Raw genomic sequence first — 72089 nt, 5'->3', positions numbered from 1 at the left:
TTGACTGACTCTGACAGAGTATACAGTATGACAGTACTTTGATTTTCTATTCACTTGGGTATTTACATTTTATTTTCTAGGACATTTGAAGAACAAATGGAGAGATTGAAACTTGTTTTTGACAGAATTAGGGATGCTTGTTTGAAAATGTCACCAGCTAAATATGTACCTTCTTCAAACCAAAGGTAAAGTATGTAGGTCATATAGTCTCAGAGGAAGGAGTTGAAACTGACCCCGATAAAATAAAGAAAATTAAGAATTGGCCAACACCGAAAACTCCAGAGGAAATTAGGCAATTTATTGGTTTTGCAGGATACTACCGCAGATTTATTCGAAACTTTAGTCAAATTTCTAAACCGTTAACCGAATTAATGCCGACACAAGCTAAAAAGACCAAAAAGAAAACTCATACTAAAAAAAAACAGGAAAATGCATTTGTAAAATTAAAAGAACTTCTATCAACAGCACCAATTTTAGGATACGCCGATTATACAAAACCGTTTGAATTATAAACTGATGCTAGTGGATCAGGGTTAGGTGCTGTATTATATCAACATCAAGAAGGACACGACAGAGTAATAGCATATGCAAGCCGTGGACTATCGAAATCAGAAAAGAACTATCTGGCACACAAATTAGAATTCTTAGCACTAAAATGGTCAGTTTGCGACAAATTTCACAGTTATCTGTATGGACATGCATTCAAAGTAATAACCGATAATACTCCGCTCACCTATGCGTTAACAACTGCCAACGTAGATGCCACAGGACATAGGTGGTTAGCTGCTCTTTCAGTATATGACTTTGATATTACATACCGTCCTGGCAAAAACAACTCCGATGCAGATGGTTTATCAAGGATACCAACCAACAAAGAGACAAATATACTTGGAATCTATTAAAGCTATATGTGGAATGATTTCAACACCATTAGTGGAAACTCTATCAATATCACCAGAAGTAGTTGATGAAACAACAATAGATACTCAACATCAAGTTTACAACGACATAGATTGGGTAAGTACTTAGTATACAACATCAGGATAAAGAACTTCAACCATGGATTGAATGTGTTAAGATAGGAAAGAAACCGAAGAAGGGAGAAATCATACACAGTCCGTTACTCAGACAGTTTGAACATCTGAAACTGATCGACAACATCTTATACCGAGAAGTAACAGATAGGAATGGTAAGATACTAAATCAGCTTGTACTACCATCATATTATGTTAAAACAGTATTAGAGGCTCTAATAATGAAATGGGACACCCTGGACGTGATAGAACTACATCAGTATTGCGTGATAGATTTTATTGGCCAGGTATGTCGAAAGATATTGACAATTGGATTGAGAACTGCGATCGGTGTATAAAAATGAAAAAAACAACCATCAAGAGCACCACTGGAAAGTATTACAACTTCACAACCTTTGGAATTGGTATGCATAGATTTTTTAACTTTGGAACAATCAAGAGGAGGACATCAGCATATGTTAGTTGTGACAGATCATTTCACTAGGTACGCTCAAGCCTATCCGACAAGGAATCAGACCGCTAAAACTACAGCAGAAGTTTTATTTCACCAGTTTATTGTCCATTACGGAATACCGAAACGCATACATTCAGATCAAGGAGCAAATTTTGAAGGGAATTTAATACAGGAGCTTTGTAAACTTTTGGGAACTAACAAATCTAGAACTACACCGTATCACGCAATGGGAAATGGAATGACAGAAAGATTTAACCGTACTTTACTCTCAATGTTAGGAACTTTGGAACCGAATCAAAAACTTAATTGGAAATTGCATGTAGGATCACTTGTTCATGCGTATAACTGTACAAAACACGAATCAACCAATCAATCACCATACTTTTTAATGTTTGAAAGAGAACCGCAATTACATATAGATTAAGCTTTTGGATGAGTTACAGAAAAACAACGCAAACCGCAAACAAAATATATTCAGTAGTTAAGAGAAAGATTAGTTAAGGCGTATGAATTAGCAGCTGCACACTCAAGGAAAGCTCAGGCGAAACAAAAGGAAGGTTATGATCTCAGAGCAAGAGGTGCATCGATTGAAAAAGGAGATAAGGTTTTAGTTAGGAAAGTTGCATTCGACGGAAAACATAAAATTGCTGATAAGTGGGAGGATGAACCGTATATAATTTTATCGCAACCGAATTTAGAAATACCTGTTTTCAATGTTAAAAAGGAAAATGGAGAAGGAAGATTAAGAACACTCCATAGAAATCTACTTCTACCTATTGGCCATATTTCAGACAAAACCGTTAAAACTCCACCGAAACCGAAACCTAGATTAAAACCGATGAAATCACCACCGAAACCGAAATCAGTTATAGTTACAGACACTTCAGACTTAGTTAGTGAATCTTCATCAGAGGATGAATATTATTTTGTACCTGTTATGACAACAGATAGTGATCTAACAAGTACTGAGGATACTGTTGCATTACAGGAAGTGGAAATTGAACAGGATACAACAGAATCAGTTGGGGACGCCCAATCTGATATTGAGGAAATCAGAGATGATTCTGAATTAGGAAGCGCTTCTTGAAATGATGAATCTAGTCATGAATTATTGAACGCAGATGAAACCGTTCAATCTGATAATGATAGTGATACATTAGATGATTTAGTTCTTACTCCGATACCTCCACCTAGAAGGTCGCGTCGTGCTAGGAGAGAACCAAAGTGGCTAAGGTCTGGAGATTTTGTTGTAAAAAGTGCAGTGATTTGTGATTGGAAAGCAAAAGCAGAATTTATGGCTTCTGCAATTAAGGATGGAACTCTATCTGGATTAGAAAAAGAAGCTGGGAAAGCTTTAATAGACATTATTTTGAAATCATCTTAGAAATTCAGTGAGATTATTCCATTCAGTGATTGAGATCTGTGTTTTATCTTTTATATGTTTGATAGTTAATTTCATGAATTGTTAGTAAGAAGTACTGAGAGTCAGAACTTCACATGTGTATTATATATATTGTATTTTGTTAAAACTTGACTGCAATGACGGGGACGTCATTTCCCAATGCAGGGTAGTTTATAGTACAGCTTGATTTTATCATTTATGTTAATAAATAGTATTTGTATATATTTGTTCATGCATTGACTTGTTGACTGACTCTGACAGAGTATACAGTATGACAGTACTTTGATTTTCTATTCACTTGGGTATTTACATCCTGGGTATTCTATTTCTTTATTCTGATTGGTTACTCTGTGAACTCCCTTGATATTGAGGCACTCTTTTCAAATTCTACACAGAGATATAGAACACTGACACTTTATTGTGATTTATAGATATTTATTCTTCTTATTCTGGAAACCATTCTTTATATTCAGGTCAGTTATATTCTTTACATTAGTATTTGATGCATGTATTTCTATATTTTTATCTTGGTATAAAAGATATGATATGTTATGAAAATGTGTATGAAAGTCCACTTTAATTCCCATGAGTATGAAAGAGTTCATAGGGACTTCATATTTTTACTTTAAGTTGGTATTTGCAAGACAGAAAGAATATTACAGTTATCATATTATTTTTCATATTTGGCTGTTATTAGATTTCAGCATAGAATATTGTCTTGCATTGAGTTTAACTATATAATTTTCTAGTTTTGACATTAAGACTTATGAAGTCATATTTCTTTATATTCAGATTCCAGTATGTGAAGCATAAGAGTATACAGTAACTTTATAGAGGAGCACTGCTCAGCCATTGTATTATATAAACGGTAAGCTGTGTTCTGTGTTTACATGTTTATTTATTTACGTGTTGTCTATTTGTACTTATGTGTTTTAATTAATGTGTGTCTTGTCTGTGTTTGTAATGTGTTATTGTTTACTTTACGAATATCTCCGAATAGAATAGTGTATCAGAATTGATTACTTTAGATAATGATCGTTGACACAAGGTGTTATTGATATCTGTAGAATTGCATATTGAACAGTTACCGGAAATAGACTTTGGTATAGATGCTTATGATTTGTAGTAAAACATACTTTACTAAATATGGTATATTTCGAACTGAAGTTAACTACTTGGATAATTTATATTTTATTTTATTAATATGGAGATTATAATTAGAGTTATCGTTCTTTAAACGTATGTATTGTGTCTTATTGTGTGTTTTATATGTTACAGGGTGTTTATTTGAGATTACTATAATAAACCAATAGAACCTTACTCAGATGTTATTTACGCCCAACTTGATGAGTCTACAATAAATCAGTGCGTCATTTCTGGTCCGCGTCAAAACAGGTACCAAGACGATTCCAACATTCCCCATGTGAAATTATAAAATTGTTTTGAATAAACATTGAACGACAAAATTTCTTCTTATGTGACGTTTACATTTTCTGACGTCAGACACGCGAAGCAATGAATGTGGATTTTAATTTGATAGATGCTTTTGTGCTTATTTGTAAATGATTGTTTGTTTTGATATTGTAACACAGTGATGACTGCTGTACCCATATTTTGACTATTTTATTTATTATGTCTGTTTTGTTCACGCATCGTTGTAAATATGACGGAATTTGATGAGACTGTCGTACAAGTGAGAGGTTTAGCGCTATAAAACAAGGTTCAATCCACCATTTTCTACATTTGAAAATGCCTGTACCAAGTCAGAAATATGAAAGTTGTTGTCCATTCGTTTGATGTGTTTTAATTGTCATTTGATTTTGCCATGTGATTAGGGACTTTCCGATTGAATTTTCCTCGGAGTTCAGTATTTTTGTGATTTTACTTTTTAATTCTTTCTATGAATAGAAACATAGTATAATGGACCGAAACGACCAATGCGAAACAACCAAGGCCGAACAGGTGTATGGCCGAAACGACATACGGCCGAACGGGTTCATGGCCGAAACGTCTCGAAAGCGACAGAAACAAGTGCCTGTGACTGTACAGTAGCGTTTGTCTGCCACTTCAGAAGATCGAAAATTAGATCTGACTCGCAACTCTGGTCACCGTGTAAACAAAAGATAGTTAATTAACAGAATGCTAGTCGTTCCAAGTCCGATTCGTTCCAAGCCAGTTCGTTCCAGATTTGGACAATTCGTACCAAGTCAATTGTTAATTCGTACTAAGTCAATGGTCAATTCGTTCCAACTGATTTAGTTCATTATTAATCAGACTTAACAATTTGTTCCAACTTTTTTTTTAATGTTTATGTCCGTATATCACTGTGTTTGTGTAAATCAACCTACAGTGCACGGCAAAAATCGGCAATTCCATGCCCATATTTTCTGTATATTTTAAATAAAAGGTCATTTTTCAATAACTTTGGAGGCATTTATGGTTTGATTTTAACAAACAATTGTGTTGAAAACGCAGATTTATGTGTACTATATATGTTAATTTAGTCATACATTTTTGGGTTGTCTTTGTTTGTTTTTTTTCCCTTTTGTCAACCAGTATTATAATTCGGGATAATCTTGTCTTATGCAATAAAAACGAAGTTTAAGGTTTACAAGTTTATTTGATATGCATGGCATTGAAACATATGATAATAACAAAATACAACAAAAACAGTTCATAACAGTTCATAGATAATTGTTCAATATTCATACATCAGTATTTCATTTTACTGGTCAACGCATGGCACAACGATAAGTGCAACAGATGATCAGCTGGGTAACTGTAATTTGCTGGCTTCTAGAGCTGTCCCAAAGCTTCATCAACTTGGACTGTGATCTCTTTGTGGCTGCCCTTTGGTAGCGGGTGAATTTGTGTTCCGACACCAACTGGATCTGCATGGGCAGGTACCTGGCTTCATCGCTAAGAACTTTGAGCATGACATACAAGTAAAGGCTTGCACCCTTGGCCTTGCGGTTGAGTCTGTTGTGCCAGCCTTCGACATCGTTGTTTGTGCGGATATGTTGTCTAAACACAGTCCAAGCGCTGATAGGAAAGATGGTGCTGTCTATCCATCTGCGTTCAAGGTAGGTCAGCAGGCGATACATCCGATTGTTAGGCTGAACACGAGTTTTCAGCTTTTGGAAGGCTGCTGGAATGTGCTCTAATGGCAGGTAGAGAAGAGCTATCAGTTGACGGATAAACCGGTGCACGTTGTCTTGCTTAGAATAGGCGACCCATAAAGATTAAAGAACATGTTAAGTACATAACATAAGTATGAATGTATATATTCACCATAAATATAAGCACAACAATGTTAATTCTGCAAATTTGCGTTAGTACATTATATATGTATATTACAAGGCTCCGTGCTGAAGACCGTACTTTGACCTATAATGGTTTACTTTTACAAATTGTGACTTGGATGGAGACTTTTCTCATTAGCACTCATACTACATCTTCTTATATCTATATATATTTACAGAACTTTGATAAAATATTTTTTGTAGTAGTTGTTCCAAATGAAAGACATTCTTTACTTATGAATTATTATATATTACCGCTTGCTTCCACAATAATAAAATATATTTTAAAATGTTATCCTTTATATGAATAGAAATAAAAACAAATAAACAATTACCTGTAAACCAAATATCTGACATTTCCGCCACACTGCTTACTTGTCCCCAATGGAAAGCACAGCCTCTGATTGTAACTGTTGGCAGAACCTTTCTTGTAACAACCCATGTAGCACGCTCGAAGTCAAGCACAACACTACGGACAGCTGCGGCAGGTGGTAGCATTCTAAGAATAGCCCTGTACACCTTAAAAAAATACGAAATACATTAATAAATGAATTAATTTTGTTATTTCTGTTATTTTATTATGGTAATATTGTAAATATAGTGCTGTCAATACTGCATGGTTGAAGGCCGTATATATGTATGTTTGAGCTTTGGTTTATATTTTGTATCATTGGCAATCATACAACATCTTTTTGTTTGGTTATCATAAAAACATTTTCACTTTGTATCATCAGATAAGCTTTGAATCATTGCATTAGTTAAAATACGTAAATAATTTACTCGATTTAAAAAAAAATTATTCACATACTGCTAAGTAGTCAACAGCTCGTCGTCTGGACATGACAACAAACGCAAACGGAACCTGCTTTGAGTCTGCACCAGAACGTATGAAGGCATGTATGGATAAGAGCCGAGTAAAAGGTGGTCGTACGATCTTGAATGTTGCGTCGATATACCATGTCTTAGCAGATGCGAGGCAGCTGAGTTGACGCTCTGTGGCAAAGATGAGATGACGCGCCCCACGGACTCTAAGGTCACTCTTAAAGAAACCATCTGGTACGTGCTTAGCATCAAACTAAAAAAAAGAACAAACTAGTAAAGCAAAGGAAACAAACTACACAACTATTTTTCATAATAATAGGTAAAGATCTATTGCATATAATTTTTTTATGAACTTTTTTTTAAACCTCGCATTCATATACTAATATATCTATTATATTTTTTCTTGTATTTAAACGATACTCTAGCTGAGAGAACTTCCGAAGATAATTATAGGAATAATGCTAATATATAGAATATCATTATAATTACTGTTAATAAATTATCGTGACGTCATATTTTGATAGTTTAATATTAATCAAACTTTGACCACAAATACTTCTAATGGAAAATAAAACGGCATTATATATATATTTGAAAAAAAGAATATGAAATTAATGATATACCTTCTTAGTGAATGAGTAAACCCTGTTGTCCACTAGCTTGTCTCTTTCCTTTTCTGTACCACGGTTGACGACTGTGTAGGTGATTACTGGCTCTTCTGCAGGTACATCGTTAAAGATGTCGGCCACGATGGTGCTCTCGTAGACTACACTCGGTTCCTGGAACGATCTGCTTGTCAAATCGAACGATATAGCTGCTGGCACACTATCGTCTGTAGAGTCGTCGTCACTGGAACCTGTTGGTGATGGTTGTGGTGATGGACCGGCTGGTGAAGAGAGCATTGGTCTAGCCCTAACAAACGTTCCCCTTGGTTCGTTGTCGTCGTCGGAAGATGAACCTGTTGGTGATAGTGGTGGTGATGGACCGGCTGGTGAAGAAAGTACTGGTCTTTCCCTAACAAACATTCCTGTTGGTGATGGAGGGGGGATGTTACAAAGCCCATACTAAAGTTCACGGTTGTCAATGGAGGAAGCAATTCTTGTACTTTCACCCACTGGTGTCCACTTCTCACATACATAGCTTGTATGGTAATAGAGCGTAATGCTTCTCTGTAGACTGCTATACTGACACCTATAACAAAACAAAAAACGTTCATAAATAATTATAGTTGTGATGGCTGTAAATTGTAAAATAATTGTAGTTTTGTTTTCTTTGCACAAAACCGTACACTTATTCAACAGAAAAATGTTTATATAAAAACCCCTAAACCTAATAAAAAATACAGTGATTCAGAGAAATATTATACTGTTCAAAATATTGAATTAAACTTATTAAGAACAATTTCTTAAAAGACTTGTCGATAAAAGTAATTTGTTTAATAATTGATTTAATTTTCTGATTCAGTTATCGGTTTACAAGAAAATGGACATTCAGTTGATAACCCGTAATTGGATTAACTTGTTAATTGTGACACGTGTACGGGTTTGGTGTTAAAGTCATACGATTAGGCAATAGTAAAAAATACGATAAAGTTTAGATCCCACGGTGATTTTTTAAGGAAACGATATCGGTATTAGTACAAAGTTTAGGTTTGCAGATGATCTTGTACTATTATTTATTCTACCTTTTTTTATACAGTTAACAATTTATCATTTGTCGACACTATAAAACAATATAAATCACGCATGTAATACATCATTAAACAAAATGTCGATACCCGTAATTGGATTAACTTGTTAATTGTGACACGTGTACGGGTTTATGGTTAACGGTCTTGGCACGTGCATGTATGGCTTATATATCGATAGAATTAATAAATAGATAATATATGAATGAATACTTTATTGCAAAAAGCATATATGCTAGAGCAACGGAAACATATTCACAACATGACAATTGATAAACAGAAGAGACCAATGAATAAAAAATCATTATAAACAAACAAATAACATTAATAAGTTAAATTATGTGATCTGATTGACCACGCAGATTTTATGTAAAACAGACTTTGATTTAAACAAATACTGTTATTTAATAATGTTTGGCCAAGAACAATAGAAATTGGACAAATATTTAGGCTTAATTGATCTATAGTCAGGACATACTAATAAAAAGTGGTATTCGTTTTCAACACACTGCATATTACATCATTTTCATAAACGTATTTCTCTAACCATGTCAGGGGGTAGTAGACAGGGGGTATGAACACGGAAACACGTGAAATTAAATGCACAAAAACATTGCACGGAAATTAATTAAATGGACTTTTTTTGTAAAATGCAAAACAGAAACCGAAATTTTAAAGGGGCACTAGCTGTCAAAATCAAATTCACCGATTTTACTCAAATTCTCATATTTGATTTATAACATACTAAAACACATATAAACCAACTTTGGAACGTACGGACGGAATTATAATATCTAATAAATTTATAACGAAAATTCGTCTGTCCTCACATAATCTATGTTTTGAAACAGGTCGTTTTTATTAAATAAGGAAAAATAGTAGAATGTGTATTATGTGCGATATAAATGTAGAAGAGGAAGATTTTAATTTTATTTTACAATGTACAAATGATAATGATATACGTAAGAAGTCTATCAAGAAATATTATTGGACTAGACCTTCAACTTATAAATTAGTACAATAACTTTCTGCTGAAAAAAACTGTTATTTCATGAACTGTAAATCTATTATTTGCATTCCCCTACCACACTGAAAACATAGACAACAGCAAAAGTAGGCGAGACACTGGGTTCCAATTTTTTTTATTTCTGTGTTTGTTAACGCTATACAACTTGTAAATTGTATATTTATGTATACTATACTGATGAATTGTATTGTTCAAAGTAATAAAAAAAAAATGAGCCCATAAAAGGCGAGAAGTTAATAAAATATTGTCGGTTTCGTACAAGGAAACTGAGTAAAATTTTATATTGTAAAACATACACAACCTGTCCAGTGCTAATGCGTAGTAACGATGCACGTAAGAAAAACATAGTAAATGTGGTATGGCTTCAATTATTATTTACAAGCATTTATGACCCAAGCTTTGACCCAAGCTAAGTACGGTATTATTCTTTTGATGAATGCATAAACAAATCTTATGTGCACATCATTGAAATACAATAATCAATTATAATGATAACGATTTCTTTGAAAATAACACTAGTCAGTACTTTATTCATATTTAAAATATTAAATTGTCATGAAATACTAACCAAAATAATTAATATAATTATCAATATATCATTCCCAATATATCTTTCTTCCCAATTAATAAACCCTAGAATTTTTTTTAGATAAGTATTTATATACATTTTATATAAGTACCGCATTGAAAATTAAAATAGTAAGGCTATTTATTATATATAATAAATGGTTAGTATTGTTTAATACTGTTCTTGAAAAAGTTGGAACGAACTGACCAGTTTTTGAAAAAGTTGGAACGAACTGACCAAGCAACTTTGGAAGAATTGGTTGGTACGAATCGGAGTTGGAACGAATCATCCAGATTCCAATTAACAACGATCAGGAAACCGGGAACCATGCATATTTTCGTGTGTAAACACGGCATTTTAGCCCAAAAATGTAAATTGTTTTCAGAGAAAGGTGTCTGTTATAAATTGAGCACTGTTCGAACTAGAAGTAAGATCTCATACCTATTAATTTTTGTTGGAATGTTGTCGTCTATTGTAACACTAAGTAGAAGGTTGAAATTGGGCAGGTACTCGTTAAAAGTAGTAACCAAAACCCGAACCGGAATTTGCCGGAAATTTGCCGAACGGGAAATCTATTTTACATATTATATATATTTTGTTTTTTGTATTTCGTTTTTTCAACAAACGTTTATGCATTTGATGTATAATTAAATTTTATCTCATGTATATAAAGGTTTTTGTTCTAACATCACTAATAATGATAGCTTAGTATTTCAATGTCCCTAGAAAACTGCAGAAACCTTATTAGCGACAAGAAAAAGGTAGAACTTCAAAACCTGATTGAAACACACATACAAGACATCATACTAGGGACAGAATCGCACTTGGACAGTAGCCAGTAGCGAAGTATTTCAAAACCAATTCACGAATCCATACAGAAAAGACAGAAAATTAGAAGGAGGAGTATTTATAGCTGTTGACAACAACCTTATCACAACAGAAATGTTGACTGGGAGTAATTGTGAAACAGCATGGTGTAAAATCAACAGCCAGGGACAACCACCTCTATATATAGGTACCTTCTATAGGCAGCTATGCAGTGACATAAAAAAACTTGAAGAACTTGAAAAATCTATTAGCTGCATCATGGACACAAGGCAAAACCTACCAAATGTCATACTTGGAGGAGATTTTAATCTGCCACATATCAACTGGCAAACAACCACTGTAAATCCTAACCCACAGTACGGAAAAGCATTAAATGAAAAGCTAAATGAAATCTGAAATAACAACGACATGAACCAAATGGTAAATGAACCAACTAGAGGACAAAACACGCGTACACTAGACCTACTCGATCATGACAACTAATCCAGGACTTGTTAGCAAAATCGAAGTACATCCTGGAATGAGTGACAACCAAGTATAGTCATAGCAAATATAGATATGAAAGCCAAAATATCAAAAGAGAAACCCAGACTCGAGGTGCATCTATTCAAAAAGGGTGATATGAATGGACTCAGAGAAAACATCCGAGACAAATTTGGAAACAGAATGAACAACAATGGAAGAAAACTGGACATACTTCAAAAAGATCATACTACAAGCAACTAAAGAATTAATCCCACAGAAAACTATAGGTAGTAAACAACATGTGCCATGGATCTCTACACATATCAAAAGACTGATACGACACAGACAGCGAAGACACAATGCTGCTAAAAAACATAACACCAAGAAAAATTGGAACAAGTATAGACAGATAAGAGACCTTGTCAATAAGACAACGAACGAGGCCCACGACAACTGTGTCCGACAAATCCTAAATTAAGTGGACGAAGAAAACACTAAACCAAATCTTGGCAAGAAATTCTGGAAATATATAAAATCATGAAAAAAAACCTCAATGGAAATATCACCCTCCAGAACAACCTCGGAGAGCATGTTAATGACAGTAAAGGAAAAGCAGAAATATTGAACACTCAATATGATAGTGTCTTCACGACAGAGGATACCAAAAATATGCCAAATATGGGAACCAGTACAACTCCGAACATCAGGAAGTTGCATATCAGATTAGAAGGGGTTGAGAAACAACTTAAACTCCTATCCCCAACAAAAGCAAACGGTCCAGATGAACTACCAACTAGAATCTTAAAAGAAGCACATAGCGATATTGCACCGTTCCTCACAAAAATCTTCGAGCAGTCCTATGACAGTTAAAAAGTTCCTGAAGATTGACACAGCCATCTACAAAACGGGGGACAGAAGTCAAGCAGTAAATTACTGGCCCGTATCTTTAACCACAATATGTTGTAAAGTCATGGAACACATAATCTAAAATCACATCATGGAACATCTTGAAGAACATCAAGTCTTATCCGACTTTCAACACGGATTCAGACGTAACCGATCATGCGAAACCCAACTTATTAACACCATAGAAACAGTTACAAGAGAACTGGTCCATCGAGGACAAATAGACATGATTATCCTTGATATCTCGAAAGCGTTCGATACCGTTCCCCACCAAAGACTTCTAAAAAAAATGTCACACTATGGGATAAAAAATACAACACTTTACAATGGATTTCGGCATGGCCCACCCAGCGACACCAGAGATTATGTCTAGTTGGAGAATCCAGTGAGAACAAACCAGTAAGATCAGGAGTTCCATGGGGTACAGTATTTAGACCACTTTGTTTCCTAATATACATCAACGATATGAGAGAAACAATTTCATCACAATCAACCCTACGCCTATTTGGTGACGACTCGCTACTATATAGATCCATCAAGAGTACTGAGGACAGTAAACTACTGCAACTAGATCTGACAGAATTGACTACTAAGTAAATGGGGGGAGAGGTGGCAAATGACATTCCACCCAGCTAAATGCTACACACTGAGGGTAACAAGAAAGAAAAATAAAAAAATAAAAGAGTATGAAATGATAGGACAACTATCCACAGTCCACCAATATCCATACCTCGGAGTCGAATTATCACAAGATCCACACATCAAGAAAGTAATCACAAAATCCAACCGAGTACTATGATTCCTAAGACACAACACCTAGAAGTGTCCATAAGTCATCAAAGCGCAGGCCTATACATCGCTAGTGCGCCCACATCTTGAATACGCATCTGCAGCATGGAATCTATATCGAAAACATCACATTGACTCCCTAAAATTGGTCCAAAGAAGAGCTGCCAGATTTGCGACATCGACATAAAGTCGAGAACCAGTGACAGTTACAAACATCACGAAAATCCTAGAATGACAGGCACTAGAATCTAGTCACAAATCTAGAAAAAGCCACACATGGAAAGGCGGCAGTCAACATACCATCATACGTGAGAAGACCATCTACCTCAACAAGACAATACCATCCAGAAAAATTCACTCAGATCAGTACCTCCACAGATACATACAGCTATATACCACGCACCATCACCGACTGGAACAGCCTGCCTCTCCAAGCCTTCCAAGCTACATCCCTGGAATGCTTTAAGGAGCAACTTCGGAGACTGCAGCTGTAAACAGAAACCACCTGTTTTTATCCAATTTTAATTGCACTTGTAAATACTGAGCACGCAGGTTGGCGTTTGCACAGCAGTATCTGCGTTATGGATTTCAATAAGTATAGATGCAGATGTAGAATGATAAATTTTAGGTTTATTAATTTCCACCTCGGTAAAAGTGATCAATGATACTAAACGAACAGTGAAATTGCTCGGATCCTCACATTTATTTTCAATTTTTCAATGGAGAAAGGAAAAGATACCCGAGGACTGTCGAACTGCTAATGTAACTCCGGCATACAAGAAAGGTCAGAAATACATACCAGCTAACTATAGGCTAATCTGCTATAATACTGGACTTTTCAAAATCTGTTGACAAGGTGTACCACAGTCTACTCCTACATAAATAAAGGCAACAGTAGTATACCATGTATACCGCTGTTCAATAGTTATAATTCGATTAAGCAAAAAAATACGGGTAACAAACTTAAACCGGGAGAAACACATTAACTATAAGAGGAAAACAACGGAACAACAGAAACACTGAACTACAACAAAAGCAAACGCCAATATACATGGAAACGGACTGTAGATAACAACTGCCATATTCCTGACTTGGTACAGGACATTTTAAGAAAAAAATGGTGGGTTGAACTTGGTTTTATGGCTTGCAAACCTCCCACTTATATGGCAATGTTAAAAATACCGCTAAAGTGACAACACTACGTGACAGGAATACAGTACAAACAAACGCAAGAACACTCAGCACAAAGAAATACATAAATAAATAATATAATAGTATATTACAACATGTAAACCGCAGAATAACAACGGACACCTCCCATGAATTTACGACAGCACACTAGGACACCACAAACGAAATATCAACTACGCGTCACATGAATGGATCAACGACACAAAAAGTGACGTATTTGTTGTAACGTTTATATTATCACAGGTAAATTTCTAAACTTTTTAAAATAAAATAGATTTGTTTTATTTATAGACATTTACAAGAATATTAAATTGGGATTGAGTTTGTAGTGATGTTATTTTATGTATTTTCTAACCATGACAAGAATATTAAAATGAAATTGTGTTTGATATGGTGTTATTATTTGTATTTTCTAACCAAGTCGGTTTTCTTCTAAATCAAAACTGTGTATAAACAAAAAAATCCTGTGCATATACATTGTAGTTGCTTTAAACTTAAAATCATATAAATGAAGTAGTTGATTTTTTATCTTAACTTTTACATACATATAGAAAATAGAAATAAAATAACTGTTATATAAGGCAAGATCATGTAGTACACTAGGTACAAATGATAGGCAATTGCCTAAGGTTGCCTGGACCCAAAGACCCAGGTGGGTAAAGTTACGGAACTTTTTTAATTGAGGTCCAAAGTTGAGGTAGGGTGACCCAACCCCCTCCCTTCTTTAATTCATAAAAAAGTCCCTACGGCAAAGCTTTTGTCCACACTATGTACAAATGATAGGCAATAGCCTAAGGTTGCCTGGACTTAAAGATCCAGGTGGGTAAAGTTACGGAACATTTTTTTAATTGAGGTCCAAAGTTGGGGTAGGATGACCCAACCCCCCTCCCTTCTTTAATTCATAAAAAAGTCCCTACGGCAAAGCTTTTGTCCACACTAGGTACAAATGATAGGCAATTGCCTAAGGTTGCCTGGACCCAAAGACCCAGGTGGGTAAAGTTACGGAACTTTTTTAATTGAGGTCCAAAGTTGGGGTAGGGTGACCCAACCCCCTCCCTTCTTTAATTCATAAAAAAGTCCCTACGGCAAAGCTTTTGTCCACACTAGGTACAAATGATAGGCAATTGCCTAAGGTTGCCTGGACCCAAAGACCCAGGTGGGTAAAGTTACGGAACATTTTTAATTGAGGTCCAAAGTTTGGGTAGGGTGACCCAACCCCCTCCCTTCTTTAATTCATAAAAAAGTCCCTACGGCAAAGCTTTTGTCCACACTAGGTACAAATGATAGGCAATTGCCTAAGGTTGCCTGGACCCAAAGACATAGGTGGGTAAAGTTACGGAACTTTTTTAATTGAGGTCCAAAGTTGGGGTAGGGTGACCCAACCCCTCCCTTCTTTAATTCATAAAAAAGTCCCTACGGCAAAGCTTTTGTCCACACTAGGTACAAATGATAGGCAATTGCCTAAGGTTGCCTGGACCCAAAGACCCAGCTAAGACCAAACAGTAAAAACACATGAAAACAAATAACATAAAACAAAAACCATGTAGACGATCCACGAGTAACTCGACTATACTGACAAATAAGACATATGTGAAATGTACGAAAAGAAAATACAGAATTTAAACCACAAACGAAATAAACAGACAGCAACTCAGCACAAAATGACCCACCGAACCCACACGTATAAGAAAGTAACAACAAAATGCGAGACAGCGCGATACAAAAATACCGAAGCCAAGTCGTCTCCAACAGTGAATATAAGACATAACAAAATATCCAACCGGATTTACAAAAGAAACATCATAACTAAATACATGAATGTTGGATATATAAATACCGAATACGTCGTCTCCAACAGCGAACATAAGACATAACAAAATATCCAACCGGATTTACAAAAGAAACATCATAACTAAATACATGAATGTTGGATATATAAATACCGAGACACATCGTATAGCAATGTAAATTCACACTCGGCAAAACAGTCATATTCGGGAATAGGTCACGTTCGGTACTAAGCGGACCAGACGACGTAGATGGTAAACCACAATCTTAGACGTGGTAAAAATGTCGTTAGTTAGTTTAGACACAGACACATCGTATAGATCAACCAATTCGTGATGGTGTCAATAAAATTTACGGAGTGCCATTTTTAATCTTTCCTCCTCATATCTCTTTTGGAGCAGTTTCTGCGTAAGGAGCACACTCCTGTATATGAAGTCCGTATAGTGCGAACATGCACGAGCATAACGTATCAATTGAGATATGTTAACACCATACGACGGGGCAGAGGGTATGTTACTGCTGAGAAATGGGAAATCGATAATTTGGAAGTTGAAATCATCCCGTTTGTCATAGATTTTAGTCTGCAGTCGTCCATCTGTGTCAATATTGAAGAAAAGATCACGGTATGAAGCAGTCCTTCTAGTATCAGTGGTATCCTTAATTTCAAGTTCACTGGGATATATGAGATGCAAGTACTGACTGAAATATGGTTTATTCAGTGATAGGACATCATCAATATATATGTACTAGTAAGTAAAATTAAAGAAATTGGCAAGGTGCTTTTTCTTTTTGTCTTTTAGAAGGTTCTGAATTAATTCTGCTTCATACGAGTACAAAAACAAATCGGCCAGTAGGGGTGCACAATTAGTACCCATTGGAATATTGACTGTCTGTTGAAATATCAATCCTCCAAACTCAACAAATATATTGTCGATCAAAAGTCCAGCATTTTGATAATATCCGCAGTGTATTTTTTTGATAGACTCAGTGTGGTTCTTCACAAAATAAGAATTATTATAACCTAAAACAAGAAATTTATATCTACGATTCCCATTTTTATAGAAAAGACTCTGTTTAATGAGATGATGAAGTCGATCTTTCAATTGAGCATGGGGAATTGTAGTGTAAATCGTAGAAAAATCAAAGGTCTTATTGTTGCTGCAAAATTGCAGCGATTGGAATCTAAGATTTAGCAATAGATCTTTAGAATTTTTAAGAATCCACATCTGATTGACACTTCTGGTTAAATATATCTCATCACAATATTTCTGAAGGCCATCTTTTACTGTAGAAAGAATAGTAGTCAGCACTTTAGAAAGATGCTTAGTCGAACATCTTGATGATCCAGCTATGTATCGTTCTTTATAAGGAGTTTTGTGAAGTTTTGGTATCCAGTATAATGAAGGTAGATGTTCTTCGTCTTCTTTGATGTTAATACCAAAAGAAAGAAGGACAGATTTGCGATTATCTAAAATTGCATACTTTGTAAATGATGTTAAAGAATATGTAGGATTACCAGTTTTTCTGTTCATTCCAAGCTCTTTTGTGAAACATTCCAAATAATGGTTTTTACATATGAAAACAATATTTTTGGAGGCTTTATCTGCTGGAACATCGGCATATTTGTCATGAAAAGAGGATAAAGCACCCACAACCTCCGGGTTCTTGAACGGGTTAGAAACCCGTGTGCTCATAGTATATCGTAGTATCTGAATGCGCTTCTGAATGCATGATCAAATAGCTTTGATCCATTCAGACAATGTGTCCAGTTCTTGTTCATCTGGTTCGCGCTTTACCCATCAGTAGTAAAACAAACAAATGGATAAAGGAATTTCTCACAAACAGAACACACATAGTAAATTAGTACTCTCCTCAGACAGCGACTGCTATACACTCCAAGAAAACCTACATAAACATGCAAAATAGGAATACTTTGGGAAATGGAGTTCAACCCTGAAAAATGCAGCCTTCTCACAGTCACAAAATAGAAAAATCCAATCAAGTGAGACTACAACCTTCACGGCCATACTCTGGTGCATGAAACATCGACTAAATACCTGGGCTGTACCATCGCAAATTATCTGGATCGGGGGAAACACATAAACAACATCACAGGTAAATCCGCCAAAGCCTTTTTTCTTACATCGAAACCTCCACATCAGCTCAAAATCCACCAAAGAGCATTCCTATTAAATATTAGTACGATCACAAATGGAATACACAACAACAGTATGGGACCCGTACCAGAAAAAAACCCACTTAAAATCGATAAAATACAAAGACGAGCTGCACGATATGTAACCAGCAGACATAGAAATAGATCAAGTGTCAGCAATATGATAAATGAAAAAGGATGGAAAAGCATACAAACAAGAAGAAAAGAAGCTCGACTCATCATGTGTTACAAAATAACATATGACCTTGTAGCCATAGACAAGAATAAATACCTACAGAAAGCAACAAGAAGCTCCAGTCGGACAGGACATCATACTTGATTATTACAGCCAGCCACCAAATATTGTAGAAAATGGTCATTCTTCGTAAACACCGTCAAGGATTGAAACAAACTGCATGCCTCCAAATATCGCCACAGATATGCTCAAATTGCCAGAATATTCATCATGTTGAATGTGGGCAGTATTTGGAAGAAGGAGAAGAGAAATCCACTACGAAACAACTGTGTTCTCGGGCCATGCTGTGTTATAAACTGGAATACGCTCTATGAACACAAGTGGGGATTTTTTTCAACCACTTCAGTTGCATGTCATTGAAGAAGAAGAATGATTACATTTTAGAAAAGATTAATTCAAAAGACATATCTGAAAAATCACACACAAAATTTATGAAATATGTTTTTGGGTTATCAGAAAAGCAAGTAACATTGCTGTTATGTCTGAATTAGGAAGATTTCCTATATAATTTTCAAAATTATTGGCTATGTTAAAATATGCTCATAGGTTAAAGAACACAAAGTATGGTATGGTTTATTATATGATGCATATATGTGTAATAAAGAGTAACATGTAAAAAAAAATATTACTTTATTTCTCGTGGTTTTCTAGTATTGATTTTTAATAAAAGAACTAGACTTATCAAACTTAAATGTAAGTGTTGGCCGATTATGTACTATAGTTGAGGATAAATTAAGTTTTCTGAACTATTGGAAAGATTTTAGACAAAATACTATTATATCAGAAAAAGGTGAACCCTTGGCCCTAGTTTTCAATTAAATATGTTTTTGGTACAAAAACATATTCAGAATCAAAAGAATTTAAAGATCAACAAGCACTATGAAAGATCAGAATAAGTGAACCCCCCTAATGATAGAGACGGATATATGTGCAAAAAACTATATAGATAAATCACAAAGATTCTGTAAAAATGCACGTTGGATAAAGTTGAAATAATGAACATTTCATATGTCAATGTCCCCTTTATAATCTCTCGAGAAAGGAGTTCTATGATAAAATTTGTAAAAACATTTAAATGAAACACAAGTGCCAAGTTAAATTGGCTTTTTATTCAAGAAAACCTAGAGGTATTAAACATTATTGCAATTTATATTTATAAATGTTTTTGAACTCCGAAAACTATCAATATAGTACAGATGTGTTTATATGTAACCCATTGAGAATATATGCCTGTTAATATTGTATATAATCTGTAATATTACTGCTTTTTTACTTACATGTATATGCTTATGGCTCTGGTGTGGCTGTGGCTAAAGATCTTAAAATTTAGTTGATTCTATTCATATTTATATATGATTATCAAAATTATTTGTGTTAATTATTAAAATCATTGTAATAGATTACTTTGCTCTTCATGGACCCTTTAATTGGAATAAAAATATCTTATCTTATCTTACAGTTATATGTTTATTGAAATAATACAAAATCATACCCTTATGGGGTTGATGGCATACATGAAAATTGACAAAATAACACAGTACATTATACTTAACAAAAATTATTAAATACAAGACATGAATTTCTTTATTTACAAATCATGCAGTTGTTGAATCCACTCTCCTCAATGACCATGAATTTTTAATATATGGGTCAGTCCATATACACACAGTGCTTTAGTGGTAAAGCATGGAAAACATATAATATTTTTTTGTAAGGAGCAATTGAATGCTATAAAATGGGCAAACATGTTGCTGATATAATGAAGAGATAGTATGAATAATTATATTTTGGTTGGTTGTCAACTTTTTTTTATAATAAAGATTATATTTCAAAAAGGCCTCATTTTTACCCTTTTCAAATGGGACAATTAATACAAAGTATAAGATGAAAAACAAATATGTTGAAAAAATATAGGGTGAATGGTTTTTATTCATTTCAGTTCTTAATAGTGTGTTTTTTGTCTTAAACTGCTTGTTTTGTGAATTTGATTTGTGAAAATGGTCGATTTTTAACATTTTAATATGCTGTTCATTTGTGATTTCATTCAGTCAAATTTACAAAGTTTCTGTGAGAAATCAATTCTCAAGTTTTCATTTTGTGTACATTCAAATAAGAAATGATCTTCATCATCTATTTTATTCAAAGAACAATGTTGACATAAACGTTCTTCTCTTTTTAGGTTTCTGTACCTCCCCCTTTCAATGGTCAGCCGAGAACCAGTTTACTTTATCGGTTGAAACGAACCGACCAGAAAGACCTGGAAATATTACATTGTATGTGAATCCGTTCTACTTATACATGTCATAACTAGATAGACTGGCAAAACCTTGTTAAAAAGCAGTCAATTCCTACTGGACCTAAAAGTTGAAAACTGTATCACCTTCAGTCAGCATTCAACACATTCAATGATCTATAAATTGATTGCCGAAATTGAAAAAACGCATACAATATGAATAGAATAGAATAGAAAAGAATATTTTTATTCGCCAAATTAGAACCGATAAATTAGAGCACCCGGAGGGCATATAACATATATAACACATAAACAATATCATTATAAACAATAATGAATACAATGCAATGCAATCTAGACAATAGACATGTAAAATAAAAAGGAAAAGAAACACACACACACCAAAATATCAACAACATATTATCAAAGGGATTTGTATAGTATCACCAGAGACATATGATACAATTGTATTATATGCTGAGACTACTATATGGTATAACACATGTGTTATACAGTAGTCTCAGATTGTATGAGGCGCCGTTTTACTATTTATTCCTTATTTTCTGATATCAAAAATTCAATATTTTGATATCAGGAAATCGATTTCTTGATATCATAAGATAAAGAATATTTTCTGTTATCGCTATTTTACGAAATTTTCCTTTGATCTTACTGACTGATAATTTCCTTTCTCAGCACAGTAGAGTGATTTGAAAAATTATCGCTAGTAACTAAGGGCGCACGTGCCGTTGTCAATGAAAAGTCGTCATAGGGAATAGCGATAAACAGATTATCATTGGTCATCTTAACTCGATTTTTTCTGATGTCAGAAATTCGAATTTTTTTATATCAGAAAATATTCTTTATTTTTTTATATCAAGAAATAAATTTTCTGATATCAAAAAATGATTTTGTGATATCAAAAATTCGAATTCATGATATCAAAAAACCATTTTTTCATATCAGAAAATTAGAAATAAATAAATGATTGCTCCCTGTGTGTAAATAAAAGCATCCAAAAACATCAGGAAATATATGCAAAAAATGTTCCCGGTAGACAAATTGTTTTATAATGTGGAGTACCGCTACACGATATTGGTCATTATATTGATGACATAGTGTCCCTTGTTACAAAAACAAAGTACTTATATCAAGTATACTTCAAGTTTTATAATGATTTAGACTTCAAAGTCTCAAGAAAACTGCTATTTAATAACATTTGAAGCAAAAAAAACATGTACACTAATCTTCATTTTGTCGAAACTGTACGAGTACAAGACGCGGTCCATAAGAAATACTAGAAGTCTTCAAAAGACGTCTCTTAAAAAGTCAAAATAGACGGAGTATTTAAAAATACCAGACATGCATTTTTCTTTTATTAGTTGTTACTAGCTTTGAACTAGCTGTCAGTAACTGCGAGTACTCTCAGAACTGTACTTTGAGTCTTTTTGTTGTTGTTAAGGATGTTTAAATACATTGTCACGTCCGGTCTGTGTATTTGTTAGCTGGTTTTTTTCTTTGTATCGATCTAATGATTTAAGCCCATTTCAACTGATTTTTATAGTTTGTTCTTATGTTGTACTGTTACACCACTGTCCCAGGTAAGGGGAGGGTTGAGCGCTCAACTTGACATTTTAGCCCCCCCCCCCCCCCCCCCCCCCCACATTCTTTATGTGCCTGTCCCAAGTCAGAAGCCTGTAGTTAAGTGGTTGTCGTTGGCTCATATCTGTCATATTTGTTTTTCGTACATTGATTTGTTATAAATTAGTCAGTTAGTTTTCTCAATTGAATTGTTTCATATTTTTCATGTCGGGGCCTTTAATAGCCGACTATACGGTATGGGGTTTTCTCATTGTTGAAGGCCGTACGGTTACCTATAATTGTTTACATCCACTTCATTTGAACTTTGCTGGATAGTTGTCTCGTTGGCATTCATACCGCATCTCCTTATTTTTATATTTAACAGAACTAACTAACTTACTAAATCCGCAACATAATCAACAGGGGAAAAAACTAAAAACAAGATTACCAAAACACTGGGGCTTAATTTCATAAAATCCTGGCTGCACAAATATGTTTCAGAGGAAACCAATAATTGCTTATAACATCGAGAACTTCCAAGAATTATTGACCTTAAAATAATTGAAATATGAAACACAAAAACACAAAACTTCTTATGACTGACTGAGATATTCTTTCCTAAAACACGTCCGAAACACCAGACCTAATGTTATGGCTCATGAGTGAGTTCGGATGCTTTTATCGACACACAGGGAGCCTTTATTCATCTTTTTCCTATTTTGTGATATCAACAATTCAAAATTCGAATTTTTGATATCAGAAAATGCATTTCTTGATATCAAAAAATCGTCAGTATTATTTGTTATCAGAAAACCTATTTTTTGATATCATAAAATGGATTTCTTGATATCAAAAAATGATTTTTTGATATTAAAAAATTGAATTTTTGATATCAAGAAATATAGATAATTTTCTGATATGAAGAAATCGAATTCTTGATATAAAAAAATGGGAATTTTTTATATCAAAAACTTGAATTCCTGATATCAAGAAATATTTTTTGAGATCAAAAAATATTTTCTGATATCAAAAAATCTATTTTTTATATCAGGAATTCAATTTTTTGATATCAAGAAATATTTTTTGATATCAGAAAATAAGGAATAAATAGTAAAACGGCGCCTCATCAGATTGTATGTCTTTGGTATCACTATACAAATCCTTGATAATATCAAATATATTATGGCAAAGGCTATTATATCTTTGATATTATTATTATTCAATTAATATTATGTTTACATTGACTCAAGTGAACCAGGTAAGTGTATTAATTTTGACTATAATTAAGTGCTTATCTGCCTAAGAATCAGGCAGTGGTGAAAACATGACAAACAAAAATCCACTCAAGTTTACATTAATTTGAGTTGAGAATGTATAATGGTGCACGAATTTAACATTCGTTTCCTTTTCCTATTCTGGTAATTTGCTATCATTCTAACACGGGGAGGGGATCCTCGTCATACAAATGTGGGTACAGAAATCCGGCTAGGATTTGAAAAAACAACCATAATTCAATGCATATTTTGATAAACGAAAAAATCCCTACTAGTTCATATATATCATAGGAAAATCACAACCCTTTCTTGTATATTTCCCAGCTATCATGACATCTTATTAAGACGTTATAAACACATGGGATCATTCATCATGCTTATACTATTAGATAAAAAAAATCAGAACACAGTTTTTACAGACATCTCACAGAAAATGAATTTATGACCCATTGACATATAATTTCCTACCAATTGATATATTAACTCCGTGAAATTGCACACATTGATATATTTGACTTTCTAAAAAAAGGGACCCATACCAGCGGCACGTCTGTGTATACCTTTTTATTGGAAGTGATAACCCTCCCCCCTGTGCATTCTAACCAAAAGTTATCTAGACATTTCTCGAATTACCAAACACACAGAAACAAAACACCTACCATTTCTAACTCAGGATGAGAATATCTTCATAATAGGATGGTTAGGTGGGCTGGTTTTTTTTTCGGCCATGTTTTAAAATTCTTCTAAATTGCCTAATTCTTACAACATGTACAAAGACTGGCAAGGCTTGAGTAGTGTGTGCCTTATCCAGAAATAATGATTAAAAACAACAAAAAACCCAAAGAACCGTTTCAATAAAGAATAAGAACGCCAATATCGATAGGGACATAACGAGAATAAAGAAAGATTATGAACAGCGAAGCGAATAGAAATATAAAAGGACTTAGTGATTTCCTGGACAACTTTAGAGCTAATCATGAGAGTAAAGTAAAAAAAAGTGTGAAATCAGAACAGCGATGAGCAAGGCAGTTAATGACTTTGAGGATATGTCACATGAATTATAGCAGGAAATGAAGGTTGTGATCAACGAGGTTAATGAAGAGAAGGATCTAAGCTATATAAATGTGGATAGTGTCCACATGTGGACACAGATGATGCCCCCGCTTGCATATCATATAGTTATAAAGAGGCATAACTGAAGAACAGTAAAAAAAAATAGTGGTAATAAGCATTGTGTGTAAGTCTCATAACATTTGGTTGAGGCTAACCTAAGTAGAGAACAGAAATTAAAAATTCAGCAATTTTTCTATTTGTAAACACGCACAACTCTAGAAGGGTTGTGTATAAGTTTTATAACATTTGGTTGAGACAAACTAAAGTTAGAGAACGGAAACGAAAAATACAGCAATTTTTATGTTTATAAAGGGACATAACTCAAGAATGGTAAAAGTGTCGCCACCGAATTTCGTACTTAATCTGTATTATGTAGTAATAAGCATTGTGTATAAGTTTCAACAATTTGGTTGAGGCAAACTAAAGTTAGAAAACGGAAACAAAAAAATTGTACTTGATCTTAGTTTTGTGGTAATGAATATTGTGTATAGGTTTCATAATGTTTGATTGGGGCACACTTAAGTTACAGAATGGAAACTAAAAATTTTGCAATCTTTCGATTTATAAAGGGCATAACTTAATAATGGTTAAAGTGACACTACCCAAATTCAGCTTGATCTGTGTGTTATCAGTGGAAGTCAAAATTAAACATTGCATTGTATAAAGCATTGATTGTAGTTGATTCAACTATAATCATGGACAAAGGAAGATAACTCCAATTTTAAAAATTACTTGATATTCAGAAGTAAATAAAATTTTTGCAATTTTTCCATTTATAAAGGGGCATAACTTTAGAACGGTTAAAATTCAAACTTGATCTGTGTTTTGTAGTAATAAGCATTGTGTATAAGTTTCATAACATTTTGTCGAGGCAAACTTAAGTTAGAGAACGGAAACTAAAGATTTTGCAATTTTTCCATTCATAAAGGGGCATAACTCTAGAACAGTTAAAGTGACGCCACCAAATTTCACACTTGATCTGTGTTTTGTGGTAATAAGCATTGTGTATAAGTTTCATAGCATTTGGTTGAGGGAAACTTAAGTTAGAGAACGGAAACTAAAAATTTTGCAATTTTTCCATTTAGAAAGGAGCATAACTCTAGAACGGTTAAAGTGACGCCACCAAAATTCAAACTTGATCTGTGTTTTGTGGTAATAAGCATTGCGTATAAGTTTCATAACATTTGGTTGAGGCAAACTCGAGTTAGAGAAAGGAAACCAATTATGGGACGCACGTATAGACGGACAAGGGTAAAACTTTTAAATGCCCCAACCGCTACGGCGGGGGCATAAAAATTTACCAGGTGGTAACCAATTAAGCATATTTGTAATAATGGGGCGGTAGAGCTAAGTTATTAATATCACACAGAGCATCTGTTGACAATAACAACGCAAACTCATTTTCATCAGAAGCAATAATACAAGGTTATACGCTGATAAAATTCCAATCAATGAAATAAACAAGGAATAAGTTTTAAAATTTACCACTAATTATTCTGAATACTAGTATTAGACTTCAATGAAAGAAAATAATGAATAAATCAAGTACAATTACATTCAACTTCAAGTCTTTTAATTAATTGTTATTTTTTTTTTCTTTTTATATATATATTGTTAATATAGCGAGACCAGATTTTATCTCTAAATTTATATTTTGCCTTTTTTGTAGTTTTTCTTCCCCTTTTTACTCCGTGGTCTCCTAATATGATCATTGACATGGGACACTGGTGTATATTCACGATCAACGTTTTCGTTCCAATGACACACGGCTGAGTTATTTCTTGCATCATACTGTAAATCCCCAAAAGAAATTCTCTTATTTTGATAAAGGTTTATTACATTGTTAAAACTTTCCACACAAAAAGTGTCTCTGCCAAGAGTGTAGTCTTTTGCGTATTTATAAATATTCGATCCGATGATGGCATTCACAAGTAGTTTTTCAGCTACGGGATCCGAAATCACAATTTTTGAAGGTTCGTAATTATTATCTTTCCGGCATCTAGAACTTTCATCACAACCAGTGTGGGTATTTTTGTAGTGGTCTACAATATTTAACAAGGATGATTTCATCATTTCATTCTGATGGTTACAATTTCTAATGCACCAATGTACGTGTATTGCTCTACTTTATCCCTCAACTAAAAGACCACGTTTTGCCTTTAGAATATTGAGGTCCAGATGAAATCTTTTTCCTTGCTATTTTTCATTGCCTTCACACAATGCCACGTATCATTTTGGTTGAGTGTTTCAGTTTCTTCTCGGATGTATTTGTTTAATCGAAAAATTCCTGTCGTGGCAATGAACACCGACTCGTACATCTTTATCCTTCATGTGCTGGTAAATACTCAAGTTTCCGACTTTTTCATGACGCTGTGAAACGATATTAAAGCCTTTGTAAAATGCTCACATCTTAAAACTCTGTGAGATTTTTCTCCATTTTCTACTACACTAGGGTCTTTTGAACTTTCCGCCATCTAATGGCGTGCGTCAGACGTAATGTCTATTGAAGTACGATATGAAGCAATTTCCTCCAATAAAGCAGTGTCAATGCGTTCATTATATTCATCTTATATATGTTGTTGGTGTTTATTGAAGAAGTTTGTTCTCTTTTCCTCACTTAACAGGCCTACTCTCGAATCACTAACAAATTGTTTGTAGTCTGAAGGAACTATACCACTGCATACGATACCATGGTTTACCCTGTTGTTTATTAGATACTCCTTTGTTGGTAAATAAGGAGAAGACGACCAAGAAAAATATGTTGTGTCTCCTGGTTTCCGCATTTCAAATTCGTTTTAACTACATGTCCCTTAAGCTTCTGAATAAGTCTATTTGTACACAGATGATGACTGCGCAGCCTTGTATGACATTCTGAAACTTGAATGCAACGGCTAAATGAATCCTCAGCAACAAAGACAAGTTTATGGTTTACTTCCGTCTTCTTGATCCTAATATATGTGCTTGGACACATTGCTGGCCAAGGATTTTTATCTTCATCGTCAACCCATTTTCAGATAAAGCTTCGCATATTTGTAAGTTTTCCATTGGCCTGTTGCTTTTCTTTGTAAGTTCATTGCGATGAGTTAGTTTATCAAAAATTGTATTTTTCTTCTCACTTCCAGAAAGTTCAATCCTAAAACTAGGAGTTCTTTTGCGAATTTTCTTCTCATTCTCTGACATTTTCTCTTTTTTTTTCTTTATGAATAAGCGATGAATAGGAATTTTACAAATGAAATGGGTACACGAAATGAGACCCAAGAAATTCTTCCAGGAATATTCCATGAAATGGAATAGGTGAATTTGTATTTTTCTATTTAATTCATTATACATGTTATAGTTATATATTTTGCCTAAATCATTAAGACATATTTTTTTAATAAAATTGAGAAGGGTTAATGTTCATTGTAGATAAAAGTACTTTTACATTTTATTTAGCCATCTTCTTTTTTAATTTTTAAAATCTTTAACCAACTGTTGTTAATTTTCCCCTACTTGACCGTTCCACACTAAAAGTCAGCAGGTGTACTGTGATGCTATGGAATGTTCCCGCCAAATATTTCTGATAGTAAGCAAGACATGTCTATGTGTAATATAATAATTGAGGCTTACTTAATGGAATTTAATTGAATAATATATTTGAATAATTAAGTATTTCTTTAGAAAAGATAAACATGTTGTATGTAAAAGAAAATTTATAAGAAAAATAGATTGTGATAAAAAGCAGAATTTCTTTGACAATTTATTCTGAAATAAAATACTTGTCCCAAGATAACCCTAACTACTGAGTGTTCATTGGAAAAAGAGTAAGAGAGTGACATATATTTAAAATGAAATGGAGGAGACAGCAAATAATTCAAGATCAGTTTTGTCATAAGAAATATCTAGTGAAAATGCTAGTGTTGAGGAAAATGATTCAAATGAAGGAGATTCCTTCATTTCACAAGATGAAAACTCAGAGGAATGTCCCAATTGTTTATGCAGGCCATTCATAACAAATGAAATGAACAGACATGTACAGTTGTGGTGGGAAAATGAAAATAACCCCGAACATGAACGGAATGCACATTTTAGAAAAGACAAGTATAAACGTTTTTGGACCAATTTGTTACATAGGGGAGTTTGAAAAGACCCTAGGTACTTCAATGTACTTATTGCGAAAGCGAGAGGCAATAAAAAGCTATTCTAGAAGACGTAAATGTGTATATCATTGCAGGGATTTAATGCCGTATTGTGTGATTGAGCTAGTGAGACAGTGGTTTCCAAACTTACCTGACAACGATACATAGGCCACATGTGGGAATAATAACTTAGAAAAAATATTAGTGCTGAATAGAAATATAATTAATTGACATGATGAATCATTTGGTGTTTGTATATTGGATGCTAATAGTTCTCCTGCCTCTAAGGTAAGCTGATTTGTTATTAGCAACTAATACGTTTTGTTAAGATACGATAATTTAATTTAACTAACTGTAATATGTGTAATGAACGTACCTTGCATCAATTACGGGATACAGATACTGCAGACCTTGGATTTCAATATAAAACTATATTTTTACTCGAAAAAAGTATTGGACGTTTTTCTCATCCTGCCTTTATATTGTAATGTCGAAACAGAACTATAACATTGAAAAATTATACATTTGAATCCGGGAAAGTTCTTGCATTTTTCAAAATCAATGATTAATTGATTGATTGTTTGTTGCTTGTTTTAACTGCCATGCAACAAATATTTCATGCATATTCAGAACGAGAAAAAAAAAATTAATGATGAATGCAAAAGATGTTTTTTGGGTTCTGTTAGCATGGTAAGGCAGGTGGACCGATATATAATTAAGGCTAGCAATTTGAGACCTCCACAGGAAGGGCAGACATTTTAACTTGCAATAGTATTGAGAGTTTTTGCAAAGGTTTTTTTACTTGCAGAAAGCCTGGCACTCATTCTACATGAGGCATCGAAACTAACGTCCTCTAACCGAACGGACGTGGCTGTGAACAAATATGCATCATACCAAACGAACGCCCCTTTATGTTGGACTTTATTGTCGGACGGGAAAAGTCCAGCGATCACCATAGCTCTATACCGAACAACAAAGCTAGAGGCGTAGTATATAAAAATTATAGATATAAGAAGATGTGGTATGATTGCCAATGAAACAACTCTCCACCAGAGACCTAATAACGTAGAAGGTTGGCAACTATAGGTCACCGTACGGCCTACAGCAATGAGCAAAACCCATAACGCATAGTAAGCTGTAAAAGAACCGGAAATGACAATTTTTAAAAAAATCAAACGAGAAAGCTAACGGTCTGATTTATGTACAAAACAATAAACGAAAAACATATATAATATACAGCAACAAACGACAACCACTGAATTACAGGTTCCTGACTTGGGACAGGCACATACAGAATGTGGCGGGGTTAAACATATTTGTAAGTGTACCAACCCTCCCCTAACCTGGGACAGTAGTGTTATATAGCAACAGAAGTACAAACGGTAAAAATCAGTTGAAAAGGGCTTAACTCATCAGATTGATACATTGCATAAAAACAACTAACAAAAACACAATGTTTTTTTTTCATGTATCTTAGCCTATAATATCAATCTGTACGTAACCAACTTCCAATGGATTTAGTGTAAAGATGTCATTAACAGTCAGAGAAAAACATGACCGTGTACAATGCCAAAATATAGGTATTAACAGATTGCAGGGGCCATGAATGTACATATGTGTATATCAATAATACATATTATCTTACCTCCTTTACATTTCTATGAATATGATTGGTTAAAAGCAACCGCGTGGAGACCGTGTATATTCCAAATTAGGTTAGTAGTGGTGTTACGTCCCTTTATAAAAACAACACGGTGTTGAGGAAAAATCTTGAAGGTTTCAACAGACGGTGAAATTGATGATGAACGATGGAAATAAATTCATAGAACACATTTAAAGCTTACAAGTTGTTATTGATGGCATTTGTTTTTGTATAGACCAATGGAAGTAGGTTCTTAATACTAACGGTATTGAAGACTTGATCACTTTGATAAGCCACTTTTCTAAATACCACATGTTAAGATAGTCGGTAAGATAAATTCGTTACATAGTGTGATAGTCACCCCATATATATCGTATTAGGTCACTATCACACTATCATGTAACTAATAATATTTAGTTGGGTTTTAATTTATTGATAACAAAATCAATATTCATACCGATGAAAACAATATTCAAAGATATCTGTTATCAGTGTATAATTGGTAACCTTTTAGAATATTAAGTTTATTAAAGGATTGATAAGTTTACCCAGATCGTATCTAAGTTTGCGGACTCGGTAAACAACATCACCAAAAATCGCCCCTTTTGTAGTAAATGTTTGTGTAGAGTTTCCCGTGTAAAACTGAATGTTCTTATCAAGTATTCTTTCTTCCGATAGGTTTACGATTTTAAATCAATACTGGCTTCTCACTTTCTCAATTTTATTTCTAGACTGTCTTTTTAACGTTTTTTTTTCGGCTCGGAAGAGTTTAGTGTTGGTTTGTGGTATTATCCAATATTTTTGGTAATCCTGGTTATCTTTTCTAAGCTTATATACTCTTAATTTAAAAATCAACGGAATGTATTGTAAAGTATTTATGAATATGTTTTCAACGAACATATGCATTATTATGATCAAGCGATAATTAAGAAAGAGACCGTGGTTTGGAAAACGTAGGCAAAAAAGACTATATCAATTTAAAATAAACTCGATTAATCGAACAACTTAAACTCCATTAAAAAGAAATTCTATATCCCGAACGTGTAAAACCTCCAACTCATCAGAGATGACACAGCCACCCTCCCCAACATCAATACCCCTCACCCATGGACCAACACCATTCCGTAGAAACATGAAATTATGCAAGTCTCCTTTCAATATACATGTAATAGTGCCCAATATTTCTTTTCAACCTGCAATATTTCTCGCGGGTATAAAAAATAAATAAATAAAAATTGTGTATGAAAATCAGGAAATAAGGAGATGTGGTATGATTGCCAATGAGCGAACTATCAATCAGCCAGAGACTGGCACATAAATAAAGTGGTGAGATTATAATTAGTTATCAAAGGTACCAGGATTATAATTTAATACGCCAGACGCGCGTTTCGTCTACGTTACGACTCATCAGTGACGCTCAGATCAAAATAGTTATAAAGCCAAACAAGTACAAAGTTGAAGAGCATTGAGGACCCAAATTCCAAAACATTGTGCCAAATACGGCTAAGGTAATCTATTCCTGGGATAAGAAAATCCTTAGTTTTTCGAAAAATTCAAAGTTTTGTAACAGGAAATTTATAAAAATGACCAAATAATTGATATTCATGTCAACACCGAAGTGCTGACTACTGGGCTGGTGATACCCTCGGGGACGAAACGTCCACCAGCAGTGGCATCGACCCAGTGGGGTAAATAGTTATCAAAGGTACCAGGATTATAATTTAATACGCCAGACGCGCGTTTCGTCTACATAAGAACCATCAGTGACGCTCAGATCAAAATAGTTATAAAGCCAAACAAGTACAAAGTTGAAGAGCATTGAAGACCCAAATTCCAAAACATTGTGCCAAATACGGCCAAGGTACTCTATTCCTGGGATAAGAAAATCCTTAGTTTTTCGAAAAATTCAAAGTTTTGTAACAGGAAATTTATAAAAATGACCAAATAATTGATATTCATGTCAACACCGAAGTGCTGACTGGGCTGGTGATACCCTCGGGGATTATTACATGTTTTTGATTATAACATGTTTTTGGTGGTCAACCCTACCCTAACATTAGACAGTGGTGTAACAGTCTTCAGATGATATCATGAGTGATGCACAATAGACCTTTTTTTCATATTACGGACTTTTGACTCCGGAGTTTGTATTTTTTCGACAGGTTACCTACTATGTGGTAAGACATCCTAATACTCGGTCAAGTAAGAGCAACGTAAAAAAGGAAAATCAAGCTTTTAATCGATACAATTTATGGGGAAAATTAACTGCTTTATATTTTCTTAACACGATCAGAAAACTTTCCCCTCAAATTGCACGGATTATGTGTTTGATTTTTCTTCTTTTGGTTGCTCTTACTTGACTGAGTACCAGGATGTCTAACCACAGAAAAGGTAACCTGTCGTAAAATTACATAATCCGGAGTCAAAAGTCGGTAATGTGAAAATATTTTCACAATATAAGAGGTTAAACGGTGCTTGATACTTTTAAGGGGTTTTATGCAAACGGAAGCCAGTTAAAAATACCGGCAATGCTTTTTAAGTTCCATTGGTTTGTACACTTTTTGGGTCGTATATAATTATTGTGTACAGGATCGTTTTTCATAACGATCCAAGTTCGCTTACGTTTTCATGCGATGTGGCAATCCCTAGGCATTCGATATATTTGAACTACGGTTTGGTTACTTACATGGTAATTAAAATCTAAACTCCACATTTTTTTTTTGTATTTGTTATAATAAATGATAGAATAAATAATTTTATTTGAATGACCAATACTGTTTAGTATATATAGACATTTCGGAAATAGTCAATTAACTTTTCATCGATATATAGTTTCACTATTAACAAACACAGTCACACAATGGTACAATAGGGAAATAAAATGTAAAATCATATAGCAAGTGCCATGAAGGGTTATCGGATTTTGTTATTTTTTCATATTATTGTCAAAGGTATGTATTTTTTTATGGTCCAAGGGCATATAGCTGTTACAGTACATATTGGAATCCAGGACCCTTGGAATAGAATTGGAATAGAAGAAACTAGCATTCTGATTTATACTCGTTAAAATTTCTAATAGTATTCAGGATATGAATGATATGTATAAAACCTTTAGTTAATGCATGCAACCATCAATACTTTATTACAATCAAAATCTCCATGGTAAAAAACATTATTAGTCTTTTGAAACGGTGAAGTAGTAATTACATATTTGCTGGAAAAAAATATAGTATCTTGTTGAGCAAGCAATTCTGGCTCTACAATATGAACAACAAATTGTACTACATTTTCCTGCACAGTTTCTGATAGAAAGCAACTGTCAGTGTTTTTTTCTCAAGAACTTGAATATGTGATATTTCCGGTAACAATATTTAAGTGGCGGATAGAACTGAATCTAGAAAAGCTCGTGTGAATTGTCACAATAAATTTTTATTTTGATTCATACAAGTTTTTATTACTAATTAATTTCATTATGAAATAAATCAATATATTGTTATTTTGTATTGTGCTTTTTTGTTATTCACTCTAGTACAATCGAGGATCCTCCTAGTATAAATCTGGATACACTAAATTTTGAATTAAAATGTGCACTAGAAGGATCCTGGATGGATCCGACTGAATTTAAATTCGTACTCAGTAAACCTAGTCGTAAGGCAATCTTTCTGGTTAAAAACGGTGTGTCACATCCTTATAATTACGGTATTGTTGTTTATAACGCCCGTCAGTTTAGAAATGATCCATGATCATGGCATGCAAACTCATCGATCCTTAATTTGCTATTTTAAGGTATATAATTATATAGTAGTAAAATCCTTGAATATAATTTTTTGTTCGCGGTACTAGCTTTGATTGTGTTTTTGATAAACTAAAAAATAGCTAAATGAATACAGAATGGAAACGGGGAATGTGTCAAAGAGACAACAACCCGACCAAAGAGACAACAACCCAACCAAAGATCAGAAAATACCCTAAAGCCACCAATGGGTCTTCAACCTAGCGAGAAACTCACGCATCTGAAGCGGGTTTCAGCTGGAGCCTAAACAATAATGTATGCTAGTTAAGCGAAATGGACGCAACACTAAGCTCCGAAACATACAAATGCTTGAACCAAAATTTATCAATTGTGCCCCTCGTTACAATATTTTGATATTTGGAATATACTGATAAATCTTTTCATAAACATACGAAATGCATAATTGTTTTTCTATCAAAACTAAAAATATAGGAAACAGTATTTAACTGATGTTCAAATCTCTTAAATTGATTTAAAAGACAAATCCAGGTAATAAACAAAAAGGAACGAGACATGATGCGTCTTCATGGTAAGTGTCTCCTGTTCCATGCATCACCACAGTGTACACCACCCGACATGCGAATCAAAACTCAGTGAAGATGTTACAATCGGTAAAATTACAGATAAGACGACTGTTCCGGTATCTTAAGATCTAAGACTCCGGAAGCAAGTCAATAAGAGAAACAGATATATCGTTTCGGTCAACCAATTTGTGATGATTATGAACACAGATTACAATCGTTCTTCCGAACAACTCTGTTTGAGCAGTTTTTGTGTAAGAAACATTATTTTATTCCTGCAAATGAAGTCCGTATAGCATGAACATCCACACGCGTAACGTATCAATTAAGATATGTAAACACCATACAATGAAGTAGAGGGTATGCTACTGCTGCGAAATGGGAAGTTAACATTTGGAAAGTTCAAATCATCACATTTGTCATATATTCTAGTTTTAAGTCGTCCCTCTGTGTCAATATCGAGTAAAAATCAATATATATGATGCAGACCTTCTAGTCTCGGTAGTATCCTTAATCTCAAATTAACGGTGATATATGAGATGCAAGCACTCACTAAAATGTGGGTTATTGAGTGACATGACATTATCAATATACATGTTTCTGAATAAAAAATTAAAGAAGTCTGTAAGATGTATTTTTTTCTTTCATGAAGGTTTTGAATGGATTTTGATTCATATGAGTACGACATTAAGTCGGTCAGTAGGGGTGCACAATAAGTACCCAATAAAATACCGACTGTCTGTTGAAATATCAAACCACAAACGAAACAAATAACTTGTCAAGCATTTTGATGGTATCTTGTTTGGTGTATTTACTTTTGGAATCAGTGCAGTTCTTCAGAAAGTAAGATTTTCATGACTTAAAAAAAAACCTTGTATCTACGATTCCCATTTTGTAGAAAAATACCGGTTTATTCAGTCTTTCAATTGAGCATGGCATGGGGCATAGTAGTATAAAGCGTAGAAACAGTTTTGATATGACTGCAAAATTATAAAGAATGTGATCGAAGATTTTGCAGCAGATCTTCAATACTAGTATTAAAGAAACCACTTCTGATTGACCCGATAGTTGAATACACCTAAGGACGAATTTATGATTTTCTAAAAAAAAATCTCCTACTTTGTGAATGATCAAGGGGTATATGTGAGATTCCAAGTTTTTCTGTGAATTCCAAGTTCTTTAGTTAGACATTCCAACTACTGATTTTTGTATAAAAAAAACCCAACAGTTTCAAACTAAGTAAATAAATAAATGATTAAAAAATTTGGTAACGTTCTGAGGTTGTTGTTGCTTTATTCTATCTTCACTTCAAATATGTCGTTGTTCCAGCAGACAGCTTTAAAAAAATCGTTTTTAAAGAATTTTAGAAAATCACAAATTCTTCCTTCTCCCTTTCGTATTAACTTTTTAAAGGGTCGATAAAAATTTCCCGTCATTTTTTTTAATATTTTTTTGTTTGCAGAAATCCATTTTTTAACGATCGGCGTCCATAGCTTTACAATAATGGTGACTGCAAAATAAGTCGGACCAAATTAGTCAAAAAGTTTTAGAGTGTAAAACTTGATGTTAGAATTTTAATATATCCTTTAATTATATATTTCATCTTCGATCAGTCTTTATCTTATAGTCATGATGATAGCTTTGACAAAGTTGCATACAATCGTTTTTAGAAACGAGGTCATCTTGTACGTCACTCAACATTGAAGTCCCTCCTCGCGACTCCGAAGCGCTTTTCTGGATTAGACTAAATCATTTCTATCTGATTTTGAAAATAGTTGAAAACATAATATATAAGATCTTGTTGAAAAGATTTTGATTTCTCTTTACTGTTACTTTTCATAAAAAAAAACAATAATTGAATAATTCATTTATTAAAAAAATTCTTATATGCATTTCATTATGAAATAAAAAGAAATTGCAATAACTTTATTAAGAATAATAGATGAACTTGATAGGAGGTCTCTATTTTTATCTTTTTCTCTCTGTTGGAAACATTATATCAACCATGATTCCATATTCTAAATTGAATTTTCTTTGCAGTAGACACCACTACCAATATAAAATTTAAATTATCCTTAACTGAAGTTCAACCTGATTTCAGAACTGTCCATTTTAAGCTCGCCGGGCCCACTAATTAGCTTCTCTCATCTCTTGGAGTCCGTTCTCCGTCGTCGTTAACTTTTACAAAAATCTTCTCTGACACTTCTTGTCCAAATTTAATCAAATTTGGCCAAACCAAATTTGGCCACAAACACTATTAGGGTATCTAGTTTTAAAAAATGCTTACTATGACCCCGCCTGTCAACCTAAATGTACGAAATGGCTATGAATAGAAATAGGGGTAAAGTGCAAATTTTTTCTATTATCTTGAAATTGCCCTTAAATGATCTTTTTTACCCTTTTTGGAGATTAGATCAAAAACTAAAGACGATTGAGAGAAACTGTAAACAGAAAAATGATTGCCAATACAAGATCAATAAAACAGAGACTTTTGTCATTAATTCTATTCTAGTTCACTATATATATTGGAGAGTCTCCTTTGCTAAAGATGCACATAGACCTAGGTAAACGACACAGGCTCTTTAGATCCTCTATTTTGAAAGCTAACAAAATTGCAGTTATACATCTTTGGCTTTCACATTTTGGGGATTCAGCGTTCCTGATGAAAAAGAACAAACAAATTTATATAAATTATCTATATAAGTTAATTTAGTTTTTTTAAGTATAATGTTCATTTTGCAGTTGCAAGTTCCATAAACGAACCAAGGGTAAACATCACCGTAGTGCGAGATGAAACGATACTTCTTCAATGCAGAAACAAGTCAGGCAGTGATGATGTACAGTGGATCCGGGTCAACGAAAATCCTCAAGATGGTAATGCCTTCACAACGACATACGCCATTGATAGGAAGATAAATCAAAAACTGACTCACCACGACAGATTGAGTATCGTTGGAGAATACACTTTGGAAATATCAAATGTCACATTTGGAGATTCGGGTTTATATTGCTGCATAGTTACACGTGCTAACGCAAACCTGTATTCCTACATTAATGTAGAAGTAGATGGTAAGTCTCTCTCTCTCTCTCTCTCTCTCTCTCTCTCTCTCTCTCTCTCTCTCTCTCTCTCTCTCTCTGTACTTGTTTACTATGATTGAGGAACGAGATGGTAGACGCACATATTCATTTACGTTCTATTAATTTTGTATCACTCCTTCCTTTCCTCCTTTGACTGTCTATACAGTTATTTCGACAGATATCCAATTGTATTTATTGGTAGGAATATAAGTCAACATTGGGCTCACCACGACAGATTGAGTATCATTGAGTATCGTTGGAGAATACACTTTGGAAATATCAAATGTTACATTTGGAGATTCGGAATTATATTGCTGCATAGTCAAACGTGCCAACACAAATCTGTATTCCTACATTCATTTAGAAGAAGCCGGTAAGTCTCTCTCTCTCTCTCTCTCTCTCTCTCTCTTTCTCTCTCTCTCTCTCTCTCTCACAGTTTTAACCTCTATTTTAGTCTGTATTAGAACTCTTCTATGTAACAGTCTGTAGAACAGTTCTCCTGACACCTCTATAAAACATTCCCACTCTGAAGCGGTTATACCCTAAAACAGTTTAAAAATATTTACCTTAGTACAGTCAGTTTGTACAGTTCTACCATAGAACAGAATACGACATTTCTACCCTTATTTTTATCTATATTCTTTCTTTCTTATATATATTTCGGACCATATTATTTAGTATTTGGACCATAATCGCGCATCGTCATAACCATATGCGTGTACTCATATGGTCCAACGATACGGGTATGCACGGGACCGTATGTGTATGTACTCGTTTGGTAATCAACCGGCCGGACCATAAGAGTATTTGGACAATATAGGTATTTTTCTAATAAACATGAGAAACGTTAACCAATTATCTATGATCATTTATCCTACTCGTGTGCTTTTTTCAGCAAGTAAGAAACCAAACAAATATGTTCAGGAAACAAAATATAACTTAAAAGATTATAAGATGCGACGACAGCAACTAAAATAAAAAAGAAGATGTGGTATGATTGCCAATGCGACAACTCTCCACAAAAGACCAAATGACACAGAAATTAAAAACTATAAGTCACCGTACGGCATTCAACAATGAGCAAAGCCCATACCGCATAGTCAGCTATAAAAGGCCCCGAAATGACAAATGTAAAACAATTCAAACGAGAAAACTTACGGCCTAATTTATATATATATGTCAAAATAATGAACGAAAAAAAAATATGTAACACAGCAACAAACGACAACCACTGAATTACAGGCTCCTGACTTGGGAAAGGCACATACAGAATGTGGCGGGGTTAAACGAGTTTGTTGGCGCCAAACCCTCCCCCTTACCTGGGACAGTGGTGTAAAGGCACAAGATAAGAACAAACTATGCAAAACAATAAACGAAAAAACAAATATGAGAAACAGCAAAAAAAGACAACCACTCAATTACAGGCTCCTGACTTGGAACAGGCACATATGGAATGTGGCGGGGTTAAACTAGTTTGAAGGCGCCAACCATCCCCTAACCTGGGACAGTGGTGTAACAGTACAACTTAAGAACAAACTATAGAAATCAGTTGAAAAAGGCTTAACTCATCAGATGGATACAAATAGAAATACATCTAACAAAAACACAGAGTGGACGTGGACGGGTACTTATACATCCCCACAACAAAAAGACACTAAGTACAGATCTGAGAGTACTTGCAGTTACTGACAGCTAGTTCAAAGCCAATAACAACTAATAAAAAAATCATGCATCTAAGACTAAATTATCAATCAGTACACATCCAACATCCAATGGATTTTGTGTAAAGACGTCATAAACAGTCAGAGAAAAACATGACCTTGTGCAATGCCAAGATACAGGTGTCGACAGATTGTAGAGCCATGAACGTGCATATGTATATAACAGTAATATTTAGTTTGATTTAAATTTACTTTAAAACAAAATCAATAGTAATACCAATAAAAACAATATTCAAAGATCTAATTACAGTGTTGAATTGGTAACCTTTAGAAATAAGTTTATTTTAAGGATCGATAAGTTTACCCGGTTAGATTCTCAATTTCCGGGCTCGGTAAACAACATCTCTGTAAAAATGAGGATGTGCTATCCCATTTGAAATAAGTTTTCAACAGGTTCAACCAAACTTCAAAACCAAATCTTTATATCTATGGAAGAATTTAGTAAAGGTTTTAAGTAATTTGTGGTAACGAAATTCCTGACTAATAAATTTACCAGTAATACAGAGATTATGTTCATTGAAATCTGAAACGTCACAACAGGCACGGGCATAGCGAACGAGTTGTGATATATAAACACCGTAATATGGTGCCAAAAATGGAAGATTAACAGTAGGGAACAAAAAATCGTCTCTTTTGTCGTAAATTTTAGTGTAGAGTTTCCCGTGTAAAACTGAAATATCTAAATCTAGGAAAGGACAGTTATTACCGTTTATATTTGATTTATTTTGGGTAAATTTCGGCTGTATATTTAGAAAATTCTTGATTATTTAACGAAAAAATATCATCAAGATAATGGTAAGTGTTGTTGAATTTATCAATTAAATGCCATTTAGACGGGTCTTTACTGAGTTTGGTCATAAACTGTGATTCATAACAGTACAAGAACAAGTCTGCTATTAAAGGGTCGCAATTGGTGACCATAGGAATACCTACAAACTGTCGATAGACTTTATCGACGAAACGTACATAAATATTATCAAGGAGAAAATCTACAGCTTCAATCATCCCATCACACCTCCAGTAAGTATATCTAGCATATTTACCTTTCTCATTAGAGAAGGCTTCAAATGAGCTGCAGCAAATATATTTGCATTCAGATTTACCAAACGACCATTTAATTAAATAGGATTACTTTTGTTTGATAAGATGGCGTGGAAGTGTATGGTAAAGAGTTGAAAAGTCAAAACTGTCAACAGAATCAAAAGAACCATCAAAAGCACGTTATTTATCTAAAACATCCAAAGAATTTTTTACACTAAAAAATAGTTAATTCTACTATTTTCATATATTTTATTACAAAAGTTAATGATAAATTCTTTGATAGACTGTAGTTAAGGAACTAGTTAAAAGCACTGAAATATTAGTTGTACAACACTTACTAGAGGCCGAGATGAAACGATATTTTACTGGTTTTTTGTGTAATTTAGGTAACCCATACATAGTAGGGAACGGCCGTGCAGTATTTACGGCATACCACCACCACATTGTTGGCTGCTTTGTCGGCCGGTACAAACACAAAACGTTTTGAAAGTATCTGAAGTTTGTTTCTTAATCTAGGAATAGGCGTATTATGTACTCTTATATTTATTTCTGAATTTTTTTCAAAATGTGATATTCGAATATCCACAACATTCATACATTTATTTAAATAAGAATCAAGAGATTTTTTATCAGATTTTTCCCGTTTACACCATTTTTTACAAAACGATGAAAGAGCGTCGTTTGTGACCTGACGACATTGTTTCCAATCTATTTTAGATGGAAGACGATATTTTGGTCCTTTTTTCAAAAAGTTTTTAATCTCTGAGTCTTGAACGATATTGAGGTCCCTCGTATTAACATGATGGCCATGGGGATCATATCTTAAATTCGACGATTCACAGTCTCAAGTTAGAGGAGTATTAATTTCTACATTGACTTCTGATGTTACTGACGTATAATTAAAAACTAAACTTCTGCTGATTGTTTTGTATGTATACGAAATAATAGGTGGTTCTGTGTTATCAAAATAGGGAGGTATAAAGTTTTGAATGGTAGAGTCATTAACTATACTCGATAAGTTGATGAAATCAATACCTCTGTTAATATATTTAATTTTCAGAAAGTGCCGTTTATGATCTTCCCGTTTATCGATACGCGGGAACAGCCTATTGAGGCAAAAAGCTGTAATTATACGCGAATATTCATAGATTGGGCTGAAGAACGAGATTGTGTCAAACTCCTTGAAAATATCATGTATTTTTCATAATTGGTATTTGACCCAGTTTACATAATAATTGAAGCTTACCATTGTTTTGAAATATAGATAGGAGATCATCAAGTGTATAATTTATACGATGTTTAATTCGTTGATTTCGATTGATACGTTTGCCACGAGACCTATATTATTACGTTGTCTTTTATCAACAATATTCATTATATCCATAGAAGAGGTTTTAGATATGTTCCCTTGTCCCAGTATATTGTCATTTAGACCCAGGGGATATGCTGTCTGCAGTCGTTTAATCCAAGACAGTTCGATAATTTTACGGGAATCTTCAAATTGTTTATGCGATTGCGCTTGTTGTTTCTGGATCGTTTCGAGTGGTTGGATTCTTATACATTTAATATTGTGATTGTGTTTACCTAAATGGGGCAATATGCGTAATTGATTTTACATAGGGGGTAATGGTAACGTTTTCCTCTGTAGCACAGTCCATATCGTAAACTTGGATATGCATGATGGCTCATTTCGAAGCTGAGACATTTTCACATATGTGGTTAAATTTTCGGGGTACGAAGTGCGATTCATTTTTCCGTATATTAGCACACCCCGAAAATCCTTTCGTGATGTGGCTCCTGGTGGTAAAAAAATCCCTTTTTTCACACAATAAGTTCTTTGCTTTGCATACATTTAATAACTGCATAGTTTTTACACATTTATTCTATGGTCCTCTACTTTTCAAATCAACACAAATGGTTAAGCTCAGTCACTTGTTAAAAATAGAAATCACTACACAGAGATTTTTTTGTTTACGCACAACTTTTGTGGTCCTCAATTTGAGGCGCATTAGGGATATTGACCCAAATGTTGTTAAATTATACTTTTCAATTTCTTAGGTTTTCGGAAGCGGTATAGATGTTCCTGTGTTCGTTTAAAAAATTCCCGTCCTGTTTGTCCTACATATATATATTGTATACCACACTTTGGCTTTGTTCAAGTAACCAGATAAATGAGGCTTTCAGTTTTTAATGTAATGTCACAGGAAAAGGAAAGCGAAAAAGCTCTCCCGTTTACTGTTTTCCTAACAATATTATCAAAAGATTACCTAGAGCAGGTTAGTCATTTTCTGGCATTGCACGGGAATATTTGTGGATATCCACGTGCATCTGTATTTAATAATTTTGCTAAATATAGAGTGCTAAATTTAGAAAGGGAATTTGGAATGAGGTTTTTTGAGCACTTGAATATCCTTGAAGGATTTGTGTATATTGTTTTCTTGCCATTTCGTAAAATCATGATAGATTGATTAAGGGTAATGAGAAAATTAAATGAAGCCGAAAGTCATAACATTGAATAAGAATTACAATAACGGAATATATAAACAACGTATAAAGCAGTCGAAGAATTCTTATATAAACTATATTGAACAGCCCGAAAGAATGGTGTTAGTAAAACAAAACAGACATATAACAAACATTGGTCCGAGAAAAAAGTTATATCATAGTGCATTTTATTTAAGACAGAAAACGCAAATTTAAAAAATCGCACCTGCTCTATTCAAAAAATATTTTACAGTGTAGTGTATTAATATTTGGACAAATTATATCAAAATTATAGGAAAGTATATAGACTGCCATTTAAAATAAGGAAAATTTTATGTAGAGTGAGTTTGACAGCTTCAGATCTAGAAATACTTATTTTTGACCCTTAGAAACTGGACCAGATCACTACTTTACCTACATGTATAAATTACTCCAAACTGTTTATACGTGTAATTTCACCTCCCTACTTACTATTTTATGCATAAAATATAAAGAAATAAATTTGGAAGGTGTATGAACAAAATGTGCGCAAGTTAAACAATGTCCGCACTAGGGACTCTATTTGAGGACGATAACTGTGTCCCCAGGACATTATAAAAGGCAAATACAGAAAGATATAAGAACTCTTAGTAAAACCATAGAAGGGGGCAGGAATAAAATACAGTAAAAGAAATAGAACATTAATATTATATAAATGAAACGGTTATTGTATTGAATTTAATTTATTTACATTTCATGCGATTAACATGCAATTACGTACACGCAACGACATTCAATATTTTACACCGATTATTCCGTTGTAGATCAAATGTGTCCACATAATTACTAACAATTAATTCATCATATCTTCATTTTTTGCGTAAACCCCTGAGGGTTTACGCAGTACATTGTATATATTGGACGATGTCCGTAGTCTTTCGGAACACCGGATGTTATTCGGAATACATGTTTCTTTCTATGGCCACCTTTCATATACATGCGCAATAGCTTATTATTTGACCTGTTGAATCATTCGCGTCTTAAAGTTGCTATAGAGATATGTTACATATGATGCAAAATTTATTATGACGCAAGCTACTTTAATAAGCATTTGAATACTTCCTTGCACGCAATTACAAGCTGATAATATTTACCTTACATATACGCGTAGTTATTCTAATTAGAGTCAAACGTTGAAACCAGCTGTGTTTACTGATATGAGATAAGATTTCACGTAAACAATGCGATTTATATTCGAAACGAGATTTGTTAAAACTAAAATCTATAAAAGAAGTATTACTAGCATTTCACTTAAGATTCCGAGTCTAGGGAAAATGTACATAATGTACGAAGCAGGCTATTTCATAATTTTCATACCTCAACGTCCTTGTGGGACTAACGAAAGGACAATACTGAAATTAAAATGAAGTCTTTCTTGCACTTTATTGAAATTTTACGTCTAGGATAGACCAAGGACGTATGTAATCTAAATTGATATACGTCCTTGAATAATTTTTATTTTCTTCAAAATTGCAATTTTCTTTGTTTGAATATTACAACGTTATTTCCTTGTCAAATGTCTATTAATAAATAGACACCGAGTGATGACAGATGCAGGCAGAGATAAGAAAATTAATTTCTATTTATAGTTATCTTGGTCAGGGAACAGATTATCTAACTATATGTTCGGCCTGTAGTAATTAATGCTCTTCAAAATGTTCGTCAAAATAAAAATAAATAATTATTGTTTCATAAAGACGATCAGATGATGAATTTTCGGTTTTAATATATTAAGTACGAAAATGTAAAATAGTGTAAGAAGATTTTGAGCCATCTCACTGTTCAGTAGGCTACACATTGCCCCCAAATGACTAGTATAAAACTATCCAGCAAGAGAGAAAAAGGATAGCCGGGTCAATGTAAGAAACCTACTAGGCAACTTCAGTTCAATTTCAATATCTCGATTATTCTAATGGATTTTTCAAATGTCAGGGAATATCTTTTTAAATGTGGTAGGAAGACAACTCTCCATCAAAACACAGTGTAGTCAAAATTAGCAATTATAGGTTATAATTCAGCCTTCAACACAAAAGCTTGGCTCACATTGGACAGCATCCTACTGAGGGCCCCAAAACACTGTTATAAAACAATTTAAACAGGAAAAAACAAACAGATCTAATTTAACTTGAAACCAGAAACAAAAAGCAAATATGAACTGCACCAAAAAAAGACAACACTAAACAACATGCTTCGGACTTGGGACATGTGCTTATGAATACACCTGGTTTAAAAGAATTTACATACATACCATAATACAGTAGTGTAATTTTACCATGTAAAAGACACCCTTTAATATTTAATGAAAAAATCGTGTTCAGATAAAAAAAAATCGTAAGGGTTCCACGGAACCCAGAGTCTCGCCTACTTTTGCTGTAAATCGCAGGCTCAACAAAATTGAGGAAAAACATCAATAAAAATATTCCTCTCAATACTATTTTTTTTTATTTTAAGAAGCTTCTGTCCAAGTTTGGGAAAAATCCAGGATAGTTTATTAATCTAAAAAATTTAACTTCAGACTGTATGTAATGTTAACTGGAAGAAAAACTAAGTCCATTTATAAGTAAAATTCGGATAAACAGGTACAAAATTTTAACAAAAAATTTCCTTCTAGATACTAGCTTTTAATCATAAACAAGCTTCTGTCCAAGTTTGGTACAATTACAGTATAGTATAAGAAAGTTATTAAAATTTAAAAAAAAAATTTAACCTCGGAGAGAATGTAGTGTATCCAAGCAGAAAACTAAGTCCATTTATAAGTAAAATACGGAAAAAATGGAATTTCATTTTTACAAAATTTACTTCTGGATACTATCTTATGATCATAAACAAGCTTCTGTCCAAGTTTGGTACAAATCCAGGATAGTTTAAGAAAGTTATTAGAATTTTAAAAACTTTAACCACAGAGTGAATGTATTGTTTCCTAGCAGAAAAAACTATTTCCATTTATAAGTAAAATACGGAAAAATGGAATTTTATTCTTAAAATATTTACTTCTGGATACTATCTTATGATCATAAACAAGCTTCTGTCCAAGTTTGGTACAAATCCAGAATAGTTTAAGAAAGTTATTAAAATTTCAAAAACTTTAACCACAGAGTGAATATGTGTGGACGCCACCGCCGACGACACCGACGGAATGTAGAATCGCTTTGTCTCGCTTTTTCGACTAAAGTCGAAGGCTCGACAAAAAGGAACACCTTACAACAGTTCATAAATGTGACCTTTAAACAAACTCATATTTAGGTGATGGGTATACCGATCAGTGGTAATTTCAGGTTTGACCATGTTAGTTTTTTTGTTGTTTTCAATTTTGTTTGTTTGTTTATAAGTACAAGGTGTAAGCTGTTTTGTCTGGGCTATAAATATCTTTTTTAATGAATTGGTTTCGGTCATCAAGGTGAAAAGGATACAGTGCGATTCAAATTGTATATATTTACAATTAAACTTGCAGGCCTTTTTTCATGACCCACAATTTAAAATATAAGAAAACATCAAAATAAAAAGGGACATCCGGAAAATATCTTCAAAGCGAGTTCAAGGTTTTAAAAGTGTTTTTTTTTTAACAAAAGAGGTTTGTCATCTAAAACTTTTAAGAGCATACACAAAGCACAGAACTTAAAATTGCCAATGTTTGCTACCCTAAGCATAAAAAAACCTTGCAGAGCACGGGTGTAAGGATCTTAATAATTATCAATATTAAGCCATTGTTCAAATAACCATGAACATATCTCATATTCCAATAAAAACGGCTATTTTATAGGTTCACGTATTGCATTTCTTAAACACATATAATCATTAATTGATTAAATTTCTTCACATTTGCATTTGAACTTTAGCCTAAAAACTAACTCTAATTTAAAAACAAAAACCAGCATCTTAGAATGGAACATCAAGTGGGTGACTTAACATGATGTCTTTCGGGAGAGAGGAGAGAAAAAATATTCCTTTAACAAGAATATTTCACCCCACATTGAACAGTATTTACTTTAAGTAAACAGTCACTGCATGTCAGTTTCTAATTCTTATATAACAAAAATGATATAAAACAATAAATCTTTTTTTTAAACAATTACATCTTATATCTAATGCCAAGCAAGCATTCGGGTTTACGATTGCATTTCTTTTTTTAAAGAAAGCAACTTGTTATTATTCTTATCATACCTTAGTATACAATTAAGGAGAGGTGATATGACTGCCAATGAGACATATCCACCTGAGACCAAATGACGTGGATGTAAACGACCATATTTATTTTAGCATAAAATGACACACACACACACATAAAAAAAAACAATTCAATGTGGTGTAAGTACTCCGTTCATATCATGGCGTCATACTTGACAACGAGATGAAACGAAAATATTAAAAAAGTACTATTTTCATCATTTTTCTTAGCCTTCAACGGGGACGTTGTCGATGTCGATTGTCGGGAATACAAATCTGTACAGATACGTCGGTGTTATCATAAGAAATTGTAACTTAAGTAGATAAGCCTAAGTCAGATTCAGCCCATCCACACAAAAAAAAAAACATACCATAATCGTTCTGCGTAGTGAAATTGTTAGGGTCGAATCCCCGCTTACCTTCAATCACCGCAACAGGAAACATATACCGTTCGATACATTATGATTGCAAACTGGTCGATTTTAATTGATATATGGACAATATTATGCAATTATAGCCTGTGTATGAGATCGATACGAGGTAAGAGAAGCATATGGACTGAGGACGAAGTCCGAGGTCGATATGCTTCTCTAGGTCGATATAACATCGTATTGACCTCAACCAAAAACAACAATTGTTATATTATCGATCAACAACTATTGTATGAACAATGTAAAATCGGGGATTTCTAGAATGTATTTTTAGTAACATGCTGTATGCCCTGTGCAATATGCTGTTTTTGACCTACGAAAAGCTAAACACAACAGTATTGTACATGTGATAAAGTTTTAAGGAATCACAAATCCTTAAAAAATTCGATTAATAATATATAGAGATAAAGCTTCATAATTTACAAGGAAGCACAAACGTATTAATTTTTTGAATGTCTTGACTTTTCCGATATTCGGAGAAAACATTTTGATATAAATAATATGGATGATCAAGTGATCAAGAACGTAAATAATACTTCCATGGATTGATTTATTCAATATCATTCCAGTTCAAACAATTGTTTCATTTTTAAAAGAAATTGGAATATAGTCCAAAATACAAACATATTGTATTAGTTTAAAATGATTTTAATTTCTATCACGGTATCTTATTGGTTATATTATTTGTAACTATTAAGTAATTTTGCTTTAAACTAAAGTTTAATGGTATTGAAAGACCTTTTGTCTGATGTTTACAACTGCCTTTGTTTAAATATTTGAAATAGCCTTGCCGCGATATAGCCTTTTTGCGCTGATGCGGTGTATCTAGCAAACATCAATCATTCTAACGTTTTTTGCGTTGTTATAGAATATTTGACTATTTTGTTAGTTCTTTAACAGAACAGCCGATTTTTCTAAATTTTTAAGAGACATTTTGGGTTTCATTACGATAATAGATTTAGACACCCACAAGGCAAAATAAATATTTTTACGGGAGGGTTTAAAAACGAAAGGATGGTGTCGAAATAGACAAAATGTTCGTACTGAAATATCTTACGGCACTTGTGTCCAAAAAGTATTTTAAAGTTGTACATGGATTCTTGGTAATCCTGCAGTCAAGTCCTTTGCGTTGGTTCTGCGTTTTTACCTTATGAATTTAACATCGTAGTACACTCAGTGTTTTTTTCACCTTTTTATGTATTTTTTTATGTTGTATAAAATTGTATGATATATATAAAACCCTGATTAGCTTATTTGTTGAAATTTTGTAGATTTCAAAAGAGCGAGCACAACTAGACGGGCCATTACTTCAAGCAATTGCAACATTGAACAGACCAAGGCGAGCAATCCTCAAATAGTCCCATTAGATGAAACATCAACGAAACGAACGGTAACATATATGTTGACTGGTATGTTTTTGATAATCGAATATATTTAATAAATTTCGTATGTACTATAAACACTAAAAATATTATTTCTAGTTCGCACAAATTAGCCAGTGTGCATGAGCTATTCATATCTCTTAATGCCCTGTAAACTTTATACACAATCATCTTTAGAGTGTTTCTTTTTTCAGATTTGTTCAGGTGTTGGCGACCAATCAATATGGTCACCGATACAACCGATATCAAACATAATACAAAAGGGTCAAATTCAAGAAATTGTCAGCTATCTCAAAACCCATGATACAAATAAAACAAATCTTACAGAGGTAAAACTATCAGAATATCTATAAGATCTGCCTACTATCTAGTTACACCATAATTATCAGACGAATTCTATCATAGTGTTAGTTGTAATCCGGAAAGCTCTGCGTTCGCAGTATCTTTATGTTTTAACGCGAATTTCTAAATATGTTTAGTATGTTATTTGCATTGGAATAAACTGCAAGTAAGAAGTTCAAGCTAAAAAAGGCATGAACCAATGTGTTTTAAATGGTTGTTAAACATACAATCGTCTTTACTTATCTTGCAAGTCATTTTTTTTTCCTTTATTTTAAGGTTTTTTCTCTATGCCGATATATCTTGTAGCAGCGATTGTTGGTTGCATTATTATCTCTCTTGGTATCGTAATGTTTGTTCTGCTCCAAAGGCGGAGACTAAGTATTTCAGCAGCACACAATCATGCAGCCACAACATCGGGAATAGAGCCAGTGCAAAATCCATCAATTAACCAAAACTTTCAAAATACGTCAAACATTGCGGCTAGCAATTATGGGGCTTCCGATGCTCTTCATAATCAATTAACACTAGCATCAACAGAACCTACAGGTATAGAAGGAACTCCAGGTGGATCCCTGTTTGACAATGTCGAACCATCAAGTAATTCAACATCTAGTGAACCGAATGTTGCCGTGTCCGACAGTAATATTCAACTCACTGGCGATTTGGAAAATGATCCACGTCAGTATGATGATTGTATCCCAGAGAGATACTATAACACGTTACCTTATAAAATTGTTGATAATGTTCCACATATATATGATGAGTGTGGACCAGCTGAACAAAGTTCAAATGTATACGAACCTTTAGTGAAAGAGAAGAATACTATGGAACATGTATATCTTTAGACAATTTAAAACACGAAGTTGTCAAATTAACACCTTTACAGAATAAACAATGGTTATACCAAGTGAAAAAATTATGAAACATTATCATGTTAATTTTAGAACTTGTAAATAATGTATCTTCCTCATGCAGAAGATTGATTCCTTGTCCAGGTTTATCAGTTCTTCGTCGTTTATATTAGATTTGGCTTGGAGCATCACTTAAAGAAACATAAATTATCAAAATGGGAATCTGGTGCAGTAGTGCAGTAAAATTAATTGGTACCGTTAATGTTATTACATCTTCAATTAAATGTGAGAAAAAAACTAACAATCACCCATATATCTAAGGCAGAAAAACATGTACTTACATAGACTTTCATGAGCAACATGGAGCAGGATCTGCTAATCCTTCCGGACCTCCTGAGATCACCCCGACTTTTGGTGGGGTTCGTGTTGCTCATTCTTTAGTTTTATATGTTGTGTTTTGTATACAGTTACTGTTATTTGTCTTTTTTTTGCCATGGCGTTGTCAGTTTATTGTCGACTTATGAGTTTGTCCCTTTGGTATCGTTTGCCTCTCCTTTGCCAAACTTTCAATGTTGAGTGTAGTTGTATCAGAGACATAAAACAAGAGGCTCTCAAGAGCCTGAATCGCTCACCTGTAATTTTTTGCTTATGTCTTTCATCAATGATTATTTTTGCTTTTCAATATATATTAATGAGTGGCTTAAAAATGCCATTTAAATGTTCTTTGTATCTGTCATATTTTCTTCAAAATTAAAGAAATGCATTTTACCCCTATGTTTCATTTTAGCCATAGTGGCTATGTTTCTTGACGTACAAGAAAATAAAATACAAAATTTATACTAGATACTCTGAAACTCATTCAGCCCAAGTTTGGCTGAAATTGATTCAGCAGTTTCAAAGAAGATTTTTTAAAGTAAGCAAACTAAATGAACAAATTGTGAAAAATTGATTTTAAAGGGCAATAACTCCTTAAGGGGACAATTGACAATTTTGGTCATACGGAATTATTTGTAGATCTTACTTTGCTGAATATTTTTGCTGTTCACAGTTTATCTTGATCATTAATAATATTCAAGATAATAACCAAAAACTGCAAAATTTCCTTTAAATTGCTAATTAAGTGGCAGCAATCCAACAATGGTTTGTTAGATTCATCTGAAAATTTCAGGGCTGACAGAGCTTGGCCTAATAAACATTTTTACCTCACATCAGATTTGCTCTAAATGCTTTGGTTTTTGAGATATCAGCCAAAAATTGCATTTTACCTCTACGTTCTATTTTTAGCCATGGCGGCCATGTTTTTTTATGAAACAGAAAATAAAACACAAACTTTATTCTAGATACCCTTAGAATCATTCAGCTTAAGTTTGGTTGGAATTGGTTCAGTAGTTTCAGAGGAGAAGATGTTTGAAATAGTTTACACCAGACGGACGACGATGGACGACGACAGACGACGACGGACGCCAAGTGATGGCAAAAGCTCACCTTTCCGAAGGCATTTTTGAGTTCTTGTCCGAAAACTGGAAAATCCCACTTTTTGTAATGAATAAAACCCCATAAATCGGAAACGTATGGTCTAAAATTTATAAAAATCAAAAGGGACCTCATGTCGATAGAAATAAACAATTGACCAAAGTTTCTTGCAAATTGCAAAAAAAGTTTCTTGCAAATTGCAAAAAAACTCGGAAACGGTAAATCCGAAATTTATAAAAAAAAAAACGAAAGGGAGCTCACGTCAATAGATATAAACAATTCACCAAAGTTTCATGCATATTGGTTAAAGCGTTTTTGAGTTAATGTCGAACATGTTGACGACGGACGGACAGGCGGTCAACAGTATACCATAATACGTCCCGTAAACGGACGTATAAAAACACTTAGGAAACATAAAATTTCCAAATAAATCTGTCACTCCATTTATAACTGTGATTGATAATAATACCACATGTTTGTTATCTCAAAAACACTTAGTATAGTCAAACTGTATATCTTTCATTTGTCACAAACTAATATCTGCAACTTATCTATCAATGTCAACAACTTTATCTACACAATGTAATGTAATGGAATATATCCTTTAATAAAAATAGATTATTATCTAATAAAAATGATATTTGCAATCTGGACCCCCAAACAGGATCAAGTAAAAAATATATACTAATTGCCCCATTTTTGGCCCCTTATTCCTAAAATTTTGAGGCAATTACCCCCAAAATCAATCCCAGCATTCCCTTTGTGATATGAAACCTTGTGATACAATGTCAGAGAGATCCATACGCTAACACACAAGTTATTGTCTGGAAGTTACAAAAATGCTTATTTTTTGGCCTCTTTCTGGCCCCTCATCCCTAATTGTTGGTACCATAACCCCCAAAATCAATCCTAACCTTCCTTTTGTGGTATTGAACCTTGTATCAAAATTTCATAGAGATCCATTCACTTAAACTAAAGTTATTGTGCGACAAACCAATGTGTCTTCGACGACGACGACGCCGGACGACGACGACGCCGGACGACGACGACGCCAACGTCATACCAATATACGACCGCAAAAATTTTTTGCGGTCGTATAAAAACTGCAAAATTTCATTAAAATTATCAATTTAGGGGCAATAACCCAAAATTTTTTTTTGACGAAACAGAAAATAAAACAAAAACTTTATACTAGATACCCTAAGGATTATTCAACTCAAGTTTGGTTGAAATTGGTTCAGTAGTTTCAGAGGAGAAGATCTTTGAAATAGTTTACACCGGAAGGACGACGACGGATGCCAAGTGATGGCAAAAGCTCACAATTCCTTTTAGGAAAGGTGAGCTAAAAAGTGTGGAAAACTGATTATTTAAGTGAATTTTTTTAAATCAAAGGACCTTTACTCTGCACAAAATCATCAGAACAGAACAAAATTTGAACTTGATCTGTTACTTGTCATGATAACACTAAATAACAATTATCCATTCAATATCTTCAAGCATGACGCAACAAGAATGTGTCCATAGTACACGGATGCCCCACTCGCACTATCATTTTCTATGTTCAGTAGACCATGAAATTGGGGTCAAAACTCTACTTTGGCATTAAAATTAAAAAGATATTATCATAGGGAACATGTGTACTAAGTATCAAGTTGATTGGACTTCAACTTCATCAAAAACTACCTTGACCAAAAACTTTAACCTGAAGCGGGACAGACGGACGGACGGACGGACTTACAGACCAAAAAACAAAATGCCCCTAGGTGGGGCATACAAAATTTAGTAAAACTGATTATATGAGTGAATGTTGTAAGTCCAAGGACCATAACTCTGCACAAAATCATCAGACCAGAACAAAATTCGAACTTGATCTGTAATATTACTTGTCATGTTAAAGTAATACACCAAATATCAAATCAATATCTTCAAGCACTAAGAAAACTGATTTGACGGACTGACAAATGGACAGACGGAGTGCAAACCTAAAGTCACCTTCAACTTCGTCGGCAGGGCACTAAGAAGATCAGTTTTTACAGACAGCTTAACAGAAGATGAACATGTATGACCCATTGACGTATAAGTTTCTACCCATATCATATTATCACTGGGAAATTGCAACCCATTGATATATTTGAAATTCCAAACTAGAGGCTCTCAAGAGCATGTGTCGCTCACCTGATTCTACTTTGGTTTTGGAAATCATGTAAAAATAGATTAAATTCATAACAGATACCCTCATAAAGAGGCCAAATTTGGTTTAATATTGGCCCAGTAATTTAATAAAAATCCTGGTGGCCATCTTGAACAGTAAATCGGCAACAAAGTAGCAACACTTCATCAGAACCTCAAAAGAAACATTTATGCCATGTTAAGGGTCTTATGTTATAGGAAGTCCCCTCGCTGGCAGCCATCGTGGATAAAGGATCAACTTCAAAGTAACAACACTTAGACAGCACCTCATAAGGAACATTCATGCCACGTTTGGTTTCAATCCATTCAGTGGTTCTCTAACAGAAGACATTTGTATGTATTGTCCATAGGGTCCTTTGTTAAACATTGTCCCCATCTGGCGGCCATCTTGGATGATGGATCGGCTTCAAAGTATCAACAATTGGTCAGCACTGCATAAGGAACATTCATGCCATGTTTGGTTTCATTCCATTCAGTGGTTCCCTAAAAGAAGACATTTGTATGTATTTCCCATAGGGTCCTATGTTAAATTAAGTCCCCGCTTGCGGCCATCTTGGATTATGGATCGGCTTGAAAGTGATAACACTTGGTCAGCACCTCATAAGGAACATTCATGCCACGTTTGGTTTAAATCCATTCAGTGGTTCTCTAAAAGAAGACATTTGTATGTATTGTCCATAGGGTCCTTTGTTAAACATTGTCCCCAGCTGGCGGCCATCTTGGATGATGGATCGGCTTCAAAGTATCCACAATTGGTCAGCACTTCATAAGGAACATTCATGCCATGTTTGGTTTCATTCCATTCAGTGGTTCTCTTAAAGAAGACATTTGTAAATATTTCACATAGGGTCCTATGTTAAACTAAGTCCCCCGCTGGCGGCCATCTTGGATTATGGATCGGCTTCAAAGTAACAACACTTGTTCAGCACCTCATAAGGAACATTCATGCCATGTTTGGTTTATTCCATTCAGTGGTTCTCTAGAAGAAGTTCAAAATGTAAAAAGTTAACGACGACGACGGACGACGGACGACGGACGTCAAGTGATGAGAAAAGCTTCGGGCCAGGTGAACTAAAAAGTGACCCATACATGTACCGAATTATAGTCATTTCGTACCCCCATTATGTACCATGGCAAAAACCATTTGGTACCTTGACCATTTCGTACCTCCTATAATATTAACATGTTACTGTTTTGTGTACCATATTGTACCTCATGGTAAATTTATATGTATACCATTTCGTATTTCATGGAAGATTTATATGTATGCCATTTCGTACCTCATGGAAGATTTATATGTATGCCATTTCATACCTCATGGAAGACTTATATGTTCTTGATTTCTTGGTAAAAACTGTCTCATTCATGTGCGCTATTTCGTACCTTATGGAAGATTTATATGTATACCATTTCGTACCTCATGGAAGATTTGTATGTATGCCATTTTCGTACCTCATGGAAGATTTGTGCGTTTACCATTTCGTACTTCGAGGAAGATTTGTATGTGTGCACTTTTGAACCTCCTGGAAGATTTATATGTGTTTCATTTTATGGTTAAAACAGTCTCATTGATTTTTTTTCTATAAGGCGGTTAAGGTCACGAGAAATGCCTTAAATTTAAAATTAAAGCACCTGAGATATTATATAGGAATAAAGTCAATAAACGATTTTTTTTTTAAATCTGTAGAACTTTTTATTTATGATATTTTTTTAGCTAAGTATTAGCTAGCGCTTAGAGATTAAGATGGCCGCCAATATAGAAAGGAGTTAAACATCAGCTCTGCAGTATTTGGCATTTTTAAGCTGGATTTTGATGAAGAATTCTATTGAAAGTTATATCATTAGATTCCAAATTGTATGGACTATATAGATATCAAGTTACTTTGAAATTTCCTTGTTGGATGGACTTATATTAGTGAAAAAAACATTTTGAAATTCAGTGGAATTTAATAATATTGTATTTTGAACTGTTGTTTCAAATATAAAAAGTATGTCTGGGGATAGTAATCAGAAAGGTGTTAAAACTGTACAAACAATGTTGGCAGCTAAAAAGCCTGGAGCTAAAGAATCTTCACAAGAAAAACCACCAAAGCAGAACAAACGAAATCATTCAGATGTAGCAGATGAAAGTTTGGAATGTACTGATAGCATGACTAGTATTCAAAGTACTCTTAGTGAAATCAAAAAGGCCCTTCAGGTAACAGTTACTAAAGAAGATTTAAGTAGTGCAATTAACTGTCTTGTTCAACAAAAAGACTTAAAAGATATTGTTACCAACATTGTTAAACAATTATTATTAACTTTTGAAAAGAATTTGTCAGATAAAGTTGAAGCAAAAGTAAGGGAGACAATTGCAACTGGAAAGTTACAAGATCAGATGGATTCTCTGATGATAGACAATGAAAACCTGAGAGGACGTGTGAGGGCAAAAGATAAAACTATTGATAGATTAGAGGATCAAGTAAGTGATAAAAACAATAGAGCTATTGAAGCTATAAAACTAGGAAACTTTAATGAACAGTATCATAGAAAGCATAACATCAGAATGCCTAATTACCCAGAAAGGCCTAATGAAGTATTGAGAGATGAGTTTGTCAATATGGTGAACGAAGTGTTGAAGGTAGATATTAAACCTGATGATGTACAGGCAATACACAGAATTCCTGGGAAAGAGGGACACATAAAACCTGTCATTGTAAAAGTACGCAATACTGAACTGTAAATTAAAATTATGAGACAGAAGAGAGGACTAAAAAATGACATCAAGTTCCATGATGATATTACACAGCGTAACCTAGGACTTATGACAAGATTAAAAAATGGTGAACAGTTTGAAAATGTCTAGTTTTATAATTGCAATGTGATTGTCTTTGCCAAGCAACGGGATGGAAGTAGAATTAGATTTGACTTATTCGACAATATTGAACACAAGAGTGCACACGCTGAAATGTCTCGCCTTCTTTACTAATCATTGATATTATGTTGATAGTCCTAAATATAAAGCTTTATTACAACTGTCACATAAACTTAACATTAACCAAGTAAACTAAACATTGACCAATGAACCATGAAAATGAGGTCAAGGTCAGATGAACCATGCTAGGCAGGCATGTACAGCTAACAATTCTTCCATACAACAAATATAGTTGACCTATTGCTTATAGTTTAAGAAAAACAGACGAAAACACAAAAACTTAACACTGAGCAATGAACCTTGAAAATGAGGTCAAGGTCAAATAAAACCTGCGTGACTGACATATAGATCATAAAATATTTCCATACACCAAATATAGTTGAACTATTGCATATAGTATTAGAAAAAAAGACCAAAACTCAAAAACTTAACTTTGACCACTGAACCATGAAAATGAGGTCAAGGTAAGATGACACCTGCCAGCTAGACATGTACACCTTACAATCATTCCATACACCAAATATAGCTGACCTATTGCATGCAGTATTAGAAAGAAAGACCAAAACTCAAAAACTTAACTTTGACCACTGAACCATGAAAATGAGGTCAAGGTCAGATGACACCTGCCAGCTAGACATGTACACTTTACAATCATTCCATACACCAAATATAGTAGACCTATTGCATACAGTATAAGAAAAACAGACCAAAACACAAAAACTTAACTATAACCACTGAACCATGAAAATGAGGTCAAGGTCAGATGACACCTGCCAGTTGGACATGTACACCTTACAGTCCTTCCATACACCGAATATACTAGACCTATTGCTTATAGTATCTGAGATATGGACTTGACCACCAAAACTTAACCTTGTTCACTGATCCATGAAATGAGGTCGAGGTCAAGTGAAAACTGTCTGACGGGCATGAGGACCTTGCAAGGTACGCACATACCAAATATAGTTATCCTATTACTTATAATAAGAGAGAATTTAACATTACAAAAAATCTGAACTTTTTTTTCAAGTAGTCACTGAACCATGAAAATGAGGTCAAGGACATTGGACATGTGACTGACGGAAACTTCGTAACATGAGGCATCCATATACAAAGTATGAAGCATCCAGGTCTTCCATCTTCTAAAATATAAAGCTTTTAAGAAGTTAGCTAACGCCGCCGCCGCCGCCGCCGCCGCCGCCGCCGCCGCCGCCGCCGCCGGATCGCTATCCCTATGTCGAGCTTTCTGCGACAAAAGTCGCAGGCTCGACAAAAAACTGAAAAACAAAAACAAAAAAGGTCATTAGACATTCATTTCTTTATTTGATACATTGCTTAATGTTTCATCACTGTAAAAAATTTGAAAGATAGTAATATGATTAAAACAATCTGGGCTGTGCATGATAATCATTTATTTATTTATAAAGACTCTCTCTGAATTTGATTTGAATAGTTTGATTAAATATTTGATTTAAAGTACTTTTTAGCTCACCTGGCCCGAAGGGCCAAGTGAGCTTTTCTCATCACTTGGCGTCCGTCGTCCGTCGTCGTCCGTCGTCGTCCGTCGTCGGCGTTAACTTTTTACATTTTGAACTTCTTGAGAACCACAAAATCGAATGAAACCAAACATGGCATGAATGTTCCTTATGAGGTGCTGATCAAGTGTTGTTACTTTGTAGCGGATCCATCATCCAAGATGGCCGCCAGCAGGGGACTTAGTTTAACATAGGACCCTATGGGAAATACATACAAATGTCTTCTTTTAGAAAACCACTGAATGGAATGAAACCAAACATGGTATGAATGTTCCTTATGAGGTGCTTACCGAGTGTTGTTACTTTGAAGCCGATCCATAATCCAAGATGGCCGCCAGCGGGGGACTTAGTTTAACATGGGACCCTACGGGAAATACATACAAATGTCTTCTTTTAGAGAACCACTGAATGGAATGAAACCAAACATGGCATGAATGTTCCTTATGAGGTGCTGACCAAATGTTGTTACTATGAAGCTGATCCATAATCCAAGATGGCCGCCAGCAGGGGACTTAGTTTAACATTGGACCCTATGGGAAATACATACAAATGTCTTCTTTTAGAGAACCACTGAATGGAATGAAACCAAACGTGGCATGAATGTTTCTTATGAGGTGCTAACCGAGTGTTGTTACTTTGAAGCCGATCCATAATCCAAGATGGCCACCTGCAGGGGACTTAGTTTAACATGGGACCCTATGAGAAATACATACAAATGTCTTCTTTTAGAGAACCACTGAATGGAATGAAACCAAACATGGCATGAATGTTCCTTATGAGGTGATGACCGAGTGTTGTTACTTTGAAGCCGATCCATAATCCAAGATGGCCGCCAGCGGGGGACTTAGTTTAAAATGGGACCCTATGGGAAATACATACAAATGTCTTCTTTTAGAGAACCACTGAATGGAATGAAACCAAACATGGCAAGAATGTTCCTTATGAGGTGTTGACCGAGTGTTGTTACTTTGAAGCTGATCCATTATCCAAATTGGCAGCCAGCGGGGGACTTAGTTCAACATAGGACCCTATGGGAAATACATACAAATGTCTTCTTTTAGAGAACCACTGAATGGAATGAAACCAAACATGGCATGAATGTTCCTTAGGAGGTGCTGACCAAGTGTTGTTACTATGAAGCCGATCCATAATCTAAGATGGCCGCTAGCGGAGGACTTAGTTTAACATAGGACCCATGAGAAATATGTACAAATGTTTTCTTTTAGAGAACCATTGAATGGAATAAAACCAAACATGGCATGCATGTTCCTTTTGAGGTGCTGACCAAGTGTTGTTACTTTGAAGCTGATCCTTTATCCATGATGGCCGCCAGATGGGGACAATGTTTAACAAAGGACCCTATGGACAATACATACAAATGTCTTCTTTTAGAGAACCACATACTGAATGGATTGAAACCAAACATGACATGAATGTTCCTTATGAGGTGCTGACTAAGTTTTGTTACTTTGAAGCTGATCCTTCATCCGTGATGGCCGCCAATGGGGGGACTTCCTTTAACATAAGACCCTATGGGAAATACATACAAATGCTTCTTCTAGAGTTGCACTGAATGGAATGAAACCAAAACATGGCATAAATGTTTCTTATGAGGTGCTGATTAAGTGTTGCTACTTTGTTGCCGATTTACTGTTCAAGATGGCCACCAGGATTTTTTTATTAAATTACAGGACCAATATTAAACCAAATTTGGCCTCACTCATTATTAGGGTATCTGTTATGATTTTAATCTATTTTTACATGATTTCCAAAACCAAAGTAGAATCAGGTGAGCGACACAGGCTCTTGAGAGCCTCTAGTTTGTATAATTATTTTTATTCTGTTTGTGTGAAACCCTCCTTAATTTGAAGATAACTGTATATTTATTAAAGGGAGATATTTCAAAATATTTTACAAATCAAAGGGAGATAACAAAAATCTTTTATTCTGTTTACATGTCATGAATCTCTCTACTAAATACTAGTATATCAATTTAATTCATTGTCTTTAGAATACAACTATTTTTCATATTGTAAATAATAAAAAAGCCATACTGTAAATGAAATTTTGTTGTACAAAAATGACTTTACAGGTATCTATGCCAAAGTGTCATCTTATTGTTGAATGTGTGTATGATTGTATAAACTATGATAGTGTATTTGTTTTTATGTTAGAATTTATCTGCTCAAGTTTGAAATGTTGTTTTGTTTTATATGATAATGGATAATATTATAACAGTGTTGTCTATGAATGTAAGGGGTCTTTTTTCTAATTCAAATAAGAGAACAGATGTTTTTGATTGGGCGAAGGGCAAACATGTTTCAGTTATTTGCTTTCAAGAAACCCATAGTAATAAAGATATTGAAAAACAAGAGGCTGTCAGAGTAACAGCAAACCGGATTTTCCTGCAGAGGTCGAACCCTTAACAGTTGAGCAAGTATGGACACTACATTTAAGCTTAAAACAGCTCTGAATTTGGATTGTGATTGAATATTTGACACAGCATAGGTTTGTGAAACAAAATGAATGTGGTTTAAGAACTGAAATACTTGAAATTGGACATTTAAATACCTATTATGGTCCCATATAAAAAAACTAAGTACATATTAGAATCAGCATATCAAAGTACCCCAAGAATTCAATTTTTGATGAAATCAGACAAAAGTTTAATTTAAGACCCTTTGGACCTCAATGTGTACCAATTTGATAAAGGAGTCCACAATCCAAAATCTCTCAATACATGGTTAGATTCAGCATTTCAAAAAACCCCATAAATAATATTTTTGTTGAATCAAACAAAGTTTAATTTTGGACCCTGGTTTGGACCAACTTGAAAACTGGGCCCAAAAATCTAAATTTAAATACAGGTTTAGATTCAGCATTTGAAAGAACCCTATATATATTTAATTTATGTTGAAATGAAACACAGGTTAATTTTATCTATAATATTTTCTGTGCAATGGAAAATAACTCAAACTGGATAAATAGTTCTCTAGAATAAGATATGATGCAATTTTTCAAATTATAATCAATAATATAATAACAACAACCAGTGATGACTAAGTTCTCTAAAATTAGATATGATTTAATACTCAAACATTGCTAGAATCAGCATAGCAAAGAACCAAATAATTCATTTTTTGATGAAGTTAATCAAAAGTGTAATTTATGACCCTTTGGACCTCAATGTTGTATTGTCTTCTTAATGATGAAAAGAAATACAGGTTTAGATTAAGCATTTCAAAGAACCCTATATATATTCAATTTATGTTGAAATCAAACACAGTTTAATTTTGGACCTTAATTTGGACCAACTTGAAAACTGGGCCCAAAATCAGACATCTAAATATATGTTTATTAATAGACAATATAAGCTTAGTTTTTAAAGGAGTTTACTTCATCAAAAAAAAATATATATATAGCATTCAGGAAATTAGTTTTTACAGAATAACAAACAAACTTGCCACAAAATTCTACAAACAATTTACCAAAGAAAAGAAGAAAAAAATCCAAAATTTTATTTATCATTGATACAATGTCATTTCAAAATCTATAAAACTTATCAGTAACAAGAAATAATTGTAACAGAATGCTGTTACGAAGTGTCCCAAACAAAGCTCCAATAATTCGCCATTCCCATTGTCACTTGACATTGAGCAATGTCCAGTACAAATTGGTTTATGATATGCATTAGTGACGCCTATGGATTGACCCTATATGTCATTCAAATCTTCTTGAAATTACGAACAGGAATTTATATGGTTTAGGGGTGGAGATCTCGACCGTTTACAAGTTCTCAAAAGGGGGTGATCCCCAGGGGACTCTCCCTTTATTTCATATGATTTGTTTTTTTTTGTCCTGTACAAGAATATATATGGTTTAGGGGTAGGGATCTTGACCGTTTACAAGTTTTTAAACAGGAGGCGGTGGGGGTGACCCCAGACGACTCGCCTTATATTTCATTTGATTTGTTTTATGGTCCCATACAAGAATATATATGGTTTCCGCATTGGGATCTTGACCGTTTACAAGTTTTCAAAAAGAAGAGGGTGGGGGTTACCCCCAGGGGATTTCCCCTTAATTTCATTTGATTTGTTTTATTGTCCCATTCAAGAATATATATGATTTAGGGGTGGGGATCTAGACCGTTTTACAAGTTATCAAAAAGAAGGGGACGGGAGTGACCCCCATGGACCCCCTATATTTCATTTGATTTGTTTTATCGCATACAAGAATATATATGGTTTTGGGGTGGGGATCTCGACCGTTTACAAGTTCTCAAACAGGAGGGGGTGGAGGTGACCCCAGGGGACTCGCCTTTTATTTTTTATTTGATTTGTTTTATTGTTCCATACAAGAATAAATATAGTTTCAGGGTGTGGATCTTGACCGTTTACAAGTTTTCAAAAAGAAAGGGGGTGGGTGTGACCCCATGGACTTCCCCTATATTTCATTTGATGTGTAATTGTCCCATACAAGAATATGTATGGTTTTGGGGTGGGGATCTCGACCGTTTACTAGTTCTTAAACAGGAGGGGGTGGGGGTGACCCCAGGGGACTCGCCTTGTATTTCATTTGATTTGTTTGATTGTCCCATACAACAATATATATGGTTTCGGGTTGGGGATCTTGACCGTTTACAAGTTTTCAAAAAGAAGGGGGGTGGGGGTAACCCCCATGGACTTCCCCTAAATTTCATTTGATTTGTGTTATTGTCCCATACAAGAATATATATGGTTTTGGGTTGGGGATCTCCACCGTTTACAAGTTCTCAAACAGGAGGGGGTGGGGGTGACCCCAGGGGACTCGCCTTTTATTTTCTATTTGATTTGTTTTCTTGTTCCATACAAGAATAAATATAGTTTCAGGGTGTGGATCTTGACCATTTACAAGTTTTCAAAAAAAAAGGGGGTGGGGGTGACCCCAGGGGACTCCCTCTCAATTTCATTTGATTTGTTTTATTGTCCCATTCAAGAATATATATGGTTTAGGTGTGGGGATCTCGACTGTTTATAAGTTATCAAAAAGAAGGGGATGGGGTGACTCCCATGGACTTCCCCTATATATAATTTGATTTGTTTTATTGTCCCGTTCAAGAATATATATGGTTTAGGGGTGGGGATCTCGACGGTTTACAAGTTCTTAAACAGGATGGGGTGGGGTGACCCCAGGGGACTCGCCTTTTATTTCATTAGATTTGTTTTATTGTCCCATACAACAATATATATGGTTTCGGGTTGGGGATCTTGACCGTTTACAAGTTTTCAAAAAGAAGGGGGGTGGGGGTAACCCCCATGGACTTCCCCTAAATTTCATTTGATTTGTGTTATTGTCCCGTACAAGAATATATATGGTTTAGGGGTGGGGATCTCGAACGTTTACAAGTTCTCAAACAGGAGAGGGTGGGGGTTACCCCAGGGGACTCGCCTTTTATTTTCTATTTGATTTGTTTTATTGTTCCATACAAGAATAAATATAGTTTCAGGGTGTGGATCTTGACCGTTTACAAGTTTTCAAAAAGAAAGGGGGTGGGTGTGACCCCATGGACTTCCCCTATATTTCATTTGATGTGTTATTGTCCCATACAAGAATATATATGGTTTTGGGGTGGGGATCTCCACCGTTTACAAGTTCTCAAACAGGAGGGGTTGGGGGTGACCCCAGGGGACTCGCCTTTTATTTTCTATTTGATTTGTTTTATTGTTCCATACAAGAATAAATATAGTTTCAGGGTGTGGATCTTGACCGTTTACAAGTTTTCAAAAAAAAGGGGGTGGGGTGACCCCAGGGGACTCCCTCTCAATTTCATTTGATTTGTTTTATTGTCCCATTCAAGAATATATATGGTTTAGGTGTGGGGATCTCGACTGTTTACAAGTTATCAAAAAGAAGGGGATGGGGTGACCCCCATGGACTTTCCCTATATATCATTTGATTTGTTTTATTGTCCCGTTCAAGAATATATATGGTTTAGGGGTGGGGATATCGACAGTTTACAAGTTCTTAAACAGGATGGGGTGGGGTGACCCCAGGGGACTCGCCTTTTATTTCATTAGATTTGTTTTATTGTCCCATACAACAATATATATGGTTTCGGGTTGGGGATCTTGACCGTTTACAAGTTTTCAAAAAGAAGGGGGGTGGGGGTAACCCCCATGGACTTCCCCTAAATTTCATTTGATTTGTGTTATTGTCCCGTACAAGAATATATATGGTTTAGGGGTGGGGATCTCGAACGTTTACAAGTTCTGAAACAGGAGGGGTGGGGCCGACCCCAGGGACTCGCCTTTTATTTCATTTGATTTGTTTTGTTGTCACATACAAGAATACATATGGTTTCAGGGTTGGGATCTTGACTGTTTACACGTTTTCAAGAAGTAGGGGGGTGGGGGTGAACCCGGGGACTCCCTCTCAATTTCATTTGATTTGTTTTATTGTCCCATACAAGAATATATATGGTTTAGGGGTGGGGATCTCAACCGTTAACAAGATAAAAGCACATTCTCAAATTGAAAGGGGGTGGGGGTAAGAATATATATGGTTTAGGGAGACTTCATTATCTACAAAATGTCTAATAATGAACAGTAAATTTCAAATTTCATTTATACAGTCCTACTAGTAAATTTCAAATTTCATTTATACAGTCCTACTAGTAAATTTCAAACTTTATATTTACAGTCCTACAGATCTTATCAGGAAACAGAAAATTTTCAAATAAATCTGTCACTCCAATGATATTATATGCTAAGATATAACCCAGATCTAATTAATAATTTATTCTGTAATTAACTGCAAAATGTATAATAATATAGCTTATAATCATTACCACTTAGGAAATAGATAATTTTCAAATAAATCTGTCACTTAAATTTTTATTGTGAGATAAGACATTATGCTTAGTCATAAAAAAGATAACAAGAGTAAAATATTTAAAAATTCCACTTTTGGATATTAAAAATGGTGATAACTCACAAAGGAGATATACTAATATCTTGAAAATTAAACTAGACCTTCATTAAGTCCCAGGAAGCAACATATTTAAATTTGAAAAAAAATTGTTAAAGCGTTTTCATGTTATTGTGCTGACATTGTTTGGCAGCCGCCCGTAGATCCGCCCAGCCGCCCGCCGTACATCACCATTTTAATAACCGATATTTCCTTCGAAAATCCGGTTAAAAATGGGAAGAGGAATGGGAAAATACATGTTTCTTCAGTCATCATAGTAACAAAAGTGCAGGTGTCAGTATTATGTTTAAAAAAGGTCTAGATTTTGAAGTGCATAATTCTATTATTGATATAGATGGTCGTTATATTATTTTAGATTTATCCTTGTCAACTCAACGTATTGATTTCGTTTGTTTGTATGGATTTAATACTGATGAACCTTCATTTTTTAATGACATATATAAGAAAATGGCAACATTTTCAAATACTAGCTTTTTATTATGTGGGGACTGGAATGTTGTACAAGATACAAACATAGACACTTACAATATTATTCATAATAAAAACCCAAATTCACGAAAAAAGGTTGAAGAAATAGTAGAAAGTCTTGAGTTATTGGATCCTTGGCGGACTTGTTATCCAAATGAAAGAAAATATACATGGCCTCAATGCTCACCCATAAAACAAAGTCGGCTTGACTTTTTTCTAGTCACAGAGGATCTGTTTTCACTCATGAAAAATACTAACATTATTCCTGGGTATACGACAGATCATTCTGCTATAATTTTCACCTTTTCTGCCAGTTTAGCAAAGCGGGGAAAGGGATATTGGAAATTTAACTCCCAACTGTTACGAGATTTAGACTATATCAAAAAAGTTAAAACATGTTTAAATGAGAGTATTTTAGAATATTATGAATCAGGCAACATAGATGATCCCTTAATGTTAAACTCTCGTGCAACGATCAAGTATTTTTTGAGTTGTTAAAAATGAAAATTAGATCTTTGTATTTTGGTTATAGTATTCAAAAAGCGAGAGAGGAAAAAGCTGCAACACTTTTACTTGAAAATCACATTCAAAATTTGGAAAATCGTATGAACATATCTCCTGATGGTCAAATTCATGCAGCTTTAAACCAGAAAAGGTTAGAATTAGAAAACATAAGGGAAAGAAAAATTGAAGGTGTTTTTTTAAGATCCCACGCTAACTGGCAAGAGAATGGGGAAAAGTGTTCAGAGTTCTTTTGTAAATTGGAAAAGAAATATTTTATTAAATAAACTGTTATCACAGAGATATGTCTCGCCTTTTTGTAATTTTGATAATGCAAATGTTAAAATTAAAATAGCAATACTTTAACATGTAAGTAATGCAAATATTCAAAGTCGATGAACCATGACTGAAGGTACATGGCTAAACAATCTCCATGGAATGAGATGTGCCAATGCTAATACAACTGCATACCAAATACCATTGACTTATTATAAGTCGTTCCCTTTAAACAAACCTAAACACAAACATTAACTTGTAAACTATGTAAAAGTTTAAAAGTCAATGAACCATGATCAGGGGTTGGGCTATATAATCTCCATGGAAAAGATACTTGCAAATGGCAATAAATTTGCATACCAAATATCATTGACTTAACATTAGCAGTTCATCTTAAACTGATCTAATCACAAACTAATACATGTAAACTAAGCAAAAGTTTCAAAGTAAATAGACCATGACTGAGGGGGCGGGGCCAAATATTCTCAGTAGAAATGAGATGTGCTAATGCTTATACAACTGAACACCAATTAACATTGGCCTACCACTAATGATTCCCCTTGAACTGACCTAACCACAAACTAATACATGTTAACTTAGCAAAATTTTCAAAGTCTATAGACCATGACTAAGGGGGTGGGGCCAAATCATCTCCATGGAAATTAGATATGCCAATGCTTATACAACTGCATACCAAATATTATTGACCTACCACTAGTGGTTCCCCATAAATTGACCTTATCACAAACTAATACATGTAAACTATGAAAAGTTTCAAAGTCAATAGACCTTGACTGAGGGGGCGGGGCCAAATAATATCCATGGTAATGAGATGTGCCAATGCTTATACGACTGCATACCAAATATCATTGACCTACCACTAGTGGTTCCCCATAAATTGACCTAATCACAAACTAATACATGTAAACTATGAAAAGTTTCAAAGTCAATAGACCTTGACTGAGGGGGTGGGGCCAAATAATCTCCAAGGTAATGAGATGTGCCAATGCTAATACAACTGCATACCAAATATCATTGACCTACCACTAGTGGTTCACCATGAACTAGACCTAATCACAAACTAATACATTGTTGACGCCATCGCCGTCGCCGTCGCCGCCGTCGCCGACGCCGGAAACAGGATACCTATGTCTCGCTTTTTGACTCCGTCAAGGCGAGACAAAAAACGATAACTGAGCTCATAGACGAAAAAGGGAAACATACAAGAGATCAATCTAGTTTTACAAGAAGAAATGATTTTTTTTTTAAAACATTATACCCAAGTAAAAATCTGGAATGTGATGATGAATCCTTTTTCAAGCACAATGTTAAACTCACAGAAGAACAGAAGGATTTGTGTGAGGGTAATATTTCTTTTAACGAATGTGCAGAATCACTAAAATCTATGTCAAATGGAAAGAGTCTAGGCTCAGATGGGTATACTGTAGAATTTTACAAAGTCTTTTGGAGAGATATTGGACCTTTTCTTTTTAGATCATTATATTTTGGCTATGAAAAGGGGGAATTTTCAAAATTTCAGTATCAAAGTGTCATTACATGTATTCCAAAAGAAGATAAAGATAGACGTCATTTAGCTAATTGGCGCCCAATTAGCCTTATGAATACTGACACGAAGATTGCTTCTGCTGTCATTGCTAATAGAATAAAAACTGTTTTACCATCTATTATCAGTGACTGTCAGAAAGGCTTTATAAAGGACAGATTTATGGGTGAGAATACGCGTCTATTGTATGATTTGATGCACTATTTAGAAAAACATAACAAAACTGGTCTTTTACTACTAGTAGATTTTGAAAAGGCTTTTGACTCTATCGAATGGTCTTTTTATTGAAAAAAGCATTGAAGAGTTTCAATTTTGGACCATCTATATGCAGATGGTTTGAAGTATTTTATCTGAAAGCATCAAGTTGTGTTATAAATTATGGTCATCTTTCAAGCTTCTTTAATTTGAAGAGAAGTTGTAGACAAGGATACCCTTCTCCCCTAACCTTTTTATTATAGGTGTTTAGTTACTTTCTATGAAAATAAGGTCAAACCCCAAAATAAACGGAACTTTTTGTTCATGAAAATGAATCCCTTTTGAGCCAATATGCTGATGACACTTTCCTTGTTTTAGATGGAACTGAAACATCATTGAGGGAGACTTTGAATTGTTTTGACTCTTTCCAAACATTATCTGGGTTAAAAATTAATTCTTCTAAAACTAAAGCTGTGTGGGTTGGGAACAAAAAAAATTCAGATCTGATTCTCTGCCCTGATTTAAAACTTCAGTGGTGCTATTCAAATTTTAAACTTTTGGGACTTGAATTCTCTTTAGATCTTGACAGTATGTCAGAAATTAACTTCTCCAAAAAGATAAAGGAGGTGTCAGGCATTCTTAAGAGTTGGCATCATAGAAAATGAACCCTTATGGGAAACATTACTGTTATCAAGACTTTGGCACTTCCAAAATTAATTCACCTGTTGACTGCACTACCCAACTTGCCAGAGTCAAAATTAAATGAATTGAATACTTTATTCTTTCAATTCATATGGAGTGGAAAACCTGATCGAATTAAACGAAGTACTTTAATCGGAGATATTCCACAAGGAGGTTTAAATATGATTAATATACATTATTTTAATATATACCTTAAGATTGGTTGGATAAAGAGGTTTTCATCCAATTTATCTGGTAGTTGGCAATCATTGTTATTGAAAAGCCTTGAACAGTATGGTGGAGAAAGAGTATTGCATTTTAAAAAGGAGAAACTCAGAGAAATCTCTGATAGTCTTAACAATCCTTTTTGGAAGGATATATTTTTTAGCTTTCATGTAGCAAGGCCTACTACCAATATTTCTGTTCGAGATATTTTGTCATTAGATATTTTAAATTTCGCATCTCTAGTATATTTTCCGTACTTTATTCAGTGGCAGAGAAGGGGAGTGCAGTCTTTGTTTGAACTTGTTAACGTAGAGACTAAGAATTTTTGTAATTTTGATCAGATAGGACCAAGACTTCAAACAAATAATTTCTTAAAGTATTATGGTCTCATTGCAAACATTCCAAAGTATATGAGAGAACATATTAAAGAAAACATTGCTCATGTAAATTTTGAAACTTTTAACTGTATTGATAATTTTTTGGAAAGATTATAATTGTGCAACAAAAAGTCCAAGTTTGTATACAAAGATCTTGTTGACAGAAATGTGCAACTGCCAACAGAAAAGTTCTTACAATGAGAGAAATTACTAGGTATTGACATTGCAGATTGGTCAGAATATTGTTTTATTTTAAGAAAATCATGTAGACACTTATTTAAGAACTTTTCAGTACAAATTTTTACATAGAATAATTGCAACTAATACTTTCTTGTATAAAGTTAAACTTAAAGATTCGAAGCTTTGTACTTTTTGTAAGGTTTCTGATGAAACCATGGAGCATTTATTCTATGAATGTCCAATAACACATTTTATATGGCAATCTTTTTCACAAAAATTGAAACACTATTTTGTGAACTTTACATTATCTAAGAAACACATTTTTCTTGGCCTCCAAAATGAGAGTTTACTGTTAAATTTGATGATTATCATTGCAAAGAACTATATATACAAATGTAAATTGTATGAAAAGAAGCCAAGTATTATAGGACTTTTAGCAAATATTAGAAAATATCAGGAAAATGAACATTATATAGCGAAGAAAAATGGTACCACACCTTTTTTTTCAAAAATTCTGGGCCCCAGTAGATTACATTTTTACTGATTAGTAACAATTACTTTTGATTCAAATCATATAAAGTAAAAAATGAAACTTACAGTTTATAAAGAGCAGATCTTTACAAAGATAACATTTTTCTTTGCAATACACAAGTTGATATATGTTATGTTAACGCAAGTGCAAGAGTGGGTGTATGTGTGTGTGATTGTTTTCTTTTCCCCTTTTTATTATAATGTTGATATTCATATAATATATATTCACAGTAGAAACAAAAATGTAGTCAATTATTAATTTTTTTGTTTCCTATATCAAACCCCTTAACACCATACTCAGGTGGTGATGTACAGGGATTGTAAAAGCCTGACTACTGAAAAACAAATAAAAAAAAAGTTAGCTAGCGCTTTAGTAACAGTTCACATTTCTGCCGATACCATTGATTTTGTTACTTTGTAAACTTGTAACTAAAGACACGCCTCGTACTGGCTTCTCGAGATTGAGTCATATTGTTTTAAAAAGGAAGAATTCTACCTAATTAGATATAAAATGTTTATTGAATACACGTGTCATTTGAAATTGCGACGTGTGCCTTAATATTGGGATATATTCAATTGATTATCATAGGGTGTAGTTGAACCTAAATGTATATATCATATTTTTTTAATTTTCGAATTGAAAAAGCCGTAGCAAGTTCTTAAATTGGTAACATAAGGTGGAAATTCTTATGCAAACATTTTTATTCATGGCTTTTCTAAAATTTCTACGGCTGGATGCAGTTCATTTATGTTATATTAAAAAAAATCATCTCAAAATGTTTTAAAAATGGTTAACATGTATATAGTCCATGAGGTACGAAATGATAGATGAATTTGACCCATAGGGAAAGAAATGGTTTTTATCGTGGGTACGTCTACAAAAAGGTAAATGTTGGGTACGAAATGGTAATTTTGGGTACAAAATGGCAGAGTTACGAAATGGTTAAGGTACGAAATGGCTTGCTACCCATGTACCAGGGGTAGTCTGTGTATACCTTTATACATTAAGATATATCCCCCATCCCTTTAGATTGGATTGCTAGTATAGGTCATAAGATGGCTAGAACTCCATCTTTTCCCCAAACCAAAACAAGACAATGAAATTTAGAGAAATCGATTTTTTTGAATTGCTTGAGTTTACAAAAAGCTGATGGATGAAAAATCTAATAATAATGGTCAATAGCTATTTATAATATACAGGAATAAAACTTACAGCAAAATGTAAATAAATCTTTCCAAATTATAAATTCAAATATCGAAAGCAAATTAATTTATCACTTGCTTGAAAGCCCACAGTAAAAAAAGCAAAAATAATTCACCTGTTGACTGCACTACCCAACTTGCCAGAGTCAAAATTAAATGAATTGAATACTTTATTCTTTCAATTCATATGGAGTGGAAAACCTTATCGAATTAAACGAAGTACTTTAATCGGAGATATTCCACAAGGAGGTTTAAATATGATTAATATACATTATTTTAATATATACCTTAAGATTGGTTGGATAAAGAGGTTTTCATTCAATTTATC

General features: G+C 34.0%; 1 protein-coding gene across 1 annotated transcript; it reads left to right on the top strand.

Annotated features, from left to right (window-relative positions):
• The first annotated feature begins 33493 nt into the window (after window positions 1-33493).
• Window positions 33494-51250, top strand: LOC127701073 (uncharacterized). The gene is made up of 4 exons (XM_052204867.1): window positions 33494-33586; window positions 37692-38018; window positions 49179-49316; window positions 49908-51250. Exons 1-4 carry the CDS (start codon window positions 33541-33543, stop codon window positions 50474-50476), a joined length of 1080 nt encoding a protein of 359 aa, XP_052060827.1. The 5' UTR covers window positions 33494-33540; the 3' UTR covers window positions 50477-51250.
• The last annotated feature ends 20839 nt before the right edge of the window (window positions 51251-72089 follow it).

Source organism: Mytilus californianus, unplaced genomic scaffold (assembly GCF_021869535.1).
Source record: "Mytilus californianus isolate M0D057914Y unplaced genomic scaffold, xbMytCali1.0.p SCAF_5, whole genome shotgun sequence".
Classification (NCBI taxonomy): Eukaryota; Metazoa; Mollusca; class Bivalvia; order Mytilida; family Mytilidae; genus Mytilus; species Mytilus californianus.
Note: the sequence above shows the minus strand (reverse complement) of the source record. Positions and strands in the feature narration are given on the sequence as shown.

What these genes read in the sequence shown, in the direction of transcription:
- LOC127701073 (XM_052204867.1), top strand. Translation starts at nt 33,541, where the DNA reads ATGAAGGGTTATCGGATTTTGTTATTTTTTCATATTATTGTCAAAG. An exon ending in CATTAATGTAGAAGTAGATG is followed by an intron (nt 38,019 to 49,178) that starts GTAAGTCTCTCT and finishes GAAATTTTGTAG; the next exon opens with ATTTCAAAAGAGCGAGCACA. An exon ending in GGTAACATATATGTTGACTG is followed by an intron (nt 49,317 to 49,907) that starts GTATGTTTTTGA and finishes CTTTATTTTAAG; the next exon opens with GTTTTTTCTCTATGCCGATA.